Source organism: Megalobrama amblycephala, unplaced genomic scaffold, assembly GCF_018812025.1.
Source record: "Megalobrama amblycephala isolate DHTTF-2021 unplaced genomic scaffold, ASM1881202v1 scaffold332, whole genome shotgun sequence".
Lineage (NCBI taxonomy): Eukaryota > Metazoa > Chordata > Actinopteri > Cypriniformes > Xenocyprididae > Megalobrama > Megalobrama amblycephala.
This window is the reverse complement of record NW_025953345.1, coordinates 337,302-409,390: the sequence shown is the minus strand read 5'-3', so window position 1 is coordinate 409,390 and position 72,089 is coordinate 337,302. Positions and strand designations below refer to the sequence as shown.

The window sequence follows — 72,089 nt, the reverse complement described above, 5'->3', positions numbered from 1 at the left end:
ACTAAAGCAACATTACTTTGTAATGTTAATCCAATGCAATTAGCTTTGATGCATCAACACTGACTCAACATTTTTTCAACGATTACATGCTATGTGGGTACAATCCTCAACTAGATGGAACTGGAATAAATACTTTGACTGTTGCGATCCGAATCGTACTTATGAAAGCTGCCTGAATCATAATAATGCACTGTTTGCTGTTGGCCAGAGGAGAACTTGCCTCTGGCCAAGTTCTGAGCCTGGTTTCTCCCAAGGTTTTTTCTCCATTTTAACACTTGTTTGCCACCTGAAGTCACCTGTTGGAGTTTGGGTTCCTTGCCACCGTCGCCTTTGGCTTGCTTAGTTGGGGACACTTGACATTTGATATTCAAAAATATTTTGATCTGCCTGCATCGACACCATTGTATGCAAACTGAACTGAGCTGAATGATGACATCACTGTTTACTCCAGTGCTGATATAGATAAATTAACCAAATTAATAACTATTGATCCTTACAACGGAATGAATCAATACTGAATTTACTTAAGCTGGACAATGACACAATTTTCTTTAAGAGCTGCTGTGCAGCCAAAAATTATATACCAGTTATCACTATAAAGCTGCTTTGACACAATCTGCATTGTAAAAAGCGTTATATAAATAAAGGTGACTTGACTTGACACACACCAGTAAGGCTCTGTTGTACTTGACAAGCCTGAATCAGCTTGTCCACAAAAACCCATGCATTGCAAACATGCAGCCCGCAAGTGCACAAGGGAGACATAACACACATTCATCCACGCATCAGAACAGGACATGTAAGAAAAAGACCACATACCCGTGGTCCCTGGTCGCCTTGATCACCCTATAATAAAAGAGAGAAAAACAGACTGATAAAATATCATTTTGTAATATTGTACACAAATACAGTCAATGAAAGAAGAGTACCAAAGTAATTTAAAATACACTGATGATATCCACATCCTCAAAAATTAATTGAGGTTGAAAGTAAAATCACTTATCATAAAACAATCTATTGTGGAAAGCTGTCAAGAAGATGAGTGAGTGTGGATTCCCATTAAAAACGTCTCGGTTACGTATGTAACCCTCGTTTCCTGAAGGAGGGAACGGAGACGTACGTCAGTAGTGACCGACGAATTGGGATATCGCTAGAGAGCCCTATCAGCTTCGAGTGAACTAAAACAAGCCAATGGAATTGGCATGCGATATTTGCATAATGCGCACCGCCTCCGACAGGTGTATATAAATAGGAAGCAGATGCAGTCGCACTCTGTTTTTCGCTGAGGAGACAACTGGTGTCCGCACAACAGCGAGGGTACAGAAACTGTGGCGACAGGACGTACGTCTCCGTTCCCTCCTTCAGGGAACGAGGGTTACATACGTAACCGAGACGTTCCCTTTCAGTCGGTCACGTTCGACGTACGTCAGTAGTGACCGACGAACTGGGATCCCAAATAAAGCGCCACAGTTACGAAACCCCTTCCAGTGCCCAGTGCAAGCTCTAGCCACCCGTCGCACCAATTGGACGGTGAAGGGGGCGAGCTTACGCCGAGAGAGTCTACTGCTGTTCTGACATACCCACTAAGTAAACTAGACTACATTGGGGAAGCGAACCCGTAGGGGACGCTGCGGAGGCCACTACCTACCCAATGGGGGAGGAGTTTACGTGGAGAATACACATATGGACTGGCCCGGGGGCAGTACGCATATGGAGTCCCTGGGATGGCTCCACCTGGGTAGGGGGAGACTCATCTGACAGGTGACAGCAGAGCTGGCTCTGCTAAGGGAAAGACACGGACTCGCCCGTAGGGAGTTTTAAACCGTGGATGATACACATATGGGACCGCTCACGTAGAGGAGTCACGACATATGGGCCCCAGCCAACAGACAGCGTCAGCGACGGATGTAGGCCTGGCATCAGACACTCCACAATGTCCGAGCCGAAAGGAGAGGCGGAGGAACTCGACAGGGTTCGCCAAGTGGGGAACACGACTGGAGTCAAAATATGCACGCATCCGGCCCAGGGGGCGGGAATGGCATTGCAAGCCGACACTTAGAGTGGGTTCAACGCGTCTACCGGCTAGTGGAAGCGAGTACACAGGAAGATACCGGCTCTACACGTAGGCTATAGAATCTAGCGAACGTGTTAGGTGTCGCCCAGCCCGCAGCTCTACAGATATCTGTCAGCGAGGCGCCATGAGCCAGCGCCCAGGAAGAGGCCACCCCTCTGGTGGAGTGGGCTCTCAACCCGAGCGGGCAAGGCACGCCCTGGGATTTGTACGCCAAGGCGATGGCATCCACTATCCAGTAGGCCATCCTCTGCTTTGGAGACAGCCTTTCCCTTCTGCTGGCCTCCGTAACAGACAAAGAGCTGGTCTGAGGTCCTGAAGCTTTGCGTTCTGTCTACGTACACACGCAGAGCGCGGACGGGACAGAGCAAAGCTAGGGCTGGGTCTGCCTCCTCCGAAGGCAGCGCTTGCAGGTTCACTACCTGATCTCTGAAGGGAGTGGTAGGAACCTTGGGCACATATCCGGGCCGGGGTCTCAGGATGACGTGAGAGTCGCCGGGACCGAACTCTAGGCACGATTCGTCGACCGAAAATGCGTGCAGATCCCCTACCCTCTTCAGAGAAGCCAATGCAACCAGGAGGACGGTCTTGAGAGACAGTGCTTTTAACTTGACTGATTGCAAGGTTCGAGGGGCTGACCCCAGAGAGATGTAAGAACCAGGGTCAGATCCCAAGAGGGTATGGAGGAAGGGCGAGAAGGATTCAGTCTCCTCGCCCCCCTCAGGTACCTGACGATCAGATCGTGTTTCCCCAGGGACTTACCCTCAACTGCGTGGTGATGTGCAGCGATAGCGGCAACATACACCTTCAGGGTGGAGGGAGACAGCCTTCGCTCCAACCCTTCTTGCAGGAAGGAAAGCACGGATCTGACCGAGCATAATCGGGGGTCCTCTCGGTGAGAGGCGCACCATTCGACGAATAGGTTCCACTTCAGCGCATAGAGGCTCCTACGACCGCTTGCAGGAGATTACTCAGAACCTCCGCATCCCATCCAGGGACCACACGTGGAGGTTCCACAGGTCTGGACGCGGGTGCCATAGGGTGCCCCGTCTCTGAGTCAGGAGGTCCTTCCTCAGAGGAATCGGCCAGGGAGGGGCTGTCGCGAGGAGCATGAGGTCCGAGAACCAGGTCCGAGTGGGCCAGTACGGCGCCACTAACAAGACCTGTTCCCCGTCCTCCCTGACCTTGCACAGGAGCTGTGTGAGAAGGCTCACTGGGGGAAACGCATATTTGCGCAGACCCGGGAGCCAGCTGTGTGCCAGGGCATCCGTGCCGAGCGTGCCGCCGGTCAGGGAATAGAACCACTGGCAGTGGGCAGTTTCTGGGGAGGCAAACAGGTCTACCTGGGCCTCGCCGAAATGCTGCCAAATCAGCTGGACCGCCTGGGGGTGGAGCCGCCACTCGCCCGCAAGTGGAGGCTGCCGTGAGAGCTCGTCGGCTGCACGGTTGAGCACACCTGGGACATGAGTGGCCTGAAGGGACCTCAGATGCTTCTGACTCCACAGCAAGAGATGGTGGGCGAGTTGCGACATGCGACGGGAGCGTAGACCACCTTGATGGTTGATGTACGCAACGGCCGCAGTGCTGTCCGAGCGGACCAGTACGTGCTTGTCTGACAGCAGCTGCTTGAAGCGGCCCAGTGCAAGACGTACTGCTAGCAACTCCAGGCAATTGATATGCCAATGCAGTTGAGGCCCCGTCCATAGACCCGATACTGCATGCCCGTTGTACGTGGCCCCCCATCTGGTGGCAGAGGCGTCTGTGGAGACCACAGCATGCCTGGACACCTGTTCCAGGGGCACTCCAGCCCGCAGGAACGAGGGGTCTGACCACCGGGTGAGGGTGCGTCAGCAGCTCGGTGTCACGGGAACACGGAGCGTACCGCGCTGCCACGCCCATCTCAGGACCCGGCCGCGAAGACAGTGTTGAAGCGGCCTCATATGGAGCAATCCGAGCGGCGTTACCGCGGCTGCAGATGCCATATGCCCCAGGAGCCTCTGAAATACTTTCAGTGGGGCCGCTGTCCTGCGCTTGAGCGTGCTCAGGCAGGTCAACACCGACTGGACGCGTTCCTCGGTGAGGCGCGCAGTCCGGGCGACCGAGTCTAGCTCGAAACCGAGACAAGAGATCCTCTGCCCGGGGGAGAGTTGCTCTTGTCCCAGTTGACCCGAAGCCCCAACCGGCTGAGGTGAGCTAAAACCATATTCCTGTGTTCGCACAACTGCGCTCGCGAGCTGGCCAGGATCAACCAGTCGTCGAGGTAGTTGAGAATACGAACGCCTTGTTCCTTGAGGGGAACAATGGCCGCCTCCGCAACCTTCGTGAAGACGCGTCGCTTCGGGCGACAGGGTCAGCCCGAAGGGTAGGACTTTGTACTGATATGCTCGACCCTCGAACGCAAACCGTAGGAAGGGTCTGTGGCGAGGCAGAATCGGGGACGGACGCATTCGAAAACGCACTTCTGCGCATCTTGAACGGCAACATGTGAAGGTACCGGTTCAAGACGCACAGATCCAGGATTGGCCATAGCCCACCGCCCTTTTTGGTACAATGAAGTAGGGGGCTGTAAAACCCCGACTTCATCTCGGCTGGAGGGACCGGCTTGATTGCATCCTTCGCCAGGAGGACAGCAATCTCCGCCCGGAGAACAGGTGCGTTGTCCAGTGACACCTGAGTGTAGTGGACACCCCTGAAAACCGGGGGACGCCGGGCAAACTGAATCGCATAGCCGAGTCTGATGGTACGAATGAGCCAGCTGGACAGGCTGGGGAGCGCTATCCACGCTTCCAGACACCGAGCCAGCGGGACCAAAGGCACCACAGATGCACCGGGGGTGGGGCAGCGAGGCAGAGTACGGGGACCCGACTCGGACGGCATGGGAGCGGCCCGGAGTGTGGTCAGACTCTGCGAGGCAGCAGTGTGTATGGGAGACGGCGCACGGGGCGCGGCCTGCACCATCACACTGCCACCTGCTGGCGATGTGAGGGGGGGCTGCGCGTGACAAGGCAGGGCCTCGCACGCTGACAGCCGCAAGCAGAGTACGGGGACCCGACTCGGACGGCATGGGAGCGGCCCGGAGTGTGGTCAGACTCTGCGAGGTAGCAGTGTGAATGGGAGACGGCACATGGGGTGCGGCCTGAACCACCACACTGGAACCTGCTGGTGAAGTGAGAGAGGGCTGAGAGTGGCAAGGCGGGGCCTTGCACACTACCAGCCACACCCTCTTGGGACCTGGAGGATCAGATAACAGTTCTATTCGTGGGTACCACTGGACTCCGGAGAGCCAGCGGCGGAACAGACCAGAATTCTCCACCCGGCCCTCCTCCGGGGAAAGAACTGTTTCCTTCAGCTGCAGGTCACCATATCCCCAGGACCGCCTCCTGCTAACCAACTGGGTTGGCTGCGGGGAGAGCGGGCTGGGTTTTAGGCCAGCTTGTGAGATGAGCACATCGAGAAAGTGTACTTGACGATGACACATCCCAGCAAGACTAGCCAGGGGTGTTTCCGGACCACCATGGTGGACATTGTCTGGCCAGAGGCCTGCGCTATGACCTGCATCATGCGTAGCTCAACCCTGACTCAGAACTACCCACATGCAATGAGTGCTTTGGCCTACCACGGACTTGCCGGGGGCCAAGACACATGCAGGGCAGAGGTGGTGTGCCCGTAGCACTGCGACCCCACCCTAAAGGGTAGTGAGAAAGAAAAAACTTGTAATGCAGATTATGGCCCCCTTGGCGTTCCATATTTAACACCAAAGAGGCTACAAAACTGCCAAGTTTTTCCATGCACGTCCGGGCACAGGGGGCGTGGCAAGGCGAGTGCGCGTCACACAACGCCCCCAGGGGCCCGGGAAAGCATGGTTGTCAAGTCTGAATCTGATTCAGCATGAGCACATCACGACTGTGGGACGCTCAGCATCATCTTCATTTTCAGAGCCCAACAATACTCTCTCCAATGTAGCAGTCGACATCTGATCCTCTGCTGGAGCTCCGACTAAGACGCTAGGTCCCTCATGAGAAGGACCAGCAATCCAAGCAGAAGCTACCAGCCATGTTGGACAGTGAACGTGGCCGTCCAACTGGACGACACACGGCGCACTGGGCGCCGACGTGGCCATGTTTTATTAAACATGAACCACCCACGGACATAGTCACAACATGTTTGCGATGCACTAGAGGAGTGGGGGCCCACGGAGAATGGCTCGGCGGGTATAGCCCCACTGTGATCCTCTGGTCACCCAGGCTTATTAACCAAAGTAGTATTTTTCTTATTCAGAAAAATAAACTAGATCGGGGAATAAGTGAGGGGACTCCACCTCATTAAAGGCGCTCGAGTCTCGACCGTGCATCTAGAGCGCCAGACGTTGCCATGGCAACGCGCGCTGTCAGCCGGCAGCTCGACGGCACACGGCGCGCTGAACGCTCAAGTCCTTACGAGAAAGGCGAGACAAACAACGCGCCGACGTGGGCATATTCTCATAAGAGAATATGAACCACCCACAAACACAGTCTCAGCACGCTAAGCAGACATGAGAGAAAGTGATTGTGGCCGTCAGTGAGGATAGGAAACGACCACCTCCAGAAACGCACAGACAGAATGACGTCTTGAAAAAGACGCAGTGTCTGTCTGTGAAGCTCTTTTAGAAGGGGAAGAGTCAGCTCTCTCGTGCTGAAGCACACAGGGAGTGACGCAATGTGTTCAGGTACACCACTCCCCAAACACACCGGGAGGAACCGGCCCAAATCGCAACAGACAACTGCGTTTTATATGGGAATTCAGTTGCTGTTAAAACAGCAGTTGAGAGCTTAAGCTCAGGCTCCCCGGGAAGCTCGCGACCTCGCTGTTGTGCCTTAACGCCAACACAAACAGACGCTGAATCTCCAAGGCTGTTTAGTTTCACTCTTGTGAAGTCTGAAGCTGGACACCAACTGTTGGCTCCGAAGCGAAAGACAGAGTGCGACTGCATCTGCTTCCTATTTATATACACCTGTCGGAGGCGGTGCGCATTATGCAAATATCGCACGCCAATTCCATTGGCTTGTTTTAGTTCACTCGAAGCTGATAGGGCTCTCTAGCGATATCCCAATTCGTCGGTCACTACTGACGTACGTCGAACGTGACCGACTGAAAGGGAACAATATTTATCATTTTAACAGAAAATGAATAAGAATATTTTACCATAATTACAGTTCTGTCATGACAACTGAGTGTTTGGCATGGTAATGAATATGACAATGTTGATTTGTTTGGTCTTGGCAGAATATATCTACGCTGCTGTTATTGCAGCAGTTTTTGGTTATTGTTGCTATTGCAGAGCAAGTATGGGACTTGCTACTGCTAATGCATATATGAATTGTTGCTGTGAGCAAGCAAGATATGCTGGCTGCCATGAGGTGCATATAAGGCGCATGAAGCAGCTCACAATGTAGTCCTATGTGTACTAGTGTACTGTCACTGGTTAGCAGGGAACGTTCTCAGAACTTTGGCTAACATTCCGTAAAAGTTTTTTTTTTAATGTTTTAAAGAAAGCATTTGAATGTAATGTTCAAAAAATGTTTTAAGAATATTTATAATTTCAGAAAATGTTCCTATAATGTTAAGCTTAAACAAATCTAGAACATTTTACCTGGAACATTTTGAGGATGTTTTGAGAATATTGTTGAGGTAACAGATTATATAATGTCGATAAAACATTTACACAATGTTTCAATAAAACAAAGGAAGAACATTCTCTCAGCCACATTAGGAAAACGCTATAAGAACATCATTGAGGCTTGAGGTGATGGAATGTTTTTATAAAACGTTCTTGTAATGTGATGGTTTAACAAAGATAGAACATTTTACCCGCAACATTTTTAGGATGTTTTGAGGATGTTGTTGAGGTAACAAATTATACAATGTTGTCAATAAAACATTCACACAATGTTTCAAGATAACAAAGGAAGAACATTATCTTAGCCACATTAGGAAAACAATAGGCTATATGAACATCGGTTGCCACCCGTCCCTCTTGATATACAACCATTGATGGACATCTTTGATTTTAATGAGAAAAAAAAAAAAAACTATACAAGGGCGAATTAGAACACGGGACCTTTGATACTGTTAACAAAGATTCTACCACCAGACCACTAGGGAATTCAAGTAAATTGCAAATCTATGTATGTATTTACTAAATTAAAGAATCTCAGAACTAACAATATATTTTATTATGAAACTATTACATTGAGTTCTCAATGTACTATTGAAATTTATTTCTGGACATCTCAAAGTTATTTTTTTTTCTACCATTGTTATTGTACATATCTGATATAGCATTGTATTGGCGCGTAAAACCACCAATCACAGCGTGCTTTTCTCGTGACGTAAGAACATTTGAAATGGACGAACAGTGCAAATGGTTGTTGAAGAAATTGGTCTGATTGTCTTTTTGACGGAAATAAGTGAGTACAGACTCGTTCACAATCAGACTCGGCAGATATAGAGTTGTGCTGGAGGATGTTTTACCTGCTGGGACAGTTTGTGGCCCAAACAACAGAACTGTCTCCTGGTCAACGGAACTCTCGCTTTCACAATAATTACTGGACTGTACTTTTTTTTTTTTTTTTTTTTTTTTTTGTCTTTTTCAGTTTACATCTTTCGTTTATCCTTTACGTATCTTCATATACTAAAATCCATTTTAATCAGTATTAGATCTTTCTTAGAATGACATGACAATTGCATTAATTGTGGGTGTATGCTGCTTTTGAATAACATCTAACTTAGATTTGTTTTCATCCAGAGTCCAAACTGCCTACTTGAAAATGAACACTGATGATGCAATAAAATGTCTTCATTTACAACAAAGGTACTTTAATCCATTGCTAGGTAACATTGTGTTCTATATGCATAGGGATACTGTACATTTGCTTCTTAAATGTGTTCTGTGTTCTGATTGTCTTCTGAACTTAAATAATAATATTTCAGTAATTCATAAATAGGAAATGGGAAATATATGAGCATTCAGTCTAAGACTTGTGTGTTTTCGATTTGGTAGTCTAGCAATTGTATGTATTGGCAATAGCAGTCTTAGGGAATGCATTAGGTAAAGTACATCGTTGTATGTTGACAGACCATGTTTTAAAATATTTCAGGTACTTTGGGGCTGACAGTCATTGTGAAGGACAAAATCTGGCAAATATTGAGGCAAACAATAAAAATGATCTAACAAAAACCTTTGGAGGTGAATGGGAGGATATGGATAAGTGGTTTTGTTGTAAATCTTCATAGAATTTCCTTTAGAAACAGATTGTAGTAATCTTGTTCAAATATTAGGAAATAATTATGTTGGCTTAGGAAATGCAACATATTGTTAACCTATTTCAACATTATTATTATTATTATTATTATTATTATTATGTTTTCTTCCGAGACTAAATGTTTTAACCCTTAAAGGGTTAGTTCACCCAAAAATGAAAATTATGTCATTTATTACTCACCCTCATGCCGTTCCACACCCGTAAGACCTCCGTTAATCTTTGGAATGCAAATTGAGATATTTATGTTGAAATCCAATGGCTCCGTAAGGTCTGCATAGGGAGCAATGACATTTCCTCTCTCAAGATCCATGAAGGTACTAAAAACACATTTAAATAATGTGAGTACAGTGGTTCAATATTAATATTATAAAAGGACGAGAATATTTTTGGTGCGCCAAAAAAAAACCAAAATAACGACTTATATAGTGATGGCCGATTTCAAAACACTGCTTCAGGAAGCTTCGGAGCATAATGAATCAGCGTATCGAATCATGATTTGGATTGCGTGTGAAAACGCCAAACTGCTGAAATTACGTGACTTTGGCGCTCTGAACCGCTGATTCGACACGCTGATTCATTATGCTCCGAAGCTTCCTGAAGCAGTGTTTTGAAATCGGCCATAACTAAATAAGTCGTTATTTTGTTTTTTTTGCCACAACAAAAATATTCTCGTCGTTTTTTAATATTAATATTGAACCACTGTACTCACATGAACTGATTTAAATATGTTTTTAGTACATTAATGGATCTTGAGAGAGGAAATGTCATTGCTGGCTATGGAGGCCTCACTGAGCCATCGGATTTCAACAAAAATATCTTAATTTGTGTTCCAAAGATTAACGAAGGTCTTACGGGTGTGGAAAAGCATGAGGGTGAGTAATAAATTACATTATTTTCATTTTTGGGTGAACTAACCCTTTAAAGGATTAGTTCACTTTCAAATGAAAATTAGCTTTACTCACCCTCAAGCTATCCTAGATGTAAATGGCTTTCTTCTTTCTGCGAACACAATCTGAGATATATTAATAAATATCCTGACCCATCCGAGCTTTATAATGGCAGTGAACTGGGTTCACGAGTATGAGCTGAAGAAAGTGTCTCCATCCACATCCATCCATCATAAACGTACTCCACACAGCTCTGTGGGGTTAATAAAGGCCTTCTGAAGTGAAGCAATTTGTGTAAGAAAAATATCCATATTTAACAAGTTATGAAGTAAAATATCTAGCTTTCGCCAGACCGTCTTCCCTATTCAACTTACGGAAAAAGTGTAACTGATGCAATGCCAGTTAACACTTTCTTTGTAACTTGAATACGGAAGGCAGTCTGGCGGAAGCTAGATATTTTACTTCTGTGTTCATCAGAAAGAAGAAATTCATATACATCTAGGATGGCTTGAGGGTGAGTAAAGCTTGGGCTAATTTTCATTTGAAAGTGAACAAATCCTTTAACTCCTAGATCTTTAATGATACAAGCACCAAACACAGACCTTAAGACTGTTCTGAAGTTTGTTGCTGTCATTTGTAACTGATCAGACTTAACAGTTTTCATATACAGTGTTATGCAAAAGTTGGGGAACCCCTTGCAGAATCAGTGAAAATGTGAATAATTTTAACAAAATAAGAGAGATCATACAAAATGCATGTTATTTTTTATTTAGTACTGTCCTGAGTAAGATATTACATATTACAAAAGATGTTTACATATAGTCCACAAGAAAAAAAAAAAAAAAAAAAAGCTGAATTGATCTACGACTGTTTTTTTGTTTTGTTTTGTTTTTTGTTTTGTGATGGTTGTTCATGAGTCCTTTGTTTGTCCTGAGCAGTTAAACTGACCAATATTCTTCAGAAAAATCCTCCAGGTCCTGCAGATTCTTCAGTTTTCCAGCATCTTCTGCATATTTGAACCCTTTCCAGCAGTGACTGAATGATTTTGAGATCCATCATTTTACATTGAGAAGGATTGAGGAACTCAACTATAAAAAAAGGTTCAAATATTCTCTGATGCTCCAGAAGGAAACACGATGCATTAAGAGCCGAGGGGTGAAAACTTTTTGAATTTGAAGATCAAGGTAAATTGTACTTAATCTGTTAATCTGTCAACAAAAAAAGAAAAATGTTTTGAAAAGAAAAATCTTCATCCTGTTCAAATGTTTTCACCCCCCAGCTCTTAATGCATTGTGTTTCCTTCTGGGGGGATCAGTGAATGTTTGAACCTTTTTAATAGTTGTGTTTGAGTCCCTCAGATGATCTCCTTTATCCTGCAAAAAATCCTTTAAAACTGAAGAATCTGCAGGACCTGGAGGATTTTTCTGAAGAACAGAACAAACAAGGGACTCATGAACTATAACAAAAAAAAAAAAAAAAAAAAAAAAAACAGTCGTAGATCATCCAGGTAACCACACACAGTATTAAGAACCAATGGTTCACAAACTTTTGAACGGGGTTGTTTAAAAAAAATTCAGCTTTTTTTTATCTTATAGATTATATGTAAACACCTTTTATGTAAAATATATTACTCAGGACAGTACTAAATAAAAAAAAAAATATCATGCATTTTGTATGATTTTTTTTTAAAAACTTTTTCACATTTTCATAACACTGTAATTGGCAATCAAATGATCCCAAAATCCCACAGATTTAAATTAGCTGAGCAATATTAATGCTGTCCTATAGAGGGAGCAACAGAAATCTTTGAAGTCCACTCTTTTACTCTCAATTTCCATCAGATAAATGACAAAGAAATGCATACTCAGAGGGAGATATAATCTCACAGTTCTGCGAAATAAAGTCTGAATCGTGATATATAATTATCAATTCTGAGGTTTTTTTTTTTTTTTTTTTTTTTTTTTTTGCTCAGAATTGTATAAACACACTTTTGCAAGACTTTCTCCCCTCAGAATTTGACTTGATAACTTGCAATTGCAACTTTTTATCTCACAATTCTGAGAAAAGTCAGCAAAAGAAAATTTGGTCCCACTTTATATTAAAGGGACTCTATGTAAGATTTTTACTTTAATAAAGCATAAAAATACCCCATTATGTTTGCAGATATTTAAGAAACATGCTAAATTCACCTACTTGTTTCTCAGAAAAACAATGCTACAGCCAGATATTCTACTTTGAAAATGTGCATTCCGTGTCGGAATGTGTGTTTTTGTTTTGGTCTGTGCGAAACCTCGTGCTGCAGTTTATCCAATAGTATTTCGACATCACAGGTTGCCAGTTGGCGGAAAACACCGCATATTGCAACCATGGAAACCAGCAAACAAACGGGTCAGAGAATCAGGCAATAATGTCAGCTGCGCGCTCTCTTCCCTGTCACGATGAGTGACACACACACACGCGCGGGCGCCTCCTCTCTCTCACTCGTCTCATTCGCTCCGGTTAAATAGTTCTTGTATTGCACATAATTTTAGTCATTCCCGCAGGTTTCGCGGTCACACCAAAAGCGCGTGCACTACTGATCAGTATAAGTGAAGGAACAAGCCACGCGCTGTCTCAAACTGAGACAGAAGTCAAACAGAGTCACAAGTACCAAAATAAGCACCTTCCTGCGCTTAAACTGTCAAATACATACAAAAGTATGTCAAAACCAGCAGCACAGGCAATCTTGGCGAGTACACAGGTAAACACTGTCAGTTTTTAATCGTTAAATAGCTAAGAAAGTGTGTAGCAGTATTGGGTCCGTTGAACACCGTTCATAGACTCTTAAAGGGACAGCAGTCCAATATTCCTGCTTCTGTCTGTCATGTTAATCAAAGAACAAAAGACAAAGAAAATAGCTTTCTGTTCTTGACTGAATACATTGTATAACTTTAATGGTAAGAATTATGTGCAATAAAGACTACAGAAATTAAGGTAACCAATGTAAAATAACGCTGAATGTGTCGTTTTACATTTGATTACTTTAATATCTGTAGTATTTCTTACCTGAATAAAAACCCAGTTAACCCGAAAAACTTAGTTTCATAGCTCTCTTTATTCCATTGCATTTATTTGAGATGTTTATATTTTATTACTGACTTTTACTTTTTTTTTATGAAAATAAAACTCTGCATTGAAGAAAAGTAGATTTTTGTTTGTATATGTTGTCATTTATAGTTCTTAGAAAGAAAATCGGAAACGGCAAAAAAACGGTATCGGCCGATCACACTAACAAAACAATCAGAATAGGCCAAGAAAATTGCAATCGGTGCATCTCTACTAAAAAGCCTCTGAATCCATCTCATAATATCTCTATGAACAACAGCATATCAAAACAGATAAATCAACTCATCAGCTTACAGTGTTTAAGTCTCCTCAGCTTTCATTATCAGTTGCGCTCCCTATTGTTGCTGGCAACCATATGCTGTAAAAGCTGGCAACCCGTGTCTTTGAACGAGAGGGCGGGCCAAACAATATTTTGAATTTGGACTGCAGTACCTATTTTGAACACTGGGTGTCATTATTACATAGAGCCCCTTTAAGTGGCCTTAACTACTATGTACTTACATCAAAAAATAAGTACAATGTACTTATTGGGTTCATATTGAATTGCAAAACACTTTTGCTGATATTGAGGTGGATACGGGTAAGGTTAGGGAAAGCTTTGGTGGTATGGGTAGGTTTAAGGGTAGGGGTAAGGGTTAAGGGATGGGTCAACAGTGTAATTATGAATGTAATTACAGAAATTAATTACAGATGTAATTACATGCAGGTGTTTTTAAAATATAAGTACAATGTAAAAACATGTATGTACACAATAAGTGCATTGTATCAAATGATTAATTAAAATGTAAGTACATAGTAGTTAAGGCCACTTAATATAAAGTGGGTCCGAAAATTTATAGACCTGTTAGATTTTGATGTTTTATTTTTGAGATTAATAAAATTGTATGTTTTAACAATGTTATAGCTTTTTTTTTTTTCTTTTTTTTTTTTTTTTGAATATTTAGGAGAACATTCTGGGAACAAAAATCAAACTTCCTGCTAAAAAAACTTTATAAGAACATTAGGGGATAATGTTATGACTAAACATTTATAGAAGGTCATCGCAAAACATTTTTAGAATGTTTTTAGAGAATGTTATCCTACCTTTTAGAAGAACATTCTAAGAACAAAAATAAAACTTCCTGCTAAAAATTTTTATAAAAACGTTTGGGAATAATGTTGTCACAGACACGTCAGGTTCCAACATCCACCAATCCCAGCGCACACCATCCCCAGAGTACTGATCATCGCCACCTGCACCTCATCACCACACTCATCAGCAGCACTATAAAGAGCACACTCACACAGCACTCCATGTCCGGTCTCATTCGCATATACTTCTGTTAATGCTTACCTCAAGGACTCCTCGTTCCATAACTACCTGTCTCCAGTGTGTCTCCTTCCCTCTGTGTGCCTCGTCTTCTGTGTGGGTGTGCTGCAGTCTACTCCAGTCACCTCCAGCGATCTCCAAGCTCCAGCGTGTACATTTCTGAAAGGAAAAGGACAGTAACTATCTCCATCATTATCATCTAATCATCCATTGACTCTACTCTGCTTACCTGTTCTATGCTCTAAACTCTACTGGTGTCAATAAACGCAAGTTACCTGTTAACATCAGTGTCTGCCTCCTGTGTACCGTAACAGAAGACCGGACCAACACCGCAGACCCAGTATGAGTCAACCGGATCCTTTTCAGGCCCTGGTGGATGCGCTTCGGCGAACCCTCCTCACCAATCCACCGCCACCATCTCCAGTCACTTCTCCCTCACCTGCACCAGCGAACACCACAGCCAGCACCTCAGGATCTTCTTCACCGCCGCCGTACACCAATCCCATGGCCAAACCGGCGCCCTACTCAGGATTGGCGGAGGATTGCAGCGGATTCCTGCTGCAATGCGAACTGGTCCTGGAGATGCAGCCGCACCTGTACCCGAGCGAAACATCCAAAATCGCCTTTATCATCTCTCAGTTAAGCGGCAAAGCATTGAAGTGGGCCGATTCCATCTGGTCACAATGTGGTGCAGTGACACAGTCCTATCCGGCGTTTATTTCCCACTTCCGGGAGGTGTTCGGAAAACCGATTACGGACTCGTCTGCTGGTGAGAAACTCTATCATTTAAAACAAGGATCAATGTCTATTTACGACTATGCTTTGCAATTCAGAATGCTTGCTGCAGTTAGCGGATGGAATGAACAAGCCCTGATTACCACATATCGTCAAGGATTGGAACCTCGGGTACGGCTGCATCTCGCTACATGCGAGGACTCCATCGGCCTCGAGAAGTTCATCCAGCTCTCCATCCGCTGTGCCACTCGCATGCAGGCGTGCCTCCAAGCGCACCAGGACCAGTCACTTCCCAACACGCTCCTCTGCCGATCCGAACCCGTCAGCTCCCCAGAACCAGCCAACGAACCTATGGATGTTGAGAACTCCCGTTTATCACCTGCAGAGCGCCGCCGTCGGCTGACCCTGAATTTATGTTTGTACTATGGCGCTCCTGGGCATTGCGGCGTCGACCCATGGTGAGTGCCATCATTCCTTCTACTCAAAAGATGAAACCACTCACCACTGTCATCAATCTTACTGCCGCTGATATCTCCCTTACAGTGGTCGCGCTCCACGACTCAGGGTCAGCCAGCAACTTCGTCTCCGGCGCCCTCTGCTGGCAGCTACGTCTCAAGACCTCTCCGTCTCCGACGATCTATCAGATCAACTCCATAACTGGCAAGCCGTAAGCATGTCTGCACTGTAGCAGGACCCCTCAAGCTTCAAGTCGGTCTACTCCATCAAGAGGAATTACATCTGCTGGTTCTGGAGGATTCCACTGCTGACGTGGTTCTAGGGCGCCCCTGGTTGGAGCAGCACAACCCGACCATCTCTTGGAAGACGGGCGAAATCCTGAAGTGGGGCGACATCTGTTTCTCTCGCTGTCTAACTGAACTTCCTGTGCCACCTTCTCCATCTTCTGATCTCTACCTCTGTGCTACATCCATCGAGAGTCCAGTTGAACAACGCTCCATCGACATCCCCAAGTGTTACGCCCCCTTCAGTGATGTCTTCTGCCCACAGAGGGCTTCCAAGCTGCCTCCACATCGGCCATGGGACTGTGCCATCGACCTGCTTCCGGGTGAACCAGTGCCGAAGGGTAAGATTTACCCACTATCCATCCCGGAGGAGAAGGCCATGGAGGATTACATCAAGGAGGCCCTAGCCCAAGGATACATCAGGCCGTCTACTTCCCCTGCTGCTTCCAGTTTCTTCTTTGTGGCTAAAAAGGACGGAGGCTTGCGGCCATGCATTGACTATCGCTCTCTCAACAAAATCACCGTCAAATTCAGGTATCCCCTTCCTCTCGTCCCAGCTGCCCTGGAACATCTCCGTGGTGCCACTGTGTTCACGAAGCTGGACCTCCGCAGCACATACAACCTCATCCGGATACGTGAGGGGGACGAGTGAAAGACCGCCTTCATCACCCCTACTGGTCGCTACGAGTACCTTGTCATGCCGTATGGTCTGGTCAACGCCCCCTCCGTATTCCAGGACTTCATACATGAGGTGCTCCGGGAGTTCCTCAACCGCTTCGTCCTAGTCTACATAGACGATATACTCATCTACTCCCGGAGCCAGGCCGAACATCGCCGACACGTTGCGGAGGTCCTCACCCGTCTACGCCAGTTCCATCTATTCCTCAAAGCAGAAAAGTGTTCATTCCATCAACCCACCATCTCATTCCTCGGATACATCATTGACCACAGTGGCATCCGGATGGACGAGAGGAAGGTGGAGTCCATCACCAACTGGCCAGAACCCACTACAATCAAAGAGTTACAGCGCTTCCTTGGATTCTCAAACTTCTACCGTCGATTCATCAAAGACTACAGCTCCATCACCCATCCACTCACCAGTCTCCTCCGTAACAAGCCCAAGTCTCTGTCCTGGAATCCAGCAGCCACCAACGCCTTTAACCGCCTCAAGGAAGCCTTCACCACCGCTCCCTTACTCGTTCACCCCGATCCAGAACAACCCTTCATCGTAGAGTGCCCGGCGGAAGTCAACTACTCCATCGGTGACAGGGAACTCCTAGCTGTGAAGCTTGCCTTGGAAGAGTGGAGGCATTGGCTGGAGGGAGCCAAACATGCGTTCCTGGTGCTAACAGACCACAAAAACCTGGAGTATCTTCGTTCTGCCAAAAGGTTAAATCCAAGACAAGCTCGTTGGGCCATGTTCTTCTCCCGATTCAACTACACCATCTCCTATCGCCCAGGCTCAAAGAACATCAAAGTCGATGCTCTCTCCCGTCTCCATGCTCCTGAAGAAGAGGCAGAAGAACCCGAGCCTATCATCCCGAGCTCACTCATTGTAAGCCCCATCACTTGGTCAGAGGAGACCATTCCCTCCTCCAATGCCTCCACAAACCCTCCGCCGGGCTGTCCACCTGGCTTGCTCTACATCACCCGGACACAACGCACATCTACCATCCACTCAGCTCACACGTCACTAGGCACTGGTCACCCGGGGGTCAATGAAACCCTCTCATTGCTGAAAGAACGCTTCTGGTGGCCAGGGATGGCATCTGATGTCAGAAGGTACGTGCAGGGCTGTCGGGAGTGCGCCATCTCCAAGAGTCCTCGTCATCTGCCAGCTGGGAAACTCCTTCCTCTGCCCATTCCCAACCGACCATGGTCACACCTAGGAGTGGACTTCATCACTGATCTCCCTGTTTCAGATGGAAATGCCGGTATCCTAGTCATCATAGACTGTTTCTCCAAATCTTGTCATCTCATTCCACTACGAGGATTGCCCACTGCCATGGAAACCGCAGAGATGCTCTTCAACCACGTGTTCAGGTATTTCGGGATACCAGAGGACATTGTATCAGACAGAGGACCCCAGTTCATCTCCAGAGTGTGGAAGGCATTTCATTCCCTCCTAGGTGTGGCCGTCAGCCTAACGTCAGGATACCATCCGCAGTCGAACGGGCAGACGGAAAGGAAGGTCCAGGAGATCGGCCGCTTCCTCCGTACCTTCTGTCATGACCACCAGGAACCAGTTCCTGGGTTGGGCCGAGTACGCCCAGAACTCTCTCCGGCAGTCGACTACAGGACTCACACCATTCCAGTGCGTACTCGGCTACCAACCCCCACTGTTCCCCTGGACCGGGGAACCCTCTAACGTTCCAGCAGTGGATTACTGGTTCCGAGAGAGCGAGAGGGTCTGGGACTCAGCGCACCATCAGCTGCAACGAGCCCTGCGCAGACGCAGAATGACAGCTGACCTTCGACGTTCCGACACCCCTGTCTTCCAGCCCGGTCAGAAGGTTTGGCTGTCCACCCAGGACATCAGACTGCGTCTGCCCTGCAGAAAGCTGAGTCCCAGGTTCATTGGCCCATTTTCCCATCATCAAGCAGGTCAACCCAGTCACTTATCAACTCCAGCTGCCACAAGGGTACCGCATTCACTCCACTTTCCACGTCTCACTCCTCAAACCTTACCACCCTTCTGCTCTCTCCACAGGACCTGATGTGGCTCCCGCCGAACCCCCCCCTTCCACTCATCCTGGAGGACGGCGCGGCATACGAGGTTCATGAGATCTTGTACTCCCGGCGTCGTGGTGGTCAGCTGGAATACTTAGTCGACTGGGAAGGATACGGCCCCAAGGAACGCTCATGGGTCCCAAGAAACGACATCCTTGATCCCAACTTACTCCAAACTTTCCACGACAGCCACCCTGATAGACCGGCACCGCGGGGAAGAGGACGACCACCACGGCGTCGGGGTCCTCGGCCCTCAGGAGCGGGCCGTGGAGGGGGGGTACTGTCACAGACACGTCAGGTTCCAACATCCACCAATCCCAGCGCACACCATCCCCAGAGTACTGATCACCGCCACCTGCACCTCATCACCACACTCATCAGCAGCACTATAAAGAGCACACTCACACAGCACTCCATGTCCAGTCTCGTTCGCATATACTTCTGTTAATGCTTACCTCAAGGACTCCTCGTTCCATACCTACCTGTCTCCAGCGTGTCTCCTTCCCTCTGTGTGCCTCGTCTTCTGTGTGGGTGTGCTCCAGTCTACTCCAGTCACCTCCAGCGATCTCCAAGCTCCAGCGTGTACATTTCTGAAAGGAAAAGGACAGTAACTATCTCCATCATTATCATCTAATCATCCATTGACTCTACTCTGCTTACCTGTTCCATGCTCTAAACTCTACTGGTGTCAATAAACGCAAGTTACCTGTTAACATCTGTGTCTGCCTCCTGTGTACCATAACAAATGTTCTAACAGTGTTATCACTAAACAATTTTAGAATTTTTTCAGAGAATGTTATCCTAACATTTAGAAGAACATTCTGGGAACAAAGATAAAACTACCCACTGAAAACATTACTAGAACATGGTGGGTTTTACCATTACCATACATGGTGATGTTCTCAGAACATTTTAGAACAAAACATTTCTAGCTGAGTAACCTGATGACTCTATAAACTTGAACTTACAAACACATGTACTGTGCATTGCCAGATCAAGAAGGTGTTATGGAGTTTTTGTTACTGCTGTGTTTTGTTCTAGTTTTCAACTCTTTATAATTTGTTTTCTTAAAGTTTGTCACTATTTTTCTAAAAGAACAAAATGCCAGAACACACAAAAATTAATGTGATAATTACCTTTATTTTTCAAAAAATTCCACAAACCTTGTTGCAGTTAAACTTTCCGGTTCAAACTCTGTACAACAAAACCCATAATCTAGGTAAAACTGCTTTTTAAAGCAACAGCCATATCACTTCCTGTGGAAGCTACCCTTTTGGTGTAAGGTCAGAGAGGGAGAATTTAGGAACAGTAGTTTTTGTAATTTAATTTGATGTTAAAGGGGTCCTTGATTATAATTTCACTTTTTTAACTTTAGTTAGTGTGTAATGTTTCTGTTTGAGCATGAACAACATCTGCAAAGTTACGACAAAAAAAGCACAATGAAAAGAGGGATATTTTCAGGATTACATTCAGGACTTCTGTGAGCTGTCTCACTTGGTGGACTTCAATGATGTTGCGCTTAAGGACATTTTTCGTTTTGGTTTAACAGAAGAGATATCACGTATGATGCCACTTTATACCCCTCACTGGACTCTAGCTTGCTGTGAGTGGTTCCTCATTTACTGTAGGAATTGCAGATGAGGAGCCTCACAATCCTACAGTACCTACCACACCATGTCTCCCTGTCCTGACCGTCATGTGTGGAGTTGTTCATGCCATGCCTGCCACGCCAGGGCCTGTTCACGTCATGCCTGCCAGGTCAGTACCTGTGCATGTTAAGTCTGTCAAGCCGAGATGCCTGCCACGCCTGAGCCCTCAGCCAAGATGCCTGCCACAGTCTCTAGAGTGTGCAGCACGTACAATTGTGGCCACAGCTTTCCTGTGTGTATGGGCCACACACGCATCTACGCCACAGCCTCTCCACGTCACGGCTGCCTTGCCAGTGGCTCTCCACGTCACGGACGCCACGCCAGAGCCTCTTCACGTCATGTCTGCCACGTCAGAGTCCCTAGCCATCATGGCCGCCTCACCAGAGCCCCCTCACGTCATGTCTGCCCTGATGTTTCCCCTAAAGATTTTTTGGTTGGGGGACTATGGGTACCAAGCTCCAGCAGATACGGAACTTGGCCCACCACTGCTTCATGGTCTAGTCCCGCCAATGCTCCACAGCCTGCCACTGCACCACGACCCATGTCTGTCACTGCACCATGGTCCAGGCCCACCACTGCTCCAAAGTCTAAGTCCACTCAGGCTCTACAGCCCAGGTCCGCCCATGCCCCATGGCCCAGGTCCGCCCACGCTCCAGGCCCAGGTCTGCCCACACTCCACGGCCCAGGTCCGCCCAAGCTCCACGGCATAGATCCGCCCATGCTCCATAGTCCAGGTCTGCTTATGCTCTACGGACCTGGTCCGCCTCTGCTCCATGACCCTCCTGGACTTTCTGTCATGAATTAGTTTTGTTTTGTTGGGCGTCGAGAGCCGCCCATACAGGGGGGATCTGTAATGTATAGTTTTGTTCATGTTCATGTTTATAATTTTATGTCTTTTATTTTGTAATTTGATTCTTGTTGCTTGTTTGTGTCATGCTTCCCTTGCTCCTCATGTGCTCCCTTGGTCTATGTGTCATGTTCTGATTGGTTGTTTACGGTCATTTGGTTCTCAGTTCTGTTCTGTCATTGGTTCCCTTGTTCCTTGTGTCACTTGCCCATTGGTTGTCTTAGTCATGTGTTCACTAAGTTAATGTATTTAAGCGTCTTGTTCTCCATGTTACTTTTGTGTTTAATATATTTATTGAATTTTAAATTTTTACATACAAAAACAAAACACAAAAAAACAAAATTAGGAACCCTCCCACAAAAACACAATCCCCTGTGCCCGCTGTTAATCATACACACACAAAAATACAAATGAACAAAAAGAACAGACCCACAGTGATAAAGTCAGCCAGAATATACTATACAAAACTAAGTTACTCGTGCACCTTTGTAGATGGTTGATCAAAAAAGTTTAAGAAAGGCCTCCAAACCTGATTATCAAACGTGTTTCTTCATACAAAAAGAAAACATAATCAATAATACAAACAGTCAGCACCATAAAGGAAAAGCACTTAAGACACAATGAAACAGTAAAAGAAAGCAGCTCTCACATAGCATCGAACGCCAGACTGTAAAAATAAGTTTTTAGGCCAGATTTAAAGACCTCAAGTGTTTGAGCCTGTCTGATATAGAGAGGCAGACTGTTCCAGAGCTTCAGGGCCGTCCCGGCAAAGGATCTCCCCTGCTCTTCAGTTTTACCCTTGGTACAGCTAAAAGCAAATGGTCAGCAGACCTTAATGCTCTTGATGGAGCATACAGATTAATCAAATCCGATAAATAACTTGGCGCTGAACCATTAAGAGATTTAAAAACAAGCACCAAAATTTTAAAATGAATCCTATAATGGACAGGTAGCCAGTGAAGTGACGCGAGAATGGGAGTGATATGTTCCCGCTTACGTGTGCCCGTCAATAGGCGAGTTGCCGCATTCTGGACCATTTGCAGTCTGGAGAGAGAGGCCTGACTAATACCTAAATAAAGGCTATTACAATAATCAAGGCAACTTGAAATTAATATATGCACAACTCTTTGAAAGTCTTTAGAGGGCAAGAAAGGTTTCACCTTGGTGAGTTGTCTTAATTGGAAAAAAAAAAAAAGATTTAACTACTAAATTAATCTGTTTATCCAATTTAAAATCACAATCCATAACAACACCCAAATTTTTTACATAGGGCTTCACATATGGATTCAGCTCACTGAGGTTTAGGTCTACTGTCTCACGGGTTCCCCCTGGCGTAAACAACACCACTTCTGTTTTCTTTTCATTAAAATTAAGGAAATTTAGTGCCACAAAACACTGCAATAGAGGCGTTAAAGAGCAGGTATCTTTACGTTTCAAGGACAGATAAATTTGCAGGTCATCTGCATAACAATGAAAAGAAATACCAAATTTCCTAAAAATATGACCCAAAGGGAGCATATACAGGGAGAACAGAATAGGTCCCAAAATGGAGCCCCGGAGGGGCCCCACATGTGAGTGCAGCAGTTGAGGAGTTATAGTCTCCAAGATTAACCGAAAAAGTTATTTCAGCCAAATAAGATTTGAACCATTCTAATGCAGTACCCTTAATACCAACACATTGTTCTAGCCGTGAAATCAAGATATTATGGTCAACTGTATCAAATGCAGCCGAAGGGTCTAGTAAAATTTTGATAGCGCAGTCACCAGAGTCAGTGACAAGTAGTAAGTCATTAAAAACCTTCAGCAGTGCAGTTTCTGTACTGTGTAGTGCTTTAAAACCAGACTGAAACACTTCATGAATACCATGTAAATCTAAAAATGAATTCAATTGTCCAAATACAACCTTCTCCAATACTTTGGATAGAAATGGGAGTTTTGAGATAGGCCTATAATGAGCAAAAACTGATGGATCCAAATTAGATTTCTTGATTACTGGTTCCACAGCTGCATGTTTAAAAGACTTTGGTACAACTCCCGAAGCCAGGCTGCTACTAATAATTTTAGGACCAATGGTTTCAAATGAATCTTTAAGAAGACGGAGAGGAACAACATCCATACCACATGAGGATGGTTTCATTTTAACAAAGGTCTCTTTCAGTGAATCAAGAGACACCAACTCAAACTGATCAAAAACAGCAGAACACTCAGTGAAAATGGATGAAAAAGTTGAAGGGAGCAAAATATTAGCTCTAACAGCCTCAATCTTGTCAATGAAAAAGTCTAAAAATTTCTCATACATCTCGGCTGAAGGCTCTAGACAGGTTGCTTGGGGAGTGTTTAAAACTGAGTTAATAGTACTAAAAGCACAGCTGGCTTGTGGGAGTTATTACAGATGACGCTAGAAAGATACTTTGATTTCTCAGATCTAACAGTTTTTTGATATTTAAGCAGATTCTCCTTCAAAATATCAAAGGAAAACTGCAATTTATCCTTCTTCCAGAGGCGTTCTGCCCATCTACACTTGAGCCTTACAGTTCGAGTAGTAGCGTTCAGCCATGGTTGAGATCTAGGTTTTACTTGAACTTTACTTTACTTAAAAGGAGCCACAGTATCCAAGATACTAAGACAAGTTGAAGAGAACAATGAAGTCAGATCATCAGTGTTAAGGCTGTATGAAGACCTTGAATAGTCATCGTCAATAGCATTAAAAGCCTCTTGAGAATGATTGAATGGTTAAAGAATTAATCAGGATCACAGGTAATACATATCTCAAATAAAACAGGTAAATGATCAGAGAAAACGGCATCACAGACTTCAATATTACCAATTCTTTACCAATATGGCAAGACATATGATAAAACCAAGTCTACGATATGACCACAAACATGTGTGGGACGAGCCACAAGCTGAGTTAAATTAAAAGACTCCACCAGATTAAGAAAGGCTTTAGCCAAGGGTTTGACAGGACAACACCCATGGATGTTAAAATCCCCAACTATTAAGACCCAATCATATTTTGGAATAATTTCAGCCAAAAAAATCAGAAAACTCCTCAATAAATTCTGAGGCAATACATGTATACATCGTCTCAATCGTGTATTTATTGTCTTGAAAAGTGTTTATCTGCATGGTTAGCGATCTCTGGAAGCCTCTGTTAGTTCCTGGAATGTCACATGATATGCCTCTTCTTTTACTGAGATATTTGTGGACTAAAGGTGCACAGAACGCCCTCCGGCTGCAAGCATGAATTGAAAATACAGTATCCAGCGCTCACAGTGATGACAATAAATATAGAATAAATATTACTCCTCTGTATAGAAAATTGACATAAACATATGAGAATCCATCAATATTTCTCCAAATGTGCATGCTTTTAAGCATATTAAGAAATTATGGTCAATAAAAGATTTTAAGAGTCAAAATGTGAAGCTTAGTCTTAGATCTTTTTAATGATGTATAGTTTGTCAACTGCACATTAGCATTTAGGCTATATAATATAACAAATATATTAGCCTATATGAAATGCCATAGAGGTAGGAATGTTCAGATGCTTTGCATCACAGAAATACATTATATTTTAAAGTATATTAAAATAGAAAACCATTATTTGGTAAGAGACTTAAGACTTCTTTTAAAAAAAAATGTGTCCAATCTTTTGACTGGTACTGTAATTTAACATAGGCCTATACAAAATTTTCTTCACATCATGTGCAATAATACGTGCATGCATGAGATCACAAAAATCATGTTTTTTTTTTGTCAAGAGTGGACATTAATCCTGTTATCAGCATGATCACAGAGGGTTTTTTCACAGCCTACCTGACTGAAAGAGCTCATTAATATGCAGGTCATTAGAGGTCATTATGCGAATCTTTTGTCTTCTCGGGTGTGAATCAGAGCATTATTCATGATGATTCACGCCTTCACGTATACTGTGTTTCTTGACAAAAAGTGTCTTAGAAAATCGAAATCTCTCTATTGTTTTATATGAATGAGTAGGCAGGATAATTTTTACATTTTTTTGAAGCAAAAACTCTAGTCTACAACCTCCAATACCAAGAAGTCTTGTGAACACAGATTTAATATATTTTTTGGCCTTATTTCAGTGACTTAAGTTTTTTGTTTTTTCAATAACCACACATAAACACTATTCCTTCAAAAACACAAACATGTACATACATGTTCCTCACATATTATTGTAGCCTAGTTTGTGCTGAATACAGTGTAATGACACTTGTCATTTTGTCATTAATATGTTTATGAACAACTGAAAAAAAGCACAAATGTCAGGGCATGTCAAAACTTCTCAAGGCCCCAAAAATCCTCAGACCCCAGAGGGATAAAAGGCTCAAGGAAATTACTGAGGAGGCTGATCTGGCGAAATCCAGGCCTGCATTTTGGATGCGTCAAATACTGCCCCCAGGAACATGATGCGTTGGCTGGGGGACAGCAAACCCTTGCTCAAGTTTATATATCCTGCCATACTGTGCGTTGCACTTTCTCCCATTCATAAATAATAGGAGTTGCCAGTCTTTGTACATCTAATGTCCTGCAAGCCTGCAAGAACTTTGCTTCAACTTTAAATGCACCCAACCATTTCATCTTGACAAACAGACACATTAACCTTTAATTTTGCGAGAGAACCTTTCTCTTTCTTAGCAATGTGAAGACACGCAACTCTGGTTTTGCCATGCTAATGAAACAATGCCTTTTTAAAATAAATAAAGGCATTGTTGGAGGTTTCTCAGATAAAAAGAATGAGGTTTATGTTGAGGGATGAATACTCAGCCTGGTTCCAAAATCAAATCACCGAAGTCTGCCCCTGAAACCAGCGAGGTTGCTCAAGTGCAGATGCAGGCTACTGTGTAAGCAATGCTCCACCACAAGAAGAAGAGCAATGTACAGTGAGACATTTAAGGTTTATAAGTCATTAAGTTTAACAAATATTTGGAATAGAATTTCAAAAATATTTTGAAACTAATATTTTCTATCACTCTATTTGTCTGCATTTACATTGCTTAATGCGTTACTATTTTTATATGTCATATCTCTGTCCCGTGAAATGGTTATCACTATGTCAATTGATGCAACTCGAGTGTGAATCCCACATCTATATGTGACCAGTCACGGAAAGTAGGGACACAAGTCGGTTTTGGGGCATTTTGAGTTATTCACAGATTCTGAAAGTGCAGTCTCCAAGCTTTCCAACGATGTGTGACACATGGAAATCTGATAATATTTGGAGAAGTTGTGGCCATTTGAAGGTAGGCAATCAAGAAAGCTCTATAGGGAGAAAAACGCCTCTAAAGTTGCAGTTCTCGCCTGTTCTCACCTGCTGGGAGTGACAATAGGGCTCATTTACATCTCATTTAGATAAGCCATACCCCCTGTAAAGCTGCATGGACCGCATACTATTAATAATAAAGGTTAATGTGCATTGTAAATGTCAGTAATTTATCTTTTTTGACTTTTATAAAAATGATTTAGAGGCTGAAATATGTGACTTTTTTGTCAAAACTCTATTTGAACTTGTGCATTGTAGATAACATGTTGCAAGACACTCCTTTAAAATCTGCCCATCATTTTTAATGTTATTATTTTAATGTTTATGTAAAGAAAAAGTACATATTGATGCTAATTTTATTTTTTATTTGCTGGTTTTCCACATAAAACTTGGTGAATTGACTTTTTGAACAGGATTCTGTGATAACCGTGATCATTTTGGTCACTATAATCATGAAATGAAATGTTGTCACCTGAGAAGCCTGTTAAAGAAGAATAGGCAATCCAGGAAATAACTGGACTAACAGAGAGGCCAGAGATCGCTAACTATGGCTATTCAAAACACTTTTCAAGTCAATAAATACACGATTGAGACGATGAATGCATGCATTGACTCAGAATTTGCGTCTGAATAGCGCTGGCTCCGTGGGCGTGGCCGCATTAGCAGATAATGAGCTGAATCACGGACTTCTGACATGGCTCTCTTTTCATACAGATTACATAAACACAGAAGGTTTGTTTTCGATTTGACTTACACATTTTAACACTTGACATTTCAACGTTTTTTCAGACATAGGCTAAGTATAATTTTTTTATGATTAGTATTCACTAAGTTACAGTTCATTTTCTGAGAACTATAAGATTGGACTTCGTTCAGAGGGAGACGAGAGATCACGCATAATGTTAGTTTTCTTTATTTTTCAAAAAGCACAACATTTTGTTTTTACTCTGAATGTACACAAATAAAAGAAGACATTCTATAGTTTCAATTGATATATTACTTATGTCTCTATGACAAAAAATGACGGAGTATTTTAAGTCTGTTTTGCTGCAATGTGAAAAAAATCCTGCAAAATGCGCCGGCGCGTTACCCGACTCCAGAGAGGTAATGTCTTATTATGCCGCTTTCATCGTCGCTCAGATCGTCTTCAGAATCAGTGAGCGCTTGTTCATAAGCATCCGGCTTGTCGAAGTAGTACTTCAAAACATTCATTGAATTTTGATATCAGCTAGAGCCGGCCAGAGCGCTGCATAGTAAGTAGCCACGCTTCCCAGTATGGAAATACACACAGACAATGACACGCCCCTACTGCGTGCTAAAGTCTCCGAAAAACAAGCCGATTTCAACCTCAAAATGTACGCTTTTAAATATACCAATACTGCTATCTCAAACACGGAAAGGCTTCTTCATGATCTCAACTAACAGATTCTGCAAAAAAACGAAAATCACCAATTTTGAAAAAAAATGCTTCTTTCTCATTTTGCTCGAGAGTTGTGCTGCCGACTTGTGTCCCTGGTTTCCGTGACGGGTCACATATGTAGATGTCAAGAAACACAACTGATCATTGTTAGTTTTATCTCAAGTCCATTGAATAAGTTCTTTTGATTTTAGTAATATTATTAAGCATTAACTAAGAAATTAACATTAACTAAGATTTAGTAAATGCTGTATAAGTATTTTTTTTTAAGTATTTTTTATTTTTTATCATTTTGGTAATAATGAATTAACATGTTAACTAATGAAGCCTTATGTCACTAAGGTTTACTGAACAATAACAAACAAATCAGAATATTTTCAATCATTAGGGGAAGTTGTAGTCCAGATTAAAATATAAAAATGTTTAAGTTTGAAAATAAATAGCCTATTAAGTCTTTAAGTATTAAGTATTTGGTGCTGTGATGATCAACATTGTGAATAAAAAAAATTGATTAGCTGTTTTACATTTTAAAAACTGTTTAGTAGCGCAGCTGCTTTGTTCACTGGGTTTCCGGGGTAACCTCTGCATTTTTGCCAAAGAATATACACTGACAAGAAGCAAAACTCAATTGAATGTTCCATTGCAACACCGGTGCCCAGCAGCAGCCCTGAGTTTCCGCCAATTTGGGGTGAAAGCAACTCGGCAGTCCACTAGTTTCTAAGGCAATATCAGCTGCTTTGTTAAAAAAAAAAAACATAGGCTACATTAAAGCTAAAATCCAACCTGAATGATGACAACACAGAATAAAATACTATCGCTAGTGATCATCAAATCCTTTTAACAGTTTATTTTACACACTTTGTGTTTAAGTCTTCCACTTTTTTCACAAAACCTTTGCTCTCTAGAAACCCAGTCAGTTTGGGTTAAAGTTCTTTGAAATTCAAGTATTAGCATTATAAACACTGAATTAGCTAATACCAACATATGAAATTAAATTAAGGACATGCATCAGAAAAATTGGGAATGTTGGACAATAAATATATAACAGAATATAACAGCTTGACAGTAAACTGTTTTTGCAGTGTTGTCTTATATTAATGTCCATTAAAGCAAGATTATGTAAACAAAAAAACACAGCCACTGTGTACAAAAGTGGCAATTATGATCCCATAACAGACACAGCTATGCATCATGTTCTATAAGATCATTATGTTTGTAGCGTGATCCAGGGGATTAAAACGTATTTCTTTAGCTAGACTACTATTACTCCACTAGGTCTGCCTATATACGTTTTAATCCCCTGGATCACACATTAATTATTAATTTACTATTAATAGTAAATATGTAAAGTTGCATAAAATGGAAATACTCAAAGTAGGCTAACTACATAACATCAGATGTGTAATTGTTGGATTCCACAACTGATCACATGAAACAAATGTAGGTTAAGACAATACAACATTTAGTATAGGTGTCATAAAATTTACTGAATTTGAGATTTTCTATTGTGTTTCTGATTTGGCTGTGAGATTCGCCGTTTTTGGGCACGTAAGATGTGATGGATTCTATTGTCCATTTGGCATTTTCGCCCCAAAATGGCTGCCGCGCTACCGAAGCGCCACCTCGTGGCTGTTACCCAAAAAGATCAGAGTTTCACCTCTTTGGTTCTATCCTCTTTGTTTCTGCTGTTCCATCAGCGCCCCTGCTGTCAGAAAGTGAACGCGCACTTTCATTTTCATTCAGCGCATCTCCTTCACTCGTTCCGCCATGTGCTTCTCATGGACGTTGGGAACGTAAACATTTTGTTTACGTTTACACGTAAACGTTTTGTTTACGTGTAAAACGTGTCCCCTTTGTTACGTGTGCACGTATCCCCTTGACGCAGAATACAGTGGTGCTGTGCATTTTATAAGGTTGATGGGGAAAGTATTCTTTAAATGCATTAGAAAAATTTGAATAATTGGTAATAAATTATTGTAATGACCCAGCATTCAACACCAGCAGCTGGTTGCATTATGGGCATTTGTTTGTTTTGAGTTGATTTATGTATTATTTAAGCAAGATGGTTGGGTTTTGCTTTAGCAAAGTGATGTGTGTTTATGTTCTAGTTAGTTTGGGTAAGTTTGGTTCATTTACCACCTGGTATTAAAAAGTGTGGCTGTCACCGTCATGGAGAGATATGTGTACAGGAGGGACTTGGCAATCTCTACCTTCCCAGCCTGAGTAGTTCTTATTCTGTGTTCAGAATAAAAGAAAAGAAAAGACAGTACTGCCTCCTACTGTTTTATTCTGCGAAAAGAGACACTCACAGTCGTGCGGTGTATGGGACGCGAGTGCTCGCACTAGTTAGCATAATGCAAGTATGCTAGAGTAGTATAGTTGCAGACCCTGGGAAGGGGAATATAGGACAGCAGACACTCTGGCTCACGGGCCTACCCTTGGGCCAGGAGATAGAGTGTGGGTGTTCTGCCCCCAGAGGAAGCGGGGGTTGTCACCCAAACTGACTCATCATTGGCAGGGACCCGGAGAGATTCTGGACAAAATTTCTGAGGTGGTCTTCCGGGTCTGAATGCCTGGACGGGGTCGACGGGTGGTGCTATATAAGGATCGGTTGGCACCATACCATCCGCTGGCCCCAGAGAAAGAGAATGGTGGGAGCCAGAGAGGCTCCCCAGAATCCACCCCCGGCGCCGAAACGGACAATGACAGACTCAGGGCTGAGCCTGGCGCTGAGGGTAGAACACCAGGGGGACCGAAGCGTGTTCGATGTCGGCCAGGACATTTATTGGATTTTGTTGTAGGGGATTAGGGTTGTGGGGACACTAACCCTCTTGAGGGGGGATATTGTAATGACCCAGCATTCAACACCAGCAGCTGGTTGCATTATGGGTATTTGTTTGTTTTGAGTTGATTTATGTATTATTTAAGCAAGATGGTTGGGTTTTGCTTTAGCAAAGTGATTTGTTTATGTTCTAGTTAGTTTAGTTCATTTACCACCTGGTATTAAAAAGTGTGGCTCTCACTGTCATGGAGAGATATGTGTACAGGAGGGACTTGGCAATCTGGCCTTGCCTGAGTAGTTCTTATTCTGTGTTCAGAATAAAAGAAAAGACAGTACTGCCTCCTACTGTTTTATTCTGCGAAAAGGGACACTCACAGTCGTGCGGTGTATGGGACGCGAGTGCTCGCACTAGTTAGCATAATGCAAGTATACTAGAGTAGTATAGCTCCGTTTAGCCCCACACTGTACTAAACAACTGCCAGTTATTACATTATTATTTATGGTATTATGAAGTGCCCGCGATAACAATATTGTGCATATTCATTATCGTGATATATATTGTATTACTGAATATCGGCACATGTCTAGTTTCACTCCAATTTTAGAGACGCACTCACAAACTTCCCTAAGCACTTCCCCTCAGGGGAATCCCTGCCACCATTTTGAATCCGTTCCACTTCGGACGAGGGAAGTTTATATGGACAGACCCTCGCTCCCTCTTGACTCAGGACTGAGTCAACGAGACTGAGGGAAGTTAGCGAGGGAAGGGCATAAAAAAAAAAAAAAAAAACTTGGAACGCGGCCCTGGTAAGTGAAAAGCAATTAATTACCATTATTCATGTGAATGATCTACTTACCTTTAGCCTACTCTTATGCTGAAGATAAAAGTATCCAACATTAGTATAAACCACTGTTCGTCCTGTAGTTGTGATATATATATATATATATATATATATATATATATATCACAACTACAGGACGAACAGCGGTTAATATATATATATATATATATATATATGCCCAAAGTCTAATTCTACTGGAAATGAGTGCTGTTGATAATATTCACTAACATTGCAATCTGGATTTGCTATAGGCCTACATGCTGCTACTACTGCTCCCCAAAAGTACTGAAAATTGCTGTAAACTCAATACAAAATCAAAAGCGAATGGCTATTTCACTTTAACAAGTTCACATTCCAGCAATGCTTTGTCACTGTATCCTCACAGCAACTACTGTCTGCTTTCTGCTGCTGCATAAACACAATATTGCATATTCTCTAGCTGCTAATAAGTGTAGTCTAAGCATTAAAACAGGTCTGTTAACATGACAGTTGATTTTAAACATGATTTTGAACCATGTGTATGGTCACTTGATAAGGAATTAATAAGGAAGACCACGCAATAATGCATAGTGATATAGCCTAAGAAAGACCGTTTACTTATCTTCAATGTTGAATTTTTAGAGGATTTCTGAAAGCGCGCTACAACTGCTACAGAAAATGCTAACCAAGTATTTGAAAGTTGAGCAGCAAGCTAATTGGCTACTGATATAGCAGGTAACTGAGCTGAGCTGGGCTTTTTATAGAGAATTTATAGATTTTTTTTTTTTTTTTTAATGGTTGAAAAGAGGAGCAATATAGTTCACTCCAATTTTTTTGGCCCCTGGCATGCGTCTCTGTGCAAGGATTCTTGTTAAACTGTCGTGTCAGGGTGTGTGACACATCACTGAAGTGATTTGTCTTGACAGTGCATTCAAAGCCTTCACGCAACATGGAGAGGAGGCTATGTAGCTCACATAGTTGCCATCGGTGTAAACTGAAATTGAGTTAGAAAGCTAGGTGGGTAAGGAACTCTCAGAGCAAAAGCAAAGCTAAGAGACCTTCACTGTCTTCCAAGAAAAATATAAAAGTTGAGCTTTCATAAAGATCACCATGGGATGCTTTAGGTGATCAGGGAATGATTTCATAATATTGGAAGTTCTGAATAATTTCTAGCAGGAACACAATGTATGCACTGTATTGCTGGCTATTCACTGATTCAAAGATGATGTGCTCCAAAAACTCCTTAATTTTCCTCATTAACCACAGGAAAACTGTTCACCCAGATCTTATTGTATAATGAATAAAAACAGCATGTGACTCCAGAGTGACTGGGTGAAGGCAACACTTAGCTTGATGACTTGTCTCCTCTTCATACTTTGGCTGAGGACTCAGAGAGAGAGAGTGTATGACTGTTGGCTGGAATGTTTGCAGTTTACATTTGATTTGGGGGTTTGCTGTCATCGTTACAGCAAATGTTAAATGATAGTGGTACCCTAGTGAAAAAAAAGTATACTAAGTATACTTGCAGCAAGACTAATTATTAGTATATTTCAAGTGTGTTAATGATTAGTTCATTTAAAGTGTGCTATTTTGAAACAACTAATTTTGTACTAAGTATATTTAAGTTGAAATTAAGTAGTATTAAAATACAACTTTAAGTATATTTAGTATACTTATGTGTGCTAAACTGGAACAACTTCAAGTATACTTAGTACACTTTAAGTATATGTCTGTGTAGGGACTAATTACATGCTCGATTAGTGATATTAAAGTGTACTTAATTTGTGTTATAAGTATACTTTATTTGTGTTAAAAGTATATTTTTTGATATAATATACTTTGTATTATAAGTATACTTTATTTCTGTTATAAGTATACTTTTATTTGTGTTATAAGTATACTTTATTTCTGTTATGAGTACACTTTGTGTTATAAGTACACTTTATTTGTGATTTAAGTACATTACGAAATAATTACGAGTGTCTTCAGAAAATACAAGCAATATACACTGAATATATTATTTTACAGGTAATAGTATATACTGTATGCTCAGTACCTTTGGCTTATTCCAAATGTTAAACATTACGCACTTTGCAGTCAATAACAATACACTTTGTTATTACTTATACTTTGTATAATATAGTCAAGATTTGAAGCGGATCAAAACCTTTAATCAAAGTTGTCCTAACTTTTTTGATCCACTTCAAATGTTGACTACTGTACTTTGAATTACATAATCTCACACAATACAGTTGTGCTACTATTTAAATACAGTTTAACACATTTTCCCAAAGTTGAATGCATTTGTTTTCAAGGCCATTAAAATAAATAAAATGTAACATCACTAATGACGAGACATATTTCATTGACAAATCCAATAGTTTTTATTTAAACTTAGATTCAGCAAAACTTACCATGTTTTTCATTAAAGAAAAAAAAATATTGGACCATGGTGACCCTCTATACACAAATACAAATGACACATTATATTCCATTTTCTGATGAGCTTCTCATTGTGTCTGATGGCACAATGATGACCGCAGAGACTTGTGAAGAACAGCATCTGTTGACAGAATATACCAAAGATATAAGACAGCATGTTCAACTCTTTATTCACGTTTACAATAGTCTGTCTAAATCCTACATTGAACCAATACTATTTTTGAACAGTAAATGAGGATTAGCAGCAGAGAATTGTATCAGAATGGCATGTCGATATTGTTTTCGATACATAGTCAAGCATGAAACACTTTATGAATTAATATCGTACAGAATACGGGCCGATTTGACCAATCATATGAATATTTTGGTGCTGCATACAAACATGTGCCATAAACCACCACACACAAACTCAAAAAGAAGATATCAAGCCGAAATATCGCTCTCCGTTTGTTAAAGAAAATAAAATAAAGATTATTAACTGGTAGACTACAACTCACCTCCCAATAGCAGCACTTTTCTCCGGTTCTTTCAGGATCGCGTAGGCCATTAGATTAGCCGGTTGTCGTCGCCATCACGGTCAGGCTGCGATGTCACTTGATTGAACTGGTCAGAATCCCCAAGATTGAGCGATATATTGCGCTTTCAGTGTTTTATTAAATAAATTATACATTGCGACATTATACTTCACCTGAGTGACTGAGCGAGGAGATTCAGACGACGACCGTGACATCAGCAGCTCTGATTGGCTGAAGGCAGTGAGCAACAAAATCTGATTGGTCACGGACCAAGTTGAAGAGACATTTGAATTCCGATAAGTTTAACCACTCGACATATTTTTTTCGCATTACTTGTGGTGCTGGTGTGTTGTTTAATATAAATTTGTGTGTACGATTGTAAAATGATTCTGCCAGTGTAAACTTAATAAACATTTACACATATTTGGAAATTGTATAGGCTACACTGCATATACTAAATGGGCTTGTAATGCATTCATACTGAAATAAATAGCACAAGTAATATAATGAATTCCAAGGATGAAGAAGTAAACTTAAAAAATATACTCAAATTTAACATTAGATACACTACAACTTCAGGATATTAAATAATGTATTTTTTAAATATACTTTCAGTGCATTGTTGCAATGATCATTTTCAGCACACTGTTAAAATATACCTCAAATATATTTTTATAAAGTGCAAATAAATACACTTTTAAAAAATAAACTGAACTTACACCTCAAGTATATTTTTCTAAAATATATTTTTTAGAAAATATACTAAAGTACAATTATTTTAAAGTGTGTTAAAAGTTGCATTGTGAAAATATGATACTAATATACTTTTTATATATTTAATGATAGTACATTTTTTGTTAGTATATTTGCAGTGTACTATAGAAAAAGGGAATATATTTAAAATACAATAAAGTATACTTTTTTTTCACTAGGGTACTGGGGTGTAGAGAGCCCTGAATCTCTAAACGAGTGGATCCAATTTTGAAACTCTAAGTTTTTCACTTCTTGAATAACATATGATGCAAGCCTGGATTTCCAGAGAGAGGAACAATCTCATTGTAGCACAATTATAGCACAATTTGTATAATTGCCTGGATTCCAAGTACACTGAAAAAATTTTTGGAGTAGCATTTACTTGAAAAAAGCTTGGAAATAATTTTCACTCAGAAAAAGCTAGTAAATGTACAAACATTTGGCAAGTAAAAGCCTAAATATAATTATTAGTAGCGCTAATTAGAAATTTTTAAGTTAAGTTTACTTGGGAATTCCCAGTAAATATTATTGATTACTTTGTTTGTAAATCTTATTTAAGTAATGCTTATAAATATATTATGATTTATTGCATTTATTTTACTTAAGAGTCCTAGTTATCTTTCTTAGTCATCCTGATTAACCTTTACTTTAAATATTATTTAAACATTACTTAATATAATTTGTGATGTATTTCTAAATTAAAAAAAAATAAAAAAAAATAAACACTAACAGACATTTTCCTTGAGTACTTTTATTTCAGTTAAACTCTTGAAACACATAATAAACAAAGGGAATGAAAAAACAAATGGACAAAAATGTACAAAGTACAGTACAAACTTTGCTCATATTTACATTAACAAAACTTTTGAGGACATTCTCACTTGAGGAACAATTGAGCAAAAAGTGCGAGTACCAAACAAAATGGCCAAGACTTATATTAGTAGCTTTCTATGCAAAAAGCTAACTTTTGGAGAAAATTTTAAAGCATCCAGCCCAAGAAAGATTTTCTGAAACACTTCAAATGTGTTTCTCTGCTTTGAAGGATAGCTTAAGTTCAGGGAGTAAATGAAGCCCATGAGCATAAGGCACGCATTTGTGAGGTTCTTACATCCTGACAGTACCTCAGTTCCCTCAATGACGATGATGATGTCAGCTATGTTGGCATCTTCCTCTCCTGCAGTGCTGCCCAGTACAATGATCTTCATTACATGATTGGTGAAGCCATCTTTAATCATGTCTCTGCTGACATCTTGTCAAATACACAAATGAGTGCAAAGTGGTTACAATACTGTACAGTAAGCTGAATGTTCCCTTTAATTTTATGTGATAAGTGCCCCACACAGAGAATTGGTCTCACCATCATTAAATCTGTTATTAAATGAAGTATGAAAAAATGAAGACAGACTAAATCCAGAAGAACTGTGTCTGCAAGATGTTTAAAAAACTACCTGCAAAGCAACAGTATTGTAAAAAAGTTTAGGCACATGTGTAAATATTCTGTAAAGTGGGATGCCTTTAAAATGCTTTAATAAATTGATTTTCATTTACCTTCTATTGACTAAATCAATATTTGGTGTGATAACCCTTTGCACTTAAAGGGTTAGTTCTCCCAAAAATGAAATTTCTGTCATTAATTCCTCACCCTCATGTTGTTCCATACCCTTAAAACCTTTGTTCATCTTCAGAACACAAATTAAGATATTTTTGGTGAAATCCAAGGGCTTCTGAAGCACACATAGGCAGCAATGCACCTTGTGAGGTCCAGAAAGGTAGTAAAGACATGGTTAAAATAGTCAACGTGACTACTGTGGTTCAACCTTAATGTTGTGAAGTGACAAGAATACTTTTTGTTTGCAAAAACAAAAAAAATAATGACTGTAGTGAACCCAGTGCAGATTTCTGTGTTTACATCCAAATGCCGATTCAGTATTGGCCGAAGCTGACATTGTTGAATAAAGTCGTTAGTTTTGTTTTTTGCGCACAAAAAGTATTCTTGTCGCTTCGTAACATTAACCCTCTGGAGTCTGAGGCTGATTTGGGGCTTGGAGAAGTTTTGACATGCCCTGACATTTGTGCTTTTTTCAGTTGTTCATAAACATATAAATGACAAAAGTGTCATTACACTGTATTCAGCACAAACTAGGCTACAATAATATGTGAGGAACATGTACGTACATGTTTGTATTTTTGAAGGAATAATGTTTATGCGTGGTTATTGAAAAAACAAAAAACTTAAGTCACTGAAATAAGGCCAAAAAAAGTATATTAAATCTGTGTTCATAAGACTTCTGGGTATTGGAGGTTGTAGACTAGAGTTTTTGCTTCAGAATTATGTAAAAATTATGCTGCCTACTCCTTCATATAAAACAATAGAGAGATTTAAATTTTCTAAGACACTTTTGGTCAAGAAACACAGTATGCATGGAGGCGTGAATTCTCATGTATAATGGGTGATTCTCACCTGAGAAGACAAAAGAATTGAATAATAATTAGGGTTGGGTATCGTTTGAATTTGAACGATTCCGATTCCGATTTCGATTCCTTGTTTCGATTCCGGTTCCTAACGATTCTCGATTCCGATTCTTTTAAGAGGCAGGGTCAAAAAAAGTTTAGGATATTTTAAATGAGCTAGCTAACCAACGGTCTTTCTGAAGGAAATAGTCTGACCTTCTCCATCAATTTTAATTCTATGAACTTTTTACTTTTTATGAACTTTACTATGAATTTCTCACAGGGCTGTTTTCAACTACAATATAAATATCAAATCTATGAACTTGAATATAAATATTATAAATTATGAATATATTGAAAACACATTTACACATGAGTGTATGCATTTACACTGCAAGTCTTAATGCACAAATCCGATCTTTTGACCATATCCGATTTTTTGGCCAGTGTGTTTACACTCACTTTAGACGCCACTGGTATCGATATCTGTGTTTACATTAGGCTACTTCCTGCCCCAAAATGATCGTCACTGATAGTTTTACATGCACATAGTAGATCCTCGGGTTTTGAATGGCCGTGCTATTAAAATTATTTATATAATTCGTGGAGTGGCCATGATTAGCCTGTCAGAATGGATAAGTTAACAGCTGTCATGGATGTATTGCAGCGCGAATTCTGACTGAACGGATATAGACCGGAAAATAAAGGTAATTTGTGTTTGATATTTTATCTACATTAGTTTTAGAATTCCGTTTTTTGAATGAATTCGAGCGAGCAAGGGAGAGAGCGCGCGCGTGCGAAGCTGCTGAATATATGTGTGTGCGCAATTTCTTTCATGTTAGACAAAGTTCCCACATTAATATTGAGCTGCGAATTTTTAGTGCGAGTGCATACATGCACGTCTGCTTCATAATACAACATTGAAGCTATATTTTAGTGAGCAAACGTGCCGCCCTTGCCGTTTGATGGCTTGGAATTACAATAGGAATCGGATATGCGTGTTTAGACGTAGGTCGCATGTTCAGAGATCGGATATGTATCGGATTTAAAACCACATTTGGAAGTGGCTCAGATCGGATACGAAAAAATCGGATCTCGTGTGGATTGCCAGGCTGGGGGTCGGAGCCAGAGGAAGAGGCAGCGGAGGACGGTCGGCGCAGCGCATCAAAGAGATTTATTTATTTCTACTCCATGAACGGAGGTGCTTTATCATGTTCAACGTGCACCCTCCTATGCACGAAACAATCTTGCCGCAAATGTTGCATTTTGCCGAGATTTCGTTCTATTTAGAAAACTGAAGCCACACTTTGGACCGCCGACGCACGCTATCCATGTTCGACTCGCTCGGTTATGCCAACACTTTCGGTGGACGCTTCTTCGTTGGTGTTAAGCGGTTTCTTCTTCCAGTCGGCGGACTGGGAATCGAAACTAGGAATCGAAATTTAAACTTTTGACCGATTCCGGGAAAATCGCAAAGCTAGTCCCGGTTCCAATCGATACTCGATACTCGATACCCAAGCCTAATAATAATGACCTGAAATGACTTGCATATTAATGAGGCCTTTCAGTCAGGTAGGCTGTGAAAAAACCCTCTGTGATCATGCTGATAACAGGATTAAAGTCCACTCAGGACAAAAAAAAAAACATGATTTTTGTGATCTCATGCATGCACGTATTATTGCACATGATATGAAGAAAATTGTGTATAGGCCTATGTTAAATTACACTACCAGTCAAAAGATTGAACACATTGCCATTATAATGTTTTTAAAAGAAGTCTCAAGTCTCTAACCAAATAATGGTTTTCTATTTTAATATACTTTAAAATATAATGTATTTCTGTGATGCAATGCGTCTGAACATTCCTACTTCTAGGGCATTTCATATAGGCTACTATATTTGTTATATTATAGAGCCTAAATGTTGATGTGCAGTTGACAAACTATACATCATTAAAAAGATCTAAGACTCAAGCTTCACATTTTGACTCTTAAAATCTTATATTGACCATAATTTCTTAATATGCTTAAAAGCATACACATTTGGAGAAATATTGATGGATTCTCATATGTTTATATCAATTTTTTTATATGAATTTGCGTCTGAATAGCGCTGGCTCCGTGGGCGTGGCCGCATTAGCGGATAATGAGCTGAATCACAGACTTCTGACATGGCTCTCTTTTCATACAGATTTACATAAACACAGAAGGTTTGTTTTCGATTTGACTTATATGTTTTAAAACCTGACATCTTAACGTTTTTTTAGACATAAGTGTAATTTTTTTGTCATTAGTATTCACTAAGTTACAGTTCATTTTCCAAAAACTATCAGATTGGAGTTCGTTCAGAGGGAGAAGACGAGTGATCACGCATCATGTTCGTTTTCTTTATTTTACAAAAAGCACAACATTTTGTTTTTACTCTGAGTGTACACAAATGAAAAAAGATATTCCACAGATTAAAATGGCGTATAACTCTTAATTGTATGTGCAACATTGACGGAGTATTTTGAGTCTCTTTCACACTGATAAGAAAAAAACCACGGTGGTATCGCTGGCGATACCCTCAGACCTCAGAGTGTTAAGGTTGAACCACAGTAGTCACGTTCACTATTTTAACCATGTTTTTACTACCTTTATGGACCTCAAAAGGTGCAGTGGCATTGCTGCCTATGTGTGCTTCAGAAGCCCTCGGATTTCATCAAAAAAATCTTAATTTGTTTTCCGAATATGAACGAAGGTCTTACGGGTTTGAAACGACATGAGGGTTTGAGAACTTAATGACAGAATTTTAATTTTTGGGTGAACTAAACCTTTAAAGCAGTTTTTGGCCTAGGTACACTTGATATAGTTTTTAAGGTAGCTTTGCATGCACCTTTTTTTAAGCATTTTGCAGATATTGCCACAGTTTTTCTTGATTAGGCTGTCTCAGTTTTATCTCTTTCTTCATGTATATAGACAGACTCAATGAAATGCGAGACCAGGGGCCGTATTCACAAAACATCTTAAGGCTAAAAGTAGCTCCTAACTTGCCGATTTAGGAGAAACTCTTAAAAATAATGGGCATGTCAGTCCTAATTTTAGGAGTCCTACATTTTTGCTCTAAGAGTATTTCACAAAGCATTTTAGCGCTAAAACTAGCTCCTAAGTCTGTGAAAAGTTAGTAGTCAAGATGACTCCTAAGTCTCTAAGACCAAATCACAAACAGTCCTAATCCACCCAAAGACACTGTACACCATTGAGGCAATAGAGATTGAGCCTTGGGTGCTGAACTTTTTCTTTATAAATGCAATACATTTTGATTTATAGATTTGAATCTACAATGAGACGCCAAAAAAAAAAAAAAAAAATATATATATATATATATATTGTCTGATTACCTGTGGTAGTGGTTTTCGTGAGTTCACACTTACAAATGATTTAATAGAGTAATAAAATATATATATAATAAGCGTATTTGGTGTGCTGTGCAAGGGGATCGAGCTTGGAATTTAGCCCAAAACCAGAGTTCTCCCCGTATCCCCAGCCAAGAGTGAGGGACAGGGTGGCGGAGGGATGCAGAAAATTGTCAAAGTAACTATAGGCGAGACGACTCTCATCTGTGTATATATTCCTCCTCTCGAGCTGATTAGAAAGGCTGTTTGAATGTGTTTCTCCCAAACTTTGTTTATAAAACATAATTTGTCGCTTGAGATGCATTCTCTCGAGATGCAGACACCCAAGAGGTGGACAATTAACTGTATATACTAGTTTAATTAGTGACACTTAGCCTATTTTAAAACCTTTATGGCAACAATGGCAACAATTTATTTTGACTTTTTTATTAAAAAATATTTATTTGAATAGGGCAACATTTGTATTTTAAAACATTTATTTTAATATGGAAACATGACACATCATTCTACAATATTTCTATGATTAAATCGCTGACTCCTCCCCATCAGCCAATCACTGTGTGTATACTCCATAGCAACGAGGTCAACCCCGCCCTTACTCTTAGCTTAAGACTTCAGTCTATTCCTTAGTAAAAGTTTGTCTCCGCAGCTTTGTGAATAGGTTTTAAGAGAAAACTCTTAGCTAAGAACTTTTACTGCTATTTAGGAGAACTCTTAGTTGTAAGATAAAATGTTTTGTGAATACGGCCCCTGATCTTCTGTATGACTCCCTGTACATACAAAAATCTCACTGGGTTATTACAAATAATGGCAAAATGAATGTTTAGGAATGTAAACTGATATTTCAGGACAAACTACAGCACAAAGATAAAGTAAAAAAACATTTTTGGGGATGAAGATACTAATGTGCCTTAGACGTCTGCAGTACTGTACACATATGAAGTCAATTTGAATGTATGTGTGTGTCAATTTTAATGTACCTGGTAGTCTTCAATGAGCTCCTCAGATGATTCTCCCAGGTAGGAAAGCAGGCAGCGAATCACAGCATCTCGCTTATCTTATCTTAACTTGCTGTAAAAAACAAAAGTAAACTGCAGCGAACATTAACAGTGTACTCTTTCATACAACTGCATATTTATAAAGTCAAGAAGCAGCAGGATATCAGATGAGATGTGTAATATATACATTTACCTGGCAGAGTGAATCTAGCACACTTCTAATTTTTATGCCTGCATCCCCACCCTTCTTTTTAAACAAATCCAGGAGCTTTGGAGCGTAGAGGTCCAGTTTTTGCAGAAAGGTTGGCTCCAGGGGAACTGTGGTTATCCTTCTGAACTCATTCTTGATCTAAGACAAAGAAAATAAAATGTAACACAGAGTTATAAGTACCTACATATTACCATCAAGCAAGCAAAAAAGAACTAAGGTTTACCTCAGATTCACAAAAAAGAGCTGTCCACCTCTTTGACAGCAGGGCAGTGATTAATGATTTCTAATCTTCGATAGGAGAAGTCTTCTCCATTTTCTCACCGATGACCTTTTTGTTGTTTTTCTTCTGAATTTCTTTAAGAAGATCAACTCTCTCCTTCTCTAAAGTTTCCTCAGTTTCCTCAAATGGAAATGGGGGCAAGTAATTTACTTCAGCCTTCCTGGGGCGTTTTCATGCCTTTGGGGCAAGACTTTTCATTTGTCTTCTTTCTTTTCAAAGAGTTGACCTCCAGCTCTGGGCAGGAAAGTTGACTGCCTCTTAATTTTGCTCGATAATTGCCCATCTTATATTTAATCCTCTGTTGCCAACCATACTGTCCATTAAAGGACCCTGGCTCTTTGAGGCGTGGGTACTTTTCAATCAACAACTCTACTACGTTCATAATCTGGACACCTGTTGGGTACGCCGTGAAACGAAATATTGTCCCTCTAGTGTCTCAAGGACACTTCTTGTTACTCTTGGATTGTTCAAGAGGGTGCCATCCTTTTGGTAGGCTTTGTTTCCTTCTGAAATCAAGAGCTCTGTATCAAATGAGAAAGTTGGTATTTTAAACTTTGCTGGCCATCCTTGAGAACGGCATGATGTGGAACTCTCAGACGAAGATAGCAGAACAGTGTCTTGGGAACTGCTGGATCTGGAGTCTAAAGAAAGGAATGAAGTCTCATTTTCAGAAGGACATAGCACAACAGTGTCCTGAGAACTGCATGATATGGCGTCAGACTCATTTTGTAGGATTGGTTCTTCCACAGCACTCAGATTCAGGGTGATGGGTTCAGTTTGTACCACTTTTATAGTACATTTATCCTGTACATCATCTATTGAGCTCAAGGTAGAAAACTGGTAAAAAACTTCATACATCAAAGTAAAGCAGTCTGGAATATTAAATGTTTCTTTGATTACACATTTAAGGTCCTGAAGAGTACTGGGGATGCCTGAGGGCAGAACCAATTTGTGAATGTCATTCTCTTCAAAGACAATTTTAATTAGGACAATTCATCCTAATTAAAAATGTGTACACTACAGCATTAACTTTGATAAACATGCACCTAAAAAGAGGGGCAAATATAGTGCTTTAAGGTAGTCAGTCGTCTTCCTGCAACACTGTAAGCAGCCAGGGGATAGTAGTCAACCATTTCTCTTTGCTCCAGTAACTGAATGTTGGCTGTGTGTTCCAACTCATAGCTTCTAAGGTGCTCGTTGTACCATGTGCTTAGTAGTCTCACTACAAAGACCAGTTCATTACAAACCAAGATAGACTGTATCACCTCACAAAAATCTGGCAAGTCTGCAGTGAAACCATGAAATAGCAACATTCCAGGTTTATAGTTGGTGCCTAATAAGCACACGTTATTTGCAACATGTACCATTGTGACACGTGGATACCGATGTTGCACCAAATCTTTTATGTCATCCTTTAGGACAGGGGTTCTCAACCTTTTGCAAGCTGGGCCCCCCCAAAGCTGGATCATTGCAGTTGGGGCCCCAGTGCGTGTGAGCATTTCACAAAAACTAAAGGAAAGCTTTAACTGTAGCCTATATTTTGACTAGTTTATTCGTTTATATATACAGGGAGTGCAGAATTATTAGGCAAGTTGATTTTCTGATCATATTTTTTTCCCAAGCACATTTTACCAATTCCAATCCACATCAATCTTAATAACTACTATTAATATTGTTTTTAATCATTTATAAGTGATATATAATTGTTCATGAAGGCTGGAAATGAAAAATGCCTTATATTCAGGTGTGCAGAATTATTAGGCAAGTTTTCTTTTACAGGCAAAATGAGCCAAAAAAGAGATTTAACTCAGACTGAAAAGTCAAAAATTATTAAATACTCATGAGAAGGACGCAATACTAATGCAATACTAGAAATTGCAAAGTTAAAGCATGACCAAGGGACAGCAAAATGCTCATTGGGTCAGCGGGGTCAGACAAAAACAGGTGGAAAAGAAAAGACACATGTTAACTGCAAAATAATTAAGAATTAAGGTGAAGAATTAAGTGTGAAACCATCAGGAACCCTTTAGTCTCCAGCGCCACCATTTTCCAGAGCTGCAACCTACCTGGAGTCTCCAGAAGTGCAAGGTGTTAGGATCTCAGAGACTTAGGTTAGCTAAAGAATCCTAAAAAATGACCTGCACTTGATAAGAATCACAAGCTGAAGTGTTATAAAATACATGAAGACTGGGTTTTAATAGGGCTTATAGACAGACAGCTTGAGAATGACTCCTGATGGACCAGCACCACATCCTCTTGTACCACTGTTTGAAGAATTTATCCAGAATCTGGCAGTAAGGTGTTTGAGTTCACTTTTAGTCCATCTCTTATCCTGAAATGTCTGTCTTGCAGAGATGGACTAAAAATGATCTTCCAAAACTTACTGCCAGATTCTGGAAGATAAATTCTTCAAACAGTGGTACAAGAGGATGTGGTGCTGGTCCTTCAGGAGTCACTCTCAAGCTGTCGGTTTATAAGGCCTATAAAAACCCAGTCTTCATGTATTTTATAACACTTCAGCTTGTGATTCTTATCAAGTGCGGGTCATTTTTTAGGATTCTTTAGCTAACCTAAGTCTCTGAGATCCTGAGACCTTGCACTTCTGGAGACTCCAGGTAGGTTGCAGTTCTGGAAAATGGTGGCGCTGGAGACTAAAGGGTTCCTGATGGTTTCACACATAATTCTTAATTATTTTGCAGTTAACATGTGTCTTTTCTTTTCCACCTGTTTTTGTCTGACCCCGCTGACCCAATGAGCATTTTGCTGTCCCTTGGTCATGCTTTAACTTTGCAATTTCTAGTATTGCATTAGTATTGCGTCCTTCTCATGAGTATTTAATAATTTTTGACTTTTCAGTCTGAGTTAAATCTCTTTTTTGGCTCATTTTGCCTGTAAAAGAAAACTTGCCTAATAATTCTGCACACCTGAATATAAGGCATTTTTCATTTCCAGCCTTCATGAACAATTATATATCACTTATAAATGATTAAAAACAATATTAATAGTAGTTATTAAGATTGATGTGGATTGGAATTGGTAAAATGTGCTTGGGAAAAAAATATGATCAGAAAATCAACTTGCCTAATAATTCTGCACTCCCTGTATACAGGGTGCGATTTGTGAAAAAAACAGAGTGGAGGATGTTTTGAATTTTTTTTTGTTTGTTTTTTTTGTTAAAAACCACAGTGCTATATACTATTTTTGGCAGCTGTTACAGAAACATTTTTTTTTTTTTTTTTAAATCTTCTGATTTAACCTTGAGATTTGAAGTATTACATAGCTTAGATATTTGCAACACTACAATGACATTAATAATTCCTAATTTCTGATAGAAATGCAAAATCAATCGGTAGCTATTAATAGAATAACGAGACACAAACCTTTACATTCAATCGCGTTTGGCCCCATTTATTTTTGATCAAAGTGCATACACGTTTACCTCAGATTTTGTTATATAGAATTTAAGCTGGGCCGTACGCAGGGTTTCATAATTCCCGAGGTCAGAAAATGTTGTTTGCTAGGGGGGTATGGGGGCATGCTCCCCCGAGAAAATTTAGATTTCCCTGGTGTACATATGTGCATTTTAAGACGTTTTAAGGCCAACAAATTGGATAACAATAGCTTTAAAACTATGTCAACATATATACATGCATGCACAGTTTTGAGGCAGCTTTAATCGCATGTTTGGCAATTTCATGACTTCAGTTTCAACAGAACAACGACCATCATTGCTCGTAGTTTCTTTTGCGCTTTATTTAAGCTATAATAAAGTCATTATGCAGCGCGCGCCGGCGCATTTGCGCATGCAATTCTTGAGTGCGCTCCACGAGCACAGTATAACGGCTGATTGGACAGTCGTGTTCATTTTTCTGAGTTTTACAGACATAGCCTGACAAAATCTCATCTGACCGCAATTCACTGTTGTTCAACTGAAGCTCCCTCGTCGTCACCTGCACCTTTTCCGCTCTCGTTTGACTTGAGCCTAGCTGGCACTGAGACGAAGTCGGAATGCGCGTCTGAAAAGTGTCCCGTTTGTTTTGGTGGTAAAGAGACAGTTCTGTATAAACGCAGCGTTTTACTTGGCGATGTTTTAAAAAAAGATATATTTTTATTTTTGGTATTTTATATGCTCTGTTGGTGGTTTGTGGAGTACCATCACCCGGGGGGGATATTTTTTAAAATATTAAATATTTTTAAATATTAAAAATATTTCAGCAGAGGGAGGGATACATAGACCAGAAGGGGGGAAATTCCCCCCATCCCCTCCTACAAATCGCACCCTGTGTGTGTATATATATATATATATATATATATATATATATATATAACGCCTCTGAAACGTCCGTCCGTCATAAAAATGAATTCGGATGGTTCGATTTTCTGCATTTTTCGCATCCGTATCAAATATTTTGAGGGGTTTTTGACAGTTGATCCACCAAATGATGAAAATGAAAAAACGAATACGACAGTTTCAGACTCAGTCAGGGTGCAAAGACCTTAAACTTTTGAGGCTTGCTCAGCTTCTCGAGGAGAAATCAAACAAATTTTCTAAAGTCTATGAACGCAGCACACACAAATAAACTAAATTGACATACTGCAGTTCAATTTCAAAATGTGGTGTTTTTATATTTATAACATTTGAATACAGTTCAGCAACATACATCACACGACCTGACGACCAAGAGAGCTGACCATCACTTAATTGACCATCACCTCGCGATTGAAAATGTGACACTGATATGACAGTTCAACAAACAAGTTAATAATATTAAGTCACTTACATTTTAGACGAAATAATGACTGTTTTGGTCTATTTTAGCAGCGAAAATAGATCCGATGAATCCAAACAAAGATCACAACATAGCGCATCTCACAGCAATACTCAATCGTGTTTTGAATGATTCAGTGTTTTGAACAAATCGTTTGAGTCAAAGATTCAATGACCCATTCACAAACATCTGTCTCATTCGTGATGAATCGGCCGTTTGAACGAATCGTGAATGAACGACTCAATGACTCGCTTAATAAAACCGCTTATCACCTGCATTTGCGCTCACTATCGACAAACCAATCAAATTTGTTCAAAACTTTTTTTTTTAATCAGTACAAACACATTTTAATTTTTATTCAGGAGTTATGTATATACAAAACTATAACTTTTTATGACAGTAGTTTAGTGATAAAATTTTTTTGCAAATTTTTTTTTTTTTTACGTTTTTTTTCCTCCCATCCTGTAGCCACTCGCGCCCCCCCGGGAGAGTGGGGGGGCGCGCCCCACCGGTTGAGAACCACTGCTTTAGGACATCCACAGAGACCTGTGAAGTTTTTGTGACCGAAAGTGTTGACTTGAGCACATTTGATTCATGGAAATGCAATGCAATCATGAGCTGGTGTTTTTTTTGCAAGGGACATCAGTATGTTCCTGAAACAGCCTGTTTGTCTGACAGCTTTTTTAAAAAAGCCATGTTTAGCCTCAAATCTTATGGTCCACAAGGCTGCCAGAGGACCAAATTCCTGAATGAGTTCAGGGTAGTGCTCAAGATAGTGGTGTTTGGGAAGAAGCTTTTCTTGAGGAAAAACTTCCAGAAATCTGTGTCGGTGCTCAGAAATCAAAGAGTCAAGGTAGCAAATGCTCTGCTCTGTATGAACTGGGGCCATCAAAAGTTCCACAATGTCTTTTAAGGTCATTAACATCTGCCACACTTCATCATCCTCAGGTACTTTCAAGCCTATCATGAGAGGCTACAGACGCAACATACACCAATTTTCATGTGCATTACCTCCTACAGATCTTTTTGTGGAAAAATTAGCAGGAATCAAATGTGGACAATTTGTTTGGTCACTCCACTTATAAGGGAACTGTCGAATGCAATTATTGAGCTCCTCAAGAGAAAAATATTTCTTCTTGATAAAGGCTTGAAATGACAATGCCAGTTCCACTGGAACAAGACCTTCAAGAAGGTCATGTAATGCATCTGGTGGGTAACCAGATGTTACATGAAAATGATGAAGTTTTTCAGACAGTTCACTGTTTGACTGTTTTTTCACACCATAGCAAGGTGTGTAAGTAGGACTTGACAAAACTGTCTCAACATGCAGAAAGTTCTGCTCTTTATCTCTCCTCTGAAAAAGTCCAGATCTTACTTCTGTGGTCTGAAACTGGGACCTGTCTGCAAGACAAAATCGACAGACATGAGACCCTGTGAAGTTTTCAATGAATCCTCCAACAGAATGGGCTCCCAAATTATCAGCCACCACGCTCACCACAGTGCCCTTCATGACTTTTCCTAAACTTGGAATAAAAATGCCATTTTTTTACAGGCTTTGAAGATCGGTTAACAGTGGCTCTAGAACTTTCTGAAATCCAAATCGCTTTGTGTCATCTGCTTTACAAAGAATGGCTAAATTGATAGATGCCAATGTTGATTGTGCATGTGCTGGAATGTTTCCTAACACCCAGTAGACAGCGGTGACTTTGTGAATCTTGCGAGAAGGGAGTGCACACTTCGAAGTCATCGATTTATAGAATAATACTTAATCTCTCGACATCTCCTGCGAAAAATTCATTTTCATAAAAGTGAGATCCATCATTGAAGGACTGGTAACGTGATGCACATACAGTATTTTTTTGAGTGACTAGGTCCTTTTCTTCGATATTCTTCAAGACTTGCAACAAAGACTGGACTATCGGAACATACTGGAATGTTCTGTTGTCTTTATTGTCCAGTATGTATTCTTCTGGATCAACAACTGAAAAATTCTCTTTCATAAATTCTCCTCTTATATGCTGTTGAAAAAGGTACATCTTTCCCTAAAGCTGAACTGACAGGGTTTGATTCACACAGATTTTTCACCAAATCTGAGATAACTGTTGAATCTATGTCACATTTATGGCTCTTTAAAGTGGACTCAACAACAGACAAGGGGTCGATGACTGACAGCTATAATTTCCGTGTTTGAGCTGTAAATGTTTTAAAAGTTGTAGTCTTTTGTTTGACTCAAAGCTGCATTTTTTACACAACCACCTCATGCTGTGGCACCTAAAGGAAAGATGCACACACACACACACACACACACACACACACACACACACATACACACACACACACACATTAACCAATTCAGAAGATGTAAAAAGCGCTGGTTCAGAAGAATTTCCAGTTTCAGGTTGTTGTTTTTTTACATTTTTAACCAAATGAAAATTTTACACAAATACCTTTAAGATTTAATTATATATTATTTAAAAAATATGAAACCAGAAGTGCTCCTGGACCAGTGTTTACATCTTGCGAAGTGATATGAAGACTTCAAATGCAAAAGCCTCTAAGTGCCTTCTTTTATCAAGCTTGTATGTTTATTTTCAGTTATTTCACTTTAACCCTCTGGAGTCTGAGGCTGATTTGGGGCCTGGAGAAGTTTTGACATGCCCTGACATTTGTGCTTTTTTCAGTTGTTCATAAACATATAAATGACAAAAGTGTTATTACACTGTATTCAGCACAAACTAGGCTACAATAATATGTGAGGAACATGTATGTACATGTTTGTGTTTTTGAAGGAATAACATTTATGCGTGGTTATTGAAAAAACAAAAAACTTAAGTCACTGAAATAAGGCCAAAAAAAGTATAGTAAATCTGTGTTCACAAGACTTTTGGGTACTGGAGGTTGTAAACTAGAGTTTTTGCTTCAAAATTATGTAAAAATTATGCTGCCTACTCCTTCATATAAAACAATATATTGATTTAGTTTTTGTAAGACACTTTTTGCCAAGAAACACAGTATGCGAGGAGGCGTGAATCACCACTGAAAAATGGGCCATTCTCACCTGAGAAGACAAAAGAATTGGATAGTAATGAGCTGAAATGACTTGCATATTAATGAGGCATTTCAGTCAGATAGGCTGTGAAAAAAACCTTCTGTGATGTCTCAAGCTCATCATGATATATGAAACATACAGAAAAATATTATTACAATATAAAGTAATGTTTTTATATTATACTTTAAAATATAATGTATTTCTGTGATGCAAAGAGTCTGAATATAGGCTTTTAGTTTAAAAGCATGCACATTTGGAGAAATATTGGATTCTCATATGCTTATGTCAATTTTCTATACAGAGAAGTTATATTTATTTAATATTCATTGTCATTACTATGAGCGCTGGTGTTTTCAATTCATCCTTGAAGTCGGAGGGCGCTCTCTGTGCATTTTTAGTCCACAAATTCATCTAAAAGAAGAAGAGGCTATTCCATGAATGGAGTTTCCAATTCATACTGCAGCCGGAGGGCGCTAAAGAAACAAAAACTCATCTAAAATTAATCTATAGAAGAAAAGAAAACAGGAACTAACTGCATGTCTTCTAGAGTTCCCTAACCATGACTTTTACATCCAGATAAACACTTTTCAAGACAATAAATACACGATTGAGACGATGAATGCATGTATTGCCTCTGAATTTGCGTCTGAATAGCGCTGGCTCCGTGGGCGTGGCCGCATTAGCAGATAATGAGCTGAATCACGGACTTCTGACATGGCTCTCTTTTCATACAGATTACATAAACACAGAAGGTTTGTTTTCGATTTGACTTACATGATTTAAAACCTGACATCTTAACGTTTTTTTAGACATAAGTTTAATTTTTCTGTGATTAGTATTCACTAAGTTACAGTTCATTTTCTGAGAACTATCAGATTGGACTTCGTTCAGAGGGAGAGGAGAAATCACGCATCATGTTAGTTTTCTTTATTTTACAAAAAGCACAACATTGTGTTTTTACTCTGAGAGTATACAAATAAAAGAAGATATTCTATAGTTTCAATTGATATATTACTTATGTCTCTATGACAAAAAATGACAGAGTATTTTAAGTCTGTTTTGCTGCAATGTGAAAAAAAACCTGCAAAATGCGCCGGCGCGTTTTCAGACCTCAGAGTGGTAATGAAAATGTCCTATGAATTGCCATTAAAGTGGAATTACTGAACCTAAACATACGAGCTTGATAAAAACGCTTAAGTTAGAAGAAAATTTCAGATGGCACTTAGAGGCTTTTGCATCTGAAGTCTTCATTTATATATATATATATATATATATATATATATATATATATATATATATATATATATATATATTTATATATATAGACATACATACATGTGTGTGTGTCTGTGTTTATTATCTACAGAAATGTGTCATACTGCAAGGTTAATAAAATGTTGTATAGGCTGTAAGAAATATTGCCAACTTACCTTGCATGACCTTGAGTGCAATCTGTGGAACATATGTTAGAAATGTTAATGTCAGAAATAGATTTTTTACCAAATTTGAATAAATATACTGATCTTATTGATTTGAAATTTGAACAGTTAACGTTAATTTATTTTGGAACAACTTCGTTCAAGTAAGTGTTTGCAATATCTGGTAGAGTTACGGCTGCCTGAACACATACACTGTATCACTATTGTATAGGTTCAATAGGGCGTATAATCTCTGTTTAACTTGATTAAAATGCATCAAATGCTTATCGATTTTATCGATAAGACAAAACAGTGTAGTTCATGTGGATTAATGGGGGATTAGCCGTTTTCTCCGTCACAACAAAGTTAACGGGTCTAATCCCGGGTTCATAAATATGACTTCCGAGCAATGTTCCCTCTAGGCTGCGCGCGTGCAGAGAACAGACATGAAAATCATGTGTGGGGAAATCCATTTGATTGTAGTAGTTTAAATGAGAAATAATTGAAGTGCTCTGGACAACCACTATAGAGTTAGAACCGGTGAATGCGGTTTACAGGTTTCATAGAAAGAGAATAATTGAGCGCGTGAGCTGGCTGGCCCTGAGCCAAAACAGTCGCGGTAAGAATACTGTCCGGGTGTGTCTCATACGTCCTGAAAAGTGAAGCTGCGGGCTCTTTGATCGCCCCCTAGTGGCTGGATGCAGTACAGGTCATAAACCCCGCCCTCTCAATGCAGTCGAATGAGACTTCAGTGAAAACTTAAAAATTAATTCTGCTTCAAATAAAACTTTCTGAAAGATGGTTTTGGTCATTTAAGGTAGTTATCACACTGATATATATTCAATTGCTCAATTTTGTGATAATTTAGATTTTAGCTAGCAATTTGATGCTATAAAAACGGGGCATGTCATCATGATTCGCAGTTGATTGATAGCTTGTCTGAGGACTGTCGGAGCTTCGAGGGGAGATTGAAGATGTATAACTAACTATTAATTTTCGATTTCTTTGTTATTTAACACCAACAAAATGAGTTGTTCAGCAGTAAACTGTACTAACCGACCTACAGGATCTGACGGATCACTGAACTTTTTTCTGTAACATTAAATGTGGGCGTTATAAGCTAATTAATAAATGTTATTAGTTAAGATAACACACCTAATGTTAACCATGTCGGGAAAAAGCAGGTGATCGTTATCTGGCAGTTACTTATTATTTTTATGGGTATAAAATAATGATTAGCAGGACAAAACTAATGATATCCTACTCTAATTACAGCAATCGATCTCCCGTAACGTTAGTTTAACTTAATTTAAAATGACAGGACCGTTTCTGACGATTTAGAGTTGTTTCTAGTGGCATATTATATTGAGTTTATCTACTGAATTTGCTGTTTCAAAAATATTATTGCTCTAGAAACAGAATAGCCTATTATTTTATAGGTAGAATTTTAAATTGTGTATAATTTTTATAGTCTATTTAAAATACATGAATGATGACGCAGTCGTCTGGGCGGAAGTTTGATACCGTGACTCCGCCTCCAGGCTCCACTGACGATTCCTTCTGTGCATGCTCAGGCACCAAGCTTTTTTTTTTTTTGACGTATTGCGTAACGTGTCAGCACCCATTCGTCGGCCCATTTTGGCTTCAGTTCATTACAATGGAAGGAAGCGGCGTCACGGCGTCCATCTTTTTTTACAGTCTATGATACTGTCATGTTTGCGGACTAAATACCTCAACACGAGAGGCAACGCGAAACGAAAAGAAATGTGAAATAAAACGCCATATTTTAATGAAAAGTGGTGGAAATAACGGATGATGGGCACAGAATGGTAACAAAACTCTGAGACATTTACAATCACACTCCCACCACAGGTGTAGCTTGCAAACTCAAAATACATCAGTGATATACCTAATTTTAAAGGTGGTGTGGGTTTCAGGTTTTATGTTTAGATAACTATAAAAGAGTTAACATTCACTTTTCTTACAAATATTTAGCTATCAGATCTGTTTAAATGCTCCAGTTTGTTTTCAAATATATTATATTATAATGTAAGCCTAATAAAAAATTTATCTCACAAGGGGATTGTTTAGGGCTCCTTGCCACGAAAAATCTTGAAACCTCCTGGTATATAAAATCTGGGAAATTCATAAGCAATTAACATGTAATTTTGATGGTTTAACACTGCTAATAATTGACTGTACAAAAACACATGGTTGTTCCAAACCATCAGTGTAACTGCTCATATTATATTATTATAAAGAATTAAACTGTCCTGCAGGTGGACAGAAATTATTTTTTAATAGAATTTCTTGGTAAAGATTGGTACAGTTAATACAGCAATGTGAAAAAATCTCAAGTAACCTAAAATTAACCTAAATGCTTAATTTAGTGACTGAACTGCTTGTTTTCAAACATATTATTTAATATATCACTAAGTTACATCAAGGGACAAATAAAATAGAAACGGCACATTAAAGTTAAATGTTACAGTTGCATGATAAAACCATTTTTTGTGTGTGTTTACGTTCATTGTACAGGTCTGATATAAAGTATGTTTTTGCTCAGTTGACCAAAATGTGCGCTCAACAGAGAAAAAAAAATTAGAGGGAACATTGCTTCCGAGGCTGTACATGTCCAATTTCTAATTAGGAAACTTGTATTTATAATTCAGATGGCACGTGAGGGAACAAGGGTTAACATGGGTTATATTGCCATTTATCGAGACGCGTCGCGCCGCTCTTGTCGGGCAAAGTTCATCTTTAAGTTCTCTGTTCATTAAACATATCCGTAGATTACATGTTAAATACAAGAAAATTGTTTTCAACAGATGCCTTTTGCTAATAACGGATGTTTGTGCAAATTGGTTCTTTAGCAAACTCAACTCTGTCGAACATATATAGTTTACGCCTTAATTCTTTACCCACCAGGACTGCAGACAGATTAATAACTCTATACTTTTCTGCAAACATAACCAAATTGACAAATAAACAAATATTTAATAACTTACTGTGTAAAAGTCACATCAGTCGTCGAGAAAATTTTCCGTTGCTTTCCTCTGCCTCTGCTGCGCGCCACTTCAGGGACCAAGAGCGCATGCGCATAGATTGCCTGGCTTTGTGGAGTAACTTTTACTTGCGTTTGTTATTTTTTTGCATTAGTTCATTAGATGAACACTAAGTAAATATTACTTGGGCAGTTCCATTTGAATGTACTTATGTATTTAAGCACAATAAATGAAAACGAAACCTCAAGTAGCTTATTGAACTAAACGTGACGTTTTTAAGTAAAAAGACAAAATAGTATTTGCTTGCAAAATGTACTTAAATTATGCTATCTTTATTTACAAGTTCAAAAAATCTTTTTTTTTACAGTGTACATTCAAAAGAGGATACACTTAGCCATGGTCGTAACCATGGTTTGAAAACTGTGTGTTAAGAATTCTGCTATAATAACACCTACAAATGCAGCTCATTATATATACTACATATCTCTGTCCCCTTTTGATCTGTATCCTCCTCCTACCTGTTGCTCTACTTAGTCTCTTTCTGATCTCTATCATCTTATTCCCTGTTGCTCTCCTTTTTGTCCTCATATCTGTCTTACTGATCTTTAAATTTAGGCAGGAAAATTTAAGTCTGATGTACTAGAAGTAAACTCCCTTATTTGTACACACCAGTCTAGCTGTCTGTGACACTTCTCCCTACGGCTACTGCCCAACCATCATGCCTCAATGAGGAAGCACCTTCACAATTCCAGAATGGAAGGACATGACCCAGAGACGAACTCAAGAGCTTGAAACCACACCCTAATCTATAAGGCAGATTCCTTTAATTAATCTAAATTAATGTTAATTTCAACATTTACCAATACATTATTAAAATCAAAAGTTGTGTTTGTTAACATTTGTTTAACAAACAGACAATGAATGACTGTATTTTTATTAACATTAACAAAGATTAATAATTAGGGGTGTATACCCTGCTCTTTCCATTACACCAATGCCCTCCACCCATCTCTTTCCCTCTCTTCCTTTTTTACATCCTCCACTCTCCTCATATGATCTCCCTCTATCTGTTCCACTCTTCCTTTCCTTCTAATTACACCCCTTCCTCTACCCAAACCACCACTTTACACTTACACCTCTTTATTTCCCCCTTCTCTTGCATACTCTTATTCTTTTCTTGCTTTATGTATACTTTCCCTTTCATACTTTCCCTGTTACATTATGCAATTGTGATAAATGTGTGAACCGATAGGAAAACTGAATTCCCTGTGTTGTGTGTAGTGTATTATTAACCAAGCAGTTATCATTTTGGGGCCAATTTAAAACATACCAAGTACATTTGATAATATGACAAATTCCAGAGTTTTGTTTATTGTGTTTGGACAAATGGTACATAAATGTTTGAGAATTGTGTAAAACCAATAAAAAAGCTGTAATCGTTTTTTTTCCTGAAAACATTTGAAAACTTTGTACACAGTGTTTTGAGAAAATGATTCATGTGATTTGCAATGTGTGTAAAATGAATAAAAATGTAGTTTTGTATCTGTTTAGCAGAATTACAAAGTGTTCAGATCACTGTGGTAACTGTTTTGAGAACAGTGATCCGAGTTTGGAGAAATGTGTCAAATCAACTGAGAAAAACTGTAATACATTAACTAATGTTAACTAATGAAACCTTATTGTAAAGTGTTACCAAAAACATTTGCAGCTCCATCTTGACCAAAGCAATGACAGCATCTTTCCATTATATGTGAGGAACCTCCAACACTTGTTTGGTTTTAATCTTTCAGCACAGGATAAAGGTTGGTCACTGCTTGTAGGGACTAGTAAAGACACAATTCACTAGTTTTTCAACATTGGCATCTGTTTTATAGAGAGTTCCGTGAAGCATTAAAAAACCTGAGCTTAGGGCCTGCTGGGAAAGCATTAATTAAATGCACTGTGGATTAGTTATTCCAAAATGAGCCTTGAGGTCAGGGACATTCCATATGCAGTGACTGACTGCAGAGCTCCAATGAAATCCATTCATAATTATTCTGAAATCTAATTATGAACAAAGTGAAGAAATCATTTGATATTTGACCAGAATGCTTACAGCTGGAATCAGAGAAGAAGACATTGTGCTATTTGTGTTATATTCTCTATTTTAACAGTGGTGGTAATTGCTGAGAATGATTCCAGTATACTCAAATCAAAAATTCTTCACTCTTCTTCACTTCATTCTTCAATCATGTGTTAGCCAGCTAAATGATGAATTCAGTGAAGAAATAAAACTGGAAAATATATTTTCTATTATATCATCATCGCTGACCAATGGCAGTTTGTGTTTAACAGCTGGTATGAAGTTGCCTAACAGTTTGCACTAGTGAGTCAAACCACCAGATCAAATTCAAAAGCACCTGCAAAATGGCCAGATTTTGTTAAAAATTACATCACACCCATTTGTTCTTAGTTTCCACTTTTATATCATTATATTTATATGTTTATTTAAAAAAAACAAAAAAAAAACACCCTCTGCTCTGACATTCAAACTGTCATCGTTGAAACCATAGAAACTTATATTATGGAATGTTAAATATTTGTGAAGCTATGAAAAATGTGATTTGTTGATGTAAAAATTGTTGAAAGGGTTCTTACCTTGTCACCTTTTGGGCCAGGTGGACCCTAATGGGAATTTTAAAAGAGAAGAAAAAATTTAAACTTTGCTCCATAAACTGAAACGTAAAAGAGAGAAAAAAAAAACATGCTTTTGTATGCTGTACATGAATTCCACATATAACACACATCTACAGAATATAAAGATGCACAGTGTCCCACACATGCTGAGTTCAAGAGTGAATGGGATTATGCGTTTAGTGTCATGCTCCAGTTGTTCTACTCATTATCAGGCTAACAAGGTGACTCTCTCTGCCTTTCAACATGATGACCTTGTAGCGTCTGGACCAATCAGACACACAATTATTCATTATATTTAATGAATAATCCAGGAAACTCTCCCTACAAAGTTCTGTGAACCCATCCCCCAAAACTGCTACTAGAATCCCAAACGAAGCTAACACACAGGCATAACTAGGTGTCCTGTTACAGGGCACAGGAAAACTGATAAGAACTTTTTACAGTTAGAAAGAATTTGCAGAGACTCATGACTCTGGTCTTAATCATTGTCTTAATCATTGTTCTATATATATAACCACTTGAAAATGTATAAACATGTATTCAATTTTCCTATCTCATGGTTTTCCTTTTATAGGGTTGGCCTATGTATTAATTCTCTCTTTTGAACTCTTTTGGTATTAATGTTTCAGAGTTGCATATTATGGTTAACTAAAATCACATGGGTAGCATGTTTGGTATCAATGGACTCCAACTTTCGTTTCCTATTTGGTAATTTATGTTACATGTTGCTAACTCTGTGACACAATACTATTATAAGAATCTAGAAGGTTCTTCTCTCATACATCCAATCCAATGTCTTATGCTAATATGTGACCCGTCACGGAAACCAGGGACACAAGTCGGCAGCACAACTATTGAGCAAACTGAGAAAGAAGCGCTTTTTTTTTTTCAAAATTGGTGATTTTCGTTTTTTTGCAGAATCTGTTAGTTGAGATCATGAAGAAGCATCTCCGTGTTTTAGATAGGAGTATTGGTTTATTTAAAAGCGTACATTTTGAGGTTGAAATCGGCTTGTTTTTCAGAGATCCTATCTCTCAGTAGGGGCGTGTCATTGTCTGTTTGTATTTCCATACTGGAATCGGATACGCCGGCTTTTGTTTCTTTTGTTATTGCCGCCGCCCTCCAAGGGAAGCGTGGCTACTTAGTATGCAGTGCTCTGGCCGGCTCTAGCTGGCTCTAGCTGATATCAAAATTTAATGAAGTTGGACGCCGCAAAGAATATTGCAGACGAGCTGAACCGTGGCCGTTACACCGAAAATGTTTTGAAGTACAACATACAGCTGGATTCTTTAGCTGCAGAAAAACAGTGGCAGGACATGCAAATTATTCGACATTTAGAGGCAAACAGATGCATAGTGCAAACTTCGGAGATGGTTACATCCACAAAGAAGACCCCAACAAAGAGAAAGTGTGCCCGAACAACTTATTTCATTGGAGGCAACAAGATCTTTTCTGTTTCTTATGGGGTGAGTTTCCATGAACATCAAAGTTTGTCGTTTTGTGTTCATTCTAAGAACACGTAGGCTACACGTTATCTCGTGTCTATTGTTATTAGCTAGCTCAGGACTGTCGTTTTAATTGTAATCATTAGCATCGTATCACTTGCCAAAAACCCCCATTACTATAATAGATGGTAGATGGTAATGTTAGCATGTTAATTTGAATAACGCTTCAATTGCTTGAATTGACTGGTGTGAATGACTTAGCTCATGTAAACCTTACTATTCTTGAATTGAATGTGACGCTAATAATTTTAGCCAGTTACTACTTCTTAACAAGGATTTACTAATGTAATAGTAAATGTATCAGATTAAATTCCTACGTAAGTAAAAGTATAAAGTATCCGTAGCCGTAGCCGTAAAATGTGCGTTATAAGTCAAAAGTAAAAGTATTGAAGAGTTTAATGTACAGGATTTTTTTAATCCTTTGACTCAAACCAGGTCTAATCACTAACTGAGGTCTAAACCAGGACTATACGGTTATCACAGAATCCTGTTCAAAAAGTTCTAATGTCAAAAAAGATAAATTACTGACACATTAATAATACTTTATTATTAATAGTATGCACTCCGATTTTTCCCGTTGCGTCTGTCGTTGCTATGCAACCATGCAGCTTTCCAGGGGGTATGGCTTATCTAAATGAGATGTAAATGAGCCTTATTGTCACTCCCAGCAGGTGAGAACAGGCGAGAACTGCAAAATCTTTAGGTCATTTTCTGCCCTTTGAGCTTTTTTTGAGTGCCTACCTTCAAATGGCCACAACTTCTCCAAATATTATCAGATTTCCATGTGTTACACATCGTTGGAAAGCTTGGAGATAATAAATCAAAATGCCCCGACTTGTGTCCCTACTTTCCGTGACTGGTCACATATCTTACTAGAGAACAAAGACTCGTGAAAAAGTTCCCTTATTGGCTCAGACACCTCAAGAGGGTGTGACATCTTCACTTTAAAATTACTGATCACAGGATCACAGCCCCCTTCCCTTCTTTTACTGAAAAATGCTGATGTGAAGATGATGCTGTGCTAGAAGCTTCTAAGGAACACCAAGCTTGTGCCAGGCTTTGGCCTTGTCCTTCCATTCATCAAAGATCCTCTGAATCCAATTGGTTCTCTCTCATCAAGACAACATCAGCAAAGATCAACTGGAGCCTCAACAAATTGCATCAAGACAGTTCAATTTAAATGGGCGAGACATGCAAGTATCAAACTTAGTCTCATTATTTGATAGATTAAGTATCCTTACTCCCCTTTAAAAAAGGGTTTGTTAGAACTAAACTGATGGTTTGCTCAAGGCTGTTCATCTGCTGAATTTCAAACAATGCAATAACTTCTTGCTTTCCTGTATTCTGCTTCAGCTCTCTCTTTCACTTGGTAAACTGTATGCATGTATGTGTGTGAATGGTAGAGTAGTTTAAGTGTTTAGTCTAGTTAATAAAAGCTTGTTCATGTCCCACGTAAAGTTGTCCATGTTTCATGCTCATATACAGGAGGCCATAATCATGCAGATCTTGACTACATGCTCTGAGTTGTACTGTACAATAAGAATGTTATTTCCCATAACCTGGAAATGAACATTTCTTAAAATTAACACTGAGTGTTAATTGAATGTAATATTAATTGTATTACATTAAGTTAATTTTATTAACTGATCCAAATATTTATAATTAATTATAACTAGTTATGTTTAATTTTTCATATTTCTTTGAGCTAATTTGCTACAACGTACAACCCGAATTCCGGAAATGTTGGGACAAATTTTTTAAATTTGAATAAAATAAAAACTAAAAGACTTTTGGTGGATCCAAAATGGTCAATATTCATATTCATGCATTTTATTCATATTTTATGTTAATCATTTATGGCTTATGATTTATCAATATTATTTTTGATTTCATATATTCATGTACTCCTCATCCATATATTAATTCTCATCATATTTTCAAGTATTTACTTTTTATTGTACCCTTATGGTTTTTCTTATTTTATATTTAAGAGTATGTATGCTTGCTATATTCAATTGTTCTTCAAGTGTTCCAATGTGACAGGTCATGTTGACACATTTGTGGTGAGATATTGGATGCCTGCCAAGCAGAGGTCGCGTTAACCGAAAATTTTCCGTCATTGACGGAATTTTTTTATCAATGACGGAAAAATCTGAAGGCCGTCCGTCACGGTGACAGATTACACTGAGGGTGATCTACTGTAAATTGTAACTGTAATTCACACCCCTGTCCAGTTGGTGGCGAGTGCGCTCCAATGTAGCAGCAGAGCACTGGATCCAGAACAAAAATAAAACTGGCAGGAATCTTTTGCTATGCGTTTGATACTGATAACGCACAGGCGAGTACCCAGAAGCTACAACTCTCTATCACGCCACATTAAAGAGCGCCAAAACGGTATTTATTGCTTGAATTTCTTAATGAAATGGACAGAATTTGAAATATGAGACTTTTGTTCCATATCAAAAGCAACACAAAGCGTTAAGCCTATTGCAATTTATTGGATGGGAGGCACACAATGCACTGTTTAATCATCAACTGAAAATAGCATATAGCCTACCAAGAGATCGATTGTGATTTACGAATCGATATTGGTCTCATGAATGCGCAAAACAGCAAGGAGACATTTTAATTGTTTATTAATAAAGTAATGTTTTCTGAATCAGTGTCGGCTGCAAAGATGAAGTTGATATTGACTCTCATCATCTCCTCATGATGTGCTAGAGAGAGAATGCACTTCATTCGGTTTAGTCTACATAATCAGGGTAGCCTATTTCTTTTCGTTTTGAATTAATTTGTTTTCGTTAAAGTAGGTATTTAAAGCTTTCTGTAGATATATTTCTCATGTCTGTGAGGCAAGCAGCCGCTGAGTTTCGGTTCATTTAGCTGACGCGTTCCAGCCCGCGCCTCCATGTCATGATTATATTGTCTGCTATATTTGCTTCTTATTTATTACATCCAGGCAATTGGTTAATGAACCATTGATTAAAATTAAGATACAATTTTTACAAAACGAAATTCACTTTAAAGAAAGGCTTTCTACAAAATAAAACTTAATGAAGTGTTTAAAATCATGTCTGACCCACTCCATGTCTCCCGATATATTGCGCATCTTATGATGCATCTTACTCATGCTGTTCACTTTTCATAATCAAATAGATGAATTTAAAATGTAACATGTAACATGGACTATTTAAACATAAATATGAAACTACGTTTTCTTTAATGGCTACCATCGTAGCCTATAGTACAGTACAGAGAAATTTCACATGTGAATTACCCGTCATTTTAATTTTCATATTTTAATTATAATAACACATTTAATTGCTTTTATTTTTGTTCAAATGCTATAACACATTTAATTGCTTTTATTTGTGAACAAAAATAAAATCAAATATAGCTGCAAGCAGCAATTCGGGGCCAAGCCCCAGAAGGGGCAGTAGTGCAATACGGAGCAGGAAGAGCAAAAACAACAGAAATTGAATGTACATGCAAAACAGCTGGTTCAGAAGGACAGGTGGAAATGAAATCAAAATAAATAGAAGTTCAGAGAATGAACACGGAATGAACTAAAAACACTTGTATCTCATTCAAGAGGAATATAGATTAGTACAATGCTTATTTGGATAAAAAAGGTATCAAAATGACTCATTACACACAATTGCATAAAGGCACCCCACACGGGATTCGAACCCACAACCTCCGGGTCCAATGTCCATTTCTCATCTCATTGCACCACTGTGCAGGTGAATGTCAACACAACTGCCGAAGTTTATTAGTTCATGTGAAAATGAACTCAAAATGAAGAATTTTTATAAAACTGCACTGAATGTTATATTTAATAACTTTACTTTAGATCATTCTGCAGCTCATCATGCTGTAGCGCAATACAGAGCAGGAAGAGGATAAACAGCAGAAAATGAACAAACATGAAACAGCTGGTTCAGAATTACGGGCGAGAATGATCTCAGAATGTACAGAAGCTTAGATGAAAATGAACACAGCATGAAACAAAAAGCATTTATTTCTAATCCAAGAGGCAATAAAAGAATCAAAACACTATTTCATAAAACCACTCCACCCAGGATTCAAACCCACTATCTTTGGGTACAGAGATCATCAGGTACCTGGCTTTACACATTGAGCTACATCATGACACATGTTCAACAGGCTGTGGAAGAGAACTTTTAGTGTAAGAAAGAATTTACAAAAAAAGCATTGCTTAGCATGCTAACCATATTAGCATGCTAAGCTAACTTAATGCTAATGAAGCTCATGATTAACTTGATAGCTGAAGAACCACATTAAAACGAATGACAACTGGTTAGCATGCTAAGCAATTAGCATGCTAAGCTAACTAGCATAAGACAACAAACACAAGCAAGGTCACATTCAGAGACAAATATCTTGGGAAAGGTAGTGAATATCAAAATTCCGTTCAGGCATTTCTATGCGGCTCGGTCCAAAGATTATCTGAGCTGATTTTGGACAAAATTGGACAAAATTTGTGGGAGGAGTAGCGAAAAAACTGTTTTTCATTTATTTCAATATGGCGGACAGGTACATTTAAGGAAAATGACAAATAACACATTGTTGGAATTGGCATTAGCCAGGGAATAAAATGACATAAAGCATACACATTTTGGAAAGTGTTTTCAAAAGTTATAAGCGTTTTAGCAAAAAACATTATATCTGTGGAACAGTAGGTGGCGCTGTGTTGAAACTTCTCATGTATCTTCAGGACCTTCTAAAGGTCATACGTACCAATTTTTGTGAAGATATGTCAAATTGTTTAAAAGATATTGCAATTTATGACAAAATTCAAAATGGCGGACATGCGTATCATCTGATGTTGACAAAATCTATATCCTCGGATTCGGCATGGCCCAAGGAATACATAGACACCAAGTTCTTGATTTTCTGACAAACTGTTCAAAAGTTATTGGCCAAAATAGCAATTTTTCAGATCTCATGAACTGTAGGTGGCGCTGTTTCCAAATTTGGCATGGAACCTCAGATCATGGTTGATCTTGATCAAGTGTACCAATTTTTGTTTCGGTTGCTCAAAGTTTGGCCGAGATACAGCCTCTATAGCAATTTCAGGGCGACCTCGTTAACTTCATGACAACATAACTTTTGAACAAATGTGAATACAAAAAATATGTTCAGTCATTTCTTTGCAGCTCAGAACAAGGATCATATGATCAAAGTTTGGACAAAATTGGACAAAATTTGGAGGAGGAGTAGGGAAAAACAGAATACTGTACTTTTCAAAATGGCTGCTACTGTAATGGGCGGAGACTTGATGTCAGATGTTGCATAGCATCAGCATGACGAGCCAAATCAGATGTACTAAATTACATTTGTCTAGAGCAAATAGTTCAAATGTTATAACCTTTAGAATAGTGGATTTTTGAACTGGTGGTGGCGCTATAGAGTTGGTCCTAGAGACTCCAAAATTGGTCAGATTTCTAGACATGACCATCACTACAAGTGTGCCAAATTTCATAATTTTCTCATGTTCTGTTGATAGGGCGGCCATAGACTCCCATTGGGGAGGAATAATAATAATAAATATAGCTGCAAGCAGCAATGCGGGGACAAGCACCGAAGGCACCGCAAGCAGAGCAGCAGACCATAACATCAAGCAGAGCAGCACTGCAAACAGAACGGCACAGCGAAAAGAGCAGCTTTTAAAGCAGAGCAACACAGCAAGCATTTCATGCACTCAAATGTCTGAGTTGTAGTGCAATGCAGAGCAAGAAAAGCAAAAAGAGCAGAAATTGAATGTACATGAAAAACAGCTGGTTCAGAAGTAGAGGTAAGAATGAACTCAAAATGACCAGAAGCTGAGATGAAAATGAACACAGAATTAACAAAAATAGATTTACTTCTAATTAGAAGAAGAAAGACTAGTACAATACTTATTGGGATAATAAAAGAATTGAAATGACAACATTACAAACTATTTTATAAAGCCGCCCCACACAGGACTCAAACCCACAGTCTCTGGCTCATGTGTCTGTGACTCAACTCTTTGCGCCACTGGGCAGACAGTGCTACACGGTTGTCGAAGTTCAGCACTTCATGAGAATGTACTCACAATGAAGAATTTTTATAAAAATGCACCATATGTTATATTTAAATTTTTTAGTTTAGATCATTCTCAGAAACGTTCAATATCAGGAACAAAAGAAATTTGTACAAAATAACCATTTAGCATGCTAAGCTAATTAGCATAAGAGAACAAACACAAGCAGGGTCATATTCAGAGACTAATATCTCGGGAATGGTAGGGAATGTCAAAAATCTGTTCAGTCATTTATGTGTGGCTCAGACCAAAGATCATCTGAGCTGATTTTGGACAAAATTTGTGGGAGGAGTAGCGAAAAAACTGTTTTTCATTTATTTCAATATGGCAGACAGGTACATTTAAGGAAAATGACAAATGACACATCGTTGGAATTGGCATTAGCCAGGGAATAAAATGACATAAAGCATACACATTTTTGAAAGTGTTTTCAAAAGTTATAAGTGTTTTTGCAAAAAACATTATATCTGTGGAACAGTAGGTGGCGCTGTGTTGAAACTTTCCATGTACCTTCAGGACCTTCTAAAGGTCATACGTACCAATTTTGGTTTCACCTACAACTGTAGGTGGCGCTGTTCCAAAATTTCGCATGGAACATCAGATCATAGTCTTGATCAAGTGTACCAATTTTTGTTTCTATTGCTCAAAGTTTGGCCGAGATACAGCCTCTATAGCAATTTCGGGTCGACCTCGTTAACTTCATGACAACATAACTTTTGAACAAAGATAAATACAAAAAATCTGTTCAGTCATTTCTGTGCAGCTCAGACCAAAGATCATCTGATCAAAGTTTGGACAAAATTGGACAAAATTTGGAGGAGGAGTAGCGAAAAAATGGATTACTGTACTTTTCAAAATGGCTGCTACTGTAATGGGCGGAGACTTAATGTAATATGTTGAATAGCATCAGCATGAAGAGCCAAATCAGATGTACTAAATTACATTTTTCTAGAGCAAATGGTTCAAAAGTTAAAACCTTTAGAATGTTGAATTTTTGAACTGGTGGTGGCGCTATAGAGTTGTTCCTAGAGACTCCAAAATTGGTCAGATTTCTAGACATGACCATCACTACAAGTCTGCCAAATTTCATCATTTTCTCATGTTCCGTTGATAGGGCTGCCATAGACTCCCATTCGGGAAAAATAATAATAATAAATATAGCTGCAAGCAGCAATTCGGGGCCAAGCCCCAGAAGGGGCAGTAGCGCAATACGGACCAGGTAGAGCAAAAACAGCAGAAATTGAATTTACATGCAAAACAGCTGGTTCAGAAGGACAGGTGGAAATTAAATGAAAATCAATAGAAGTTCAGATGAGAATGAACACAGAATGAACTAAAAACACTTGTATCTAATTCAAGAGGAATAAAGATTAGTACAAAGCTTATTTGGATAAAAAAGGAATCAAAATGACTCATTACACACAATTGTATAAACCCCCCCACACGGGATTGGAACCCTCGACCTCCGGGTCCAGTGTCCATTTCTCATCTCATTGCACCACTGCGCAGGTGAATGTTGGCACACCTGCCAAAGTTCATTAGTTCATGTGAAAATGAACTCAAAATGAAGAATTTTAATAAAACTGCACTGAATGTTATATTTGATAACTTTGCTTTAGATCATTCTGCAGCTCATCATGCTGTAGCGCAATATGGAGCAGGAAGAGGAAAAACAGCAGAAAATGAACAATCATGAAACAGCTGGTTCAGAGTTATGGGTGAGAATGAACTCAGAATGTACAGAAGCTTAGATGAAACTGAACACAGCATGAAACAAAAAGCATTTATTTCTAATCCAAGAGGCAATAAAGGAATCAAAACACACTATTTCATAAAACCGCTCCACGCGGGATTCGAACCCACTATCTTTGGGTACAGGGCTCTTCAGGTACCTGGCTTTCCACATTGAGCTACTTCATGACACATGTTCAACCTGCTGTGGGAGAGAACTTTAAGTGTCAGAAAGAATTTACAAAAAAAAGCATTACTTAGCATGCTAACCATATTAGCATGCTAAGCTAACTTAATGCTAATGAAGCTCATGGCTAACTTGATAGCTGAAGAGCCACATTAAAAAGAATGACAACTGGTTAGCATGCTAAGCAATTAGCATGCTAAGCTAACTAGCATAAGACAACAAACACAATCAAGGTCACATTCAGAGACGAATATCTCGGGAACAGTAGCGAATATCAAAAATCTGTTCAGTCATTTCTATGTGGCTCGGTCCAACGATCATCTGAGCTGATATTGGACAAAATTGGACAACATTTGTGGGAGGAGTAGCGAAAAAATGTTTTTTCATTTATTTCAATATGGCGGACAGGTACATTTAAGGAAAATGATAAATGACACATCGTTGGAATTGGCATTAGCCTGGGAATAAAATGACATAAAGCATACACATTTTGGAAAATGTTTTCAAAAGTTATAAGTGTTTTTGCAAAAAACATTATATCTGTGGAACAGTAGGTGGCGCTGTGTTGAAACTTCTCAGGTACCTTCAGGACCTTCTAAAGGTCATACATACCAATTTTTGTAAAGATATGTCAAATAGTTTAAAAGATATTGCAGTTTATGACAAAATTCAAAATGGCGGACACGTGGTTCATCCGATGTTGACAAAATTGATATCCTCGTATTTGGCATGGCCCAAGGAATCCATAGACACCAAGATCTTGATTTTCTAACAAAGTGTTCAAAAGTTATTGGCCAAAATATCCATTTTTCAGATCTCATGACCTGTAGGTGGTGCTATACCCAAATTCGGCATGGAACCTCAGATCATGGTCTTGATCAAGTGTACCAATTTTTGTTTTGATTGCTCAAAGTTTGGCTGAGATACAGCCTCTATAGCAATTTTGGGTCAACCTCGTTAACTTCGTGACATCATAACTTTTGAACAAAGATGAATAAAAAAAATCTGCTCAGTCATTTCTGTGCGGCTCAGAACAAAGATCACCTGATCAAAGTCTGGACAAAATTGGACAAATTTTGAAGGAGGAGTAGCGAAAAAACGGAATACTGTACTTTTCAAAATGGCCGCTACCGTAATGGGCGGAGACTTAATGTAAGAATTTGAATAGAATCAGCATGAAGAGACAAATCACATGTACTAAATTTTATTTTTCTAGAGCAAATGGTTCAAAAGTTATAACCTTTATAATGTTGAATTTTTTAACTGGTGGTGGCGCTATAGAGTTGGTCCTAGAGACTCCAAAATTGGTGAGATTTCTAGACATGACCATCACTACAAGTGTGCCAAATTTCATCATTTTCTCATGTTCCGTTGATAGGGCTGCCATAGACTCCCATTCGGGAGGAAGAATAATAATAAATATAGCTGCAAGCAGCAATTCGGGGCCAAGCCCCAGTAGGGGCAGTAGCGCAATACGGAGCAGGAAGAGCAAAAACAGCAGAAATTGAATGTACATGCAAAACATCTGGTTCAGAAGGACAGGTGGAAATGAAATGAAAATCAATAGAAGTTCAGAGAACGAACACGGAATGAACTAAAATACTTGTATCTCATTGAAGAGGAATAAAGATTAGCACAATCCTTATTTGGATAAAAAAGGTATCAAAATGACTCATTACACACAATTGTATAAAGGAACCCCACACGAGATTCGAATCCACGACCTCCGGGTCCAAGGTCCATTTCTCATCTCATTGCACCACTGTGCAAGTGAATGTTTCCACACCTGCCGAAGTTTATTAGTTCATGTGAAAATGAACTCAAAATGAAGAATTCTTATAAAGCTGCACTTTAGATCATTCTGCAGCTCATCATGCTGTAGTGCAATACAGAGCAGGAAGAGGAAAAACAGCAGAAAATGAACAAACATGAAACAGCTGGTTCAGAATTACGGGCAAGAATGAACTCAGAATGTACATAAGCTTAGATGAAAATGAACACAGCATGAAACAAAAAGCATTTATTTCTAATCCAAGAGGCAGTAAAGGAATCAAAACACACTATTTTATAAAACCGCTCCACCTGGGATTCGAACCCACTAACTTCGGATACAGGGCTCTTCAGATAACTGGCTTTACACATTGAGCTACGTGAGGATGCACATTCAACAGACTGTGGAAGAAACCTTTTAGTCTAACAAAGAATTCACAAAAAAAGCATTACTTATCATGCTAACCATATTAGCATGCTAAGCTAACTTAATGCTAATGAAGCTCATGGTTAACTTGATAACTGAAGAGCCACATTAAAGAGAATGACAACTGGTTAGCATGCTAAGCAATTAGCATGCTAAGCTAACTAGCATAAGACAACAAACACAAGCAAGGTCACATTCAGAGATGAATATCTTGGGAATGGTAGCGAATATCAAAAATCCATTCAGTCATTTCTGTGCGGCTCGGTCCAAAGATCACCTGAGCTGATTTTGGACAAAATTGGACAAAAATTGTAGGAGGAGTAGCGAAAAAACTGTTTTCCATTTATTTCAATATGGCGGACAGGTACATTTAAGGAAAATGACAAATGACACATCGTCGGAATCGGCATAAGCCAGGGAATAAAATGACATAAAGCATACACATTTTGGAAAGTGTTTTCAAAAGTTATAAGTGGTTTTGCAATAATCATTACATCTGTGGAACAGTAGGTGGCGCTGTGTTGAAACTTCTCAGGTACCTTCAGGACCTTCTAAAGGTCATACATACCAATTTGTGTGAAGATATGTCAAATTGTTTAAAAGTTATTGCAATTTATGACAAAATTCAAAATGGCGGACACGTGGTTCATCCGATGTTGACGAATTCGATATCATCGGATTCGGCATGGCACAGGGAATCCATAGACACCAAGATCTTGATTTTCTAATAAAGTGTTCAAAAGTTATTGGCCAAAATAGCCATTTTTCAGATCTCATGACCTGTAGGTGGCGCTGTTCCCAAATTTGGCATGGAACCTCAGATCATGGTCTTGATCAAGTGTACCAATTTTAGTTTTGATTGCTCAAAGTTTGGCCGAGATACAGCCTCTATAGCAATTTTGGGTCAACCTCGTTAACTTCGTGACATCATAACTTTTGAACAAAGATGAATAAAAAAAATCTGTTCAGTCATTTCTGTGCGGCTCAGACCAAAGATCACCTGATCAAAGTTTGGACAAAATTGGACAAATTTTGAAGGAGGAGTAGCGAAAAAACGGAATACTGTACTTTTCAAAATGGCCGCTACTGTAATGGACGGAGACTTAATGTAAGAATTTGAATAGAATCAGCATGAAGAGACGAATCAGATGTACTAAATTGTATTTTTCTAGAGCAAATGGTTCAAAAGTTATACACTTTAGAATGTTGAATTTTTGAACTGGTGGTGGCGCTATAGAGTTGGTCCTAGAGACTCCAAAATTGGTCAGATTTCTAGACATGACCATCACTACAAGTGTGCCAAATTTCATCATTTTCTCATGTTCCGTTGATAGGGCTGCCATAGACTCCCATTCGGGAGGAAGAATAATAATAATAAAAGGGAAAACGTACAATTACAATAGGGGCTACAGCCCCTTTGGGGCTTGGCCCCTAATAAATATAGCTGCAAGCAGCAATGCGGGGCCAAGCACCGAAGGCACCGCAAACAGAGCAACACACCAAGCAGACCAGAACATCAAACAGAGCAGCACTGCAAACAGAACAGCAAAGCATGCTGAGCAACACTGCAGGCAGAACAGCACAGCAAAAACAGCTGCTTTTAAAGCAGAGCAACACAGCAAGCATTTCAAGCACTCAAATGTCTGAGTTGTAGTGCAGTGCGGAGCAATAAGAGCAATGAAAAACAGGCCAGTGAACAATGAAAAACAGCTGGTTCAGAAATATAGGTAAGAATGAACTCAAAATGACCAGAAGCTGAGATGAAAATGAACACAGAATTAACAAAAATAGATTTACTTCTAATTAGAAGAAGAAAGATTAGTACAATACTTATTGGGATAATAAAGGAATTGAAATGACAACATTACAAACTATTTTATAAAGCCGCCCCACACAGGACTCGAACCCATAGTCTCTGGCTCATATGTCTGTGACTCAACTCTTTGCGCCACTGGGCAGACCGTGCCGCACAGCTGTCGAAGTTCAGTAGTTCATGAGAATGAACTCACAATGATGAATTTTTATAAAAATGCACCATATGTTATATTAAAAATTTTAGTTTAGATCATTCTCAGAAACGTTCAATATCAGGAACAGAAGAAATTTGTACAAAATAACCATTTAGCATGCTAAGCTAATTAGCATAAGACAACAAACACAAGCAAGGTCATATTCAGAGACTAATATCTCGGGAATGGTAGGGAATGTCAAAAATCTGTTCAGTCATTTCTGTGCGGCTCAGACCAAAGATCGTCTGAGCTGATTTTGGATAAAATTGGACAAAATTTGTGGGAGGAGTAGCAAAAAAACTGTTTTTCATTTATTTCAATATGGCGGACAGGTACATTTAAGGAAAATGACAAATGACACATCGTTGGAATTGGCATTAGCCAGGGAATATCCGATGTTGACAAAATCTATATCCTCGGATTCGGCATGGCCCAAGGAATACATAGACACCAAGATCTTGATTTTCTGACAAACTGTTCAAAAGTTATTGGCCAAAATAGCCATTTTTCAGATCTCATGACCTGTAGGTGGCGCTGTTCCCAAATTTTGCATGGAACCTCAGATCATGGTCCTGATGAAGCGTACCAATGTTTGTTTCGATTGCTCAAAGTTTGGCCGAGATAGAGCCTCTATACAAATTTTGGGTCGACCTCGTTAACTTCATGACAAAATAACTTTTGAACAAAGATGAATAAAAATAATCTGTTCAGTCTCTTTTGTGCGGCTCAGAAC

At 39.6% G+C, this 72,089-nt stretch overlaps 1 long non-coding RNA gene across 1 annotated transcript; it reads right to left on the bottom strand.

The window, feature by feature from the left end:
• Positions 1-35,463: 35,463 nt before the first annotated feature.
• On the bottom strand, positions 35,464-58,732 carry LOC125261144. Its single transcript, XR_007183222.1, has 6 exons — positions 54,967-58,732; positions 51,971-51,992; positions 42,666-43,363; positions 42,425-42,580; positions 42,214-42,304; positions 35,464-36,637 (listed from the first exon to the last, which is right to left on the bottom strand). It is a non-coding gene; the product is annotated as an uncharacterized LOC125261144 (long non-coding RNA).
• Between the last annotated feature and the right edge of the window lie 13,357 nt (positions 58,733-72,089).